The following is a 72089-nucleotide window of genomic DNA, read 5'->3' on the forward strand; positions in this document are numbered from 1 at the left end:
TAGCCTTATTTAATTTACGGAAATCAATTACCATCCTATAACCTGTGATAATTCTTTGCGGAATCAATTCATCTTTATCATTAGGGACAACAGTAATACCTCCCTTCTTAGGGACACAATGGACAAGACTTACCCACTTACTATCAGAAACGGGATAAATTATACCTGCCTCTAGAAGCTTGAGTATTTCCTTTCTTACCACTTCTTTCATTTTAGGATTCAAACGTTGTTGAGGATCACAAACTGGTTTGGCATCAACTTCCAAATTTATTTTATGTTGACATAGAGTGGGACTGGTGCCCTTAAGATCATCTAGAGTATATCCAATAGCGGCATGGTGCTTCTTCAGAGTTTTCAATAATCTTTCTTCTTCATGCTCTGAAAGGTTAGCACTAATAATGACAGGATATATTTTCTTTTCATCAAGATAAGCATATTTAAGATTATCAGGCAACGGTTTAAGCTCAAACACGGGATCACCCTTGGGTGGAGGAGGATCCCCTAGGATTTCAATAGGCAAATTGTGTTGCAGAATTGGTTCCTGTTTAAAGAATACTTCATCTATTTCCATTCTTTCATTCATGAACATATCATTTTCATGGTCTAGCAAATAATGTTCTAAAGGATCACTCGGAGGTACGGCAATAGAAGCAAGACCAATAATTTCATCCTTACCAGGCAATTCTTCCTCACGATGTTGTTTACTAAATTTAGAGAAATTAAACTCATGAACCATATCATCCAAGCCAATAGTAACAACATTCTTTTTGCAGTCTATCGTAGCATTAACAGTATTCAAGAAGGGTCTACCAAATATAATGGGACAAAAGCTATCTTGTGGAGAACCAAGAACAAGAAAATCAGCGGGATATTTGGTTTTTCCACACAAGACTTCAACATCTCTAACAATCCCTACTGGTGAAATAGTATCTCTATTGGCAAGTTTAATTGTGACATCAATTTCTTCTAACTCAGCAGGTGCAATTTCGTGCATAATTTCTTTATATAAGTCAATCGGTATTACACTAGCACTAGCACCCATATCACATAAGCCATGAGAACAATGATCTCCTATTTTAACAGAAATAACGGGCACACCTACCACAGGTCTATGTTTATCTCTATCACAGGATTTAGCAATTCTAGCAGTTTCACCAGAGAATTGAATAACATGCCCATCAATATTATCAGACAAGAGATCTTTAACAATAGCAATATTAGGTTCTACTTTGACTTGCTCAGGAGGTGTATAAGTTCTAGTATTGCTTTTATGAACAACAATTGAAGCTTTAGCACGATCCTTCATTCTAACAGGGAAAGGTGGTTTCTCAACATAAGAAATAGGAACAATAGGATCATTATAAGTGACAATCTTTTCTTCAACTTTAATAGGTGCAACTACTTTTACTTCTATGGGAGGATGATATTTAAATATTTAAACCACTTCTCCTTGGGGAGATCAACATAAGTAGCAAAAGATTCACAGAAAGAAGCTACTATCTCAGAGTCAAGTCCATATTTAGTGCTAAACTTACGGAAAATATTGGTATCCATAAAAGATTTAACACAATCAAACTTAGGTGTCATACCTGACTCCTTACCTTCGTCGAGGTCCCAATCTTCAGAGTTGCATTTAATTCTATCCAATAAATTCCATCTAAATTCAATAGGCTTCATCATAAAAGAACCAGCACAAGAAGTGTTGAGCATGGTGCGATTGTTACCAGAAAGCCGAGCATAAAAACTTTGCATAATCACTTCTTTTACGAGCTCATGATTGGGGCATGAATATAACATTGATTTAAGCCTCCCCCAAGCTTGAGCGATGCTTTCTCCTTTGTGAGGCCAAAAATTATATATATAATTGCGATCACGATGAACAAGATGCATAGGGTAATACTTTTGATGAAATTCCAATTTCAATCTTTTATAGTTCCATGATCTCATATCATCACATAGCCTATACCATGTCAATGCGTCTCCCTCCAAAGATAAAGGGAAAGCCTTCCTCTTAACAACATCATCGGGTATACCTGCAAGCTTAAATAGTCCATAAATATCATCCACATAGCATAGATGTTCGTCAGGATGCTTTGTTCCATCTCCTGCAAAAGTGTTAGCTAGCAGTTTTTCCATCATACCCGAAGGAATCTGAAAAGGAGTTTCATTTTTAGTAGGTTCAGTAGGTTTAGTAGGTTGAGGAGCAACTCTTGGATCAACTGGACGGGGTGAAGATACCCCGAACAAGCCCCTCAAACAATTACTTTCCATAGTAACAAGTGACAGAAAATTTCAGCACACTAAATAAATTTTTCCTTACCAAATTCCACCTACCAAAGGCGCTTCACTCCCCAACAACGGCGCTAGAAAAGGGTCTTGATGACCCACAAGTATAGGGGATCTATCTAGTCCTTTCGATAAGTAAGAGTGTCAAACCCAACGAGGAGCAGAAGGAAATGATAAGCGGTTTTCAGCAAGGTATTCTCCGCAAGTACTGAAATAAGTGGTAACAGATAGTTTTGCGATAGGATAAATGGTAACGAGCAACAAGTAACAAAAGTAAATAAAGTGCAGCAAGGTGGCCCAATCCTTTTTGTAGCAAAGGACAAGCCTGGACAAACTCTTATAATAGGAAAAACGCTCCAGAGGACACATGGGAATATCGTCAAGCTAGTTTTCATCACGCTCATATGATTCGCGTTCGGTACTTTGATAATTTGATATGTGGGTGGACCGGTGCTTGGGTACTTCCCTTACTTGGACAAGCATCCCACTTATGATTAACCTCTATCGCAAGCATCCGCAACTACAACAAAAGTATTAAGGTAAACCTAACCATAGCATGAAACATATGGATCCAAATCAGCCCCTTACGAAGCAACGCATAAACTAGGGTTTAAGCTTCTGTCACTCTAGCAATCCATCATCTACTTACGAATTCCCAATGCCTTCCTCTAGGCCCAAATAATGGTGAAAGTGTTATGTAGTCGACGTTCACATAACACCACTAGAGGTTAGACAACATACATCTTATCAAAATATCGAACGAATACCAAATTCACATGACTACTAATAGCAAGACTTCTCCCTTGTCCTCAGGAACAAACGTAACTACTCACAAAGCATATTCATGTTCATAATCAGAGGGGTAATAATGTGCATAAAGGATCTGAACATATGATCTTCCACCAAATAAACCAACTAGCATCAACTACAAGGAGTAATCAACACTACTAGCAACCTACTAGCACCAATCCCGGACTTGGAGACAAGAATTGGATACAAGAGATGAACTAGGGTTTGGAGATGAGATGGCGCTGGTGAAGATGTTGATGGAGATTGCCCTCTCCCGATGAGAGGAGCGTTGGTGATGACGATGGTGATGATTTCCCCCTCCCGGAGGGAAGTGTCCCCGGCAGAATAGCTCTGCCGGAGCCCTAGATTGGTTCCGCCTCGTGGCGGCGGAGTCTCGTCCCGAAAGGTTGCCTTCTATTTTTTTCTCATTGAAAGACTTCATATAGGAGAAGATGGACGTCGGAGAGCCACCAGGGGGCCCACGAGGTAGGGGGGGGGCGCCCAGGGGGGCGCCCCCACCCTCGTGAGCAGGGTGTGGGCCCCCTGGCCTTCATCTTTGGCGATGATTTTTCTTTATTTATTTTAAGACATTCCATGGAGTTTCAGGACTTTTGGAGTTGCGCAGAATAGTCCTTCAATATTTGCTCCTTTTCCAGCCCAGAATTCCAGCTGCCGGCATTCTCCCTCTTCATGTAAACCTTGTAAAATAAGAGAGAATAGCCATAAGTATTGTGACATAACGTGAAATAACAGCCCATAATGCAATAAATATTGACATAAAAGCATGATGCAAAATGGACGTATCAACGGCCACTATTCCTCAGCCCGCGGATGACACAGAGGTGTTGTCCCGAAGGCTCCCAAAGCGGGCGGAGGTGACTCTGGAGACGCCCCAAGGCGGGATTCCAGATGTCGGACACGCGAGGTTCAAGATACCCGCGGATCATGCTGACGAGAGCCGCAGCAAGCCGGACTATCATCTGGATACTGTGTTGGAGCCTTCGATGGCTCCGGATGCGGGCAGGCGGCCCCTCGCTAGGGAGGGCTGTTGGAAATATGCCCTAGAGGCAATAATAAATTAGTTATTATTATATTTCCTTGTTCATGATAATCGTTTATTATCCATGCTATAATTCTATTGATAGGAAACTCAGATACATGTGTGGATACATAGACAACACCATGTCCCTAGTAAGCCTCTAGGTTACTAGCTCGTTGATCAATAGATGGTTACGTTTCCTGACCATGGACATTGGATGTCATTGATAACGGGATCACATCATTAGGAGAATGATGTGATGGACAAGACCCAATCCTAAGCCTAGCACAAAGATCGTGTAGTTCGTATGCTAAAGCTTTTCTAATGTCAAGTATCTTTTCCTTAGACCATGAGATTGTGCAACTCCCGGATACCGTAGGAATGCTTTGGGTGTACCAAACGTCACAACGTAACTGGGTGACTATAAAGGTGCACTACAGGTATCTCCGAAAGTGTCTGTTGGGTTGGCACGAATCGAGACTGGGATTTGTCACTCCGTGTAAACGGAGAGGTATCTCTGGGCCCACTCGGTAGGACATCATCATAATGTGCACAATGTGACCAAGGGGTTGATCACGTGATGATGTGTTACGGAACGAGTAAAGAGACTTGCCGGTAACGAGATTGAACAAGGTATCGGGATACCGACGATCGAATCTCGGGCAAGTACTATACCGCTAGACAAAGGGAATTGTATATGGGATTGATTGAGTCCTTGACATCGTGGTTCATCCGATGAGATCATCGTGGAACATGTGGGAGCCAACATGGGTATCCAGATCCCGCTGTTGGTTATTGGTCGGAGAGTTGTCTCGGTCATGTCTGCATGGTTCCCGAACCCGTAGGGTCTACACACTTAAGGTTCGATGACGCTAGGGTTATAAAGGAAGTTTGTATGTGGTTACTGAATGTTGTCCGGAGTCCCAGATGAGATCCCGGACATCACGAGGAGTTCTGGAATGGTCCGGAGGCAAAGATTTATATATGGGGAGTCTTATTTTGGTCGCCGGAAAAGTTTCGCCACTTTATCGGTATTGTACCGGGAGTGCCGAAAGGGGTCCGGGGGTCCACCGGGGGGGTCCACCTGCCCTGGGGGGCCACATGGGCTGTAGGGGGTGCGCCTTGGCCTATATGGGCCAAGGGCACCAGCCCCAAGAGGCCCATGCGCAAAGATATAAGAAAAAGGGGAGAGTCCTCAAGGGGGAAGGCACCTCTGAGGTGCCTTGGGGAGGATGGACTCCTCCCCCCCCTGGCCGCACCCCTTCCTTGGAGGAAGGGGCAAGGCTGCGCCTCCCCCCTCTCCCTTGCCCCTATATAAAGGGAGGGGAGGGAAGGGCAGCCGCACCTGAAGCCCTGGCGCCTCCCTCCCTCCCGTGACACCTCCTCCTCTCCCGCAGGTGCTTGGCGAAGCCCTGCAGGATTGCCACGCTCCTCCACCACCACCACGCCGTTGTGCTACTGCTGGATGGAGTCTTCCTCAACCTCTCCCTCTCTCCTTGCTGGATCAAGGCGTGGGAGACGTCACCGGGCTGTACGTGTGTTGAACGCGGAGGTGCCGTCCGTTCGACACTAGGATCTCCGGTGATTTGGATCACGATGAGTACGACTCCTTCAACCCCGTTCTCTTGAACGCTTCCGCTTAGCGATCTACAAGGGTATGTAGATGCACTCTCATTCCCCTCGTTGCTGGTTTCTCCATAGATAGATCTTGGTGACACGTAGGAAAATTTTGAATTTCTGCTACGTTCCCCAACAAGGGCGAGCCGTCCGCGCTGACGACTTCCGTCACACCAGGGGCGTCGGATGATCTGTTGGAAGCGCTTTGTGGCGCTTCCATGGATGACGAGCATCGTACTCTTATGGGTGCGGTGATTCAGAAGGTTTTGTCTGCCAAGAGCGGACTGACCGAAGCATGTAACAGCCTCATGACAGGCTTTGAGGTAAGTAATAAAAATGTGTGAAATTACTACCAAATAGGTAGTAGCCCCTGATACTCTGTTTGGTGTTTGGAAAGAAAAGCCAAACAGAGGGTCAATTATAATCCGCAGGAGTCTAATAATGAGTATTCATGTGAATAAGCAGGCTGTGCTGCTTGCCGCTCCTGCCCGCACAGCCGAGGTTGCCGAACTAAAGCAGGACCTGGAGCAGGTGCAGGGAGAGCTCGACCTCATGAAGAGGCAGCTCGAAGAGAACAAAGGTGAGTGACTCTCCGCTCTTATGTATTTAAGGATAGATAAAATTAGTTAGTCTAACGACGAAGCGTCGTGACTGTGTAACAGGGGCCACCGCCGAAGTGGCGTCCCTGAAGAAAGCGTTGTCCGAGGCCGAAGACAAGGAGGCCTTGGAATGCAAGGAGCACGAAAAGCAAAGTGCTAGAGTGGGCGAGGTACAGCAAGAGCTCTGGGATCTCGCAAGAAGTTCGAGTCCGTGGAGCATGATCTGAAGATGAAAGAGGCCGAACTTGCAAAGGCCCTTGTGAGTATGAAAGACGCCAATGCCGAAGCCGAGAAGGCGCAGCAGGAAATCCAGGAGGCCCAAAAGATAGCGCCAGGTAAGAAATTCTTTATGCAAAGCAAACATGTGGAGGAGGCGTTTCTTTTACTTACCCAAATTCGGAGCTCTCCAGGGGCATTCGCAGATCTGCCATGCAGCGTATCAGATGCCGCGGAGTTCTACCGTGCCCAGGAGGGGAGCTCAATGGAGAAGCTGTTCTGCTCCCAGTATGCTGGGGCCGAACACCCAATGCCTCTGAGTGACCAACTGAAGCAGTTAGTCGAACTCCACAGGGCGGCCGAAGTGGCTATGAAAGATTTCATAGTCCGGATGTGGCCTGGTGAGCCCCTGCCGGCTAGCTACTTCGGCCTGATCAAGCGGATGGTGAATGCCTGTCCGCGGCTCGAAGTCATCAAGCAATCTGTTTGCATTGAAGGTGCCCGCCGGGCCTTTCCCCGCGCGAAGGTTCATTGGGGCAAGCTGGATGCGGAGAAGCTGGTGAAGGACGGGCCGCCCGAGGGCAAGGCGCATCGCTATCCGGAGAAGTATTATGATGGAGTTATGAAGGGCGCTCGTCTCGTGGTTGATGAATGTACCAAGGACACCATTTTAGAATGAATTCACTTCTGTCATGTTTGTAATTTAAGGACGAAGTTACTTGCGCTATGTAGCACTTTTGTTATTTAAAATATTACCTTCTGTGCGGCTGTTTATAAAATTCTGAAAGTAGGCCAGTCGTCGGCTTTCGCCCCCACGTACTAGTACTCGGGTGTTCGTGGAAAACCCAGACACTCTTTATCCAAATGTTTGCTCCCTTAAGGAGGTGTCCGGCGCAGCGAACAAGGCAATCGGACTATGTGGCTTTATAACTTTCACTTAGCCATAGAAGTCTACAATTTTAAATTTCTGGCGAAGCCCCTAGAATCCGGAAGGCTGAATTGGGGCGCTATATACGCCTAGATCGGACGAAGCCGATTTATCGCCTAAAGCGGCAAAATCTTTAAGGATTTTAAGACCTCTCGAACAGCGACCAGCTCTCGCCACATCATGCCGGTCAGTTTTCGGCTTTCTCTACTAAGGTGCTCGTCCGGAAGAACCGGGACACAATCGCAGTAGTTCTCCCTGTGCTACCTTAGCCGATATAATGGAACGTAAGGTACCAAAACAAGGGAGCCGGGCTAACCCAACTGTAGACCCAAGACATGATTCGGAGCTGATGCATATAGTGCTATAAGTTCGGGGTGCCGCACTGTTGAAAGTGTTCGGACTTGTCTTGCCGTATTATGGGGCGCCATAAGAAGCCCCTGGCAAACTGAACGTACCAAGGTGTACAGATGCAATATCGAATAAAACATTTGTGAGAAAAAATGCTCAAATAAGAATGATAAGTTGGCGCTATATGTGATCTTCCATTGATGAATAATACGTTTAAGTGTATGTTTACAATGAATGCATTAAGCAGAGATGAATAGGACTATTTGACATGTCCTATCCAGGGGCAGGCCGTGTACAGATAGGTAAAACAGGTATAACGATCGTAAATAGATTCCACCTAGGTGTTTTCCTTCTGTACGCAAAGCCTGTCGCCCCCTTGGTCTTCTCCCTTGTATAGGTCCGTCAATCCGGCTCTTTTGAAGGGGCTGCACTAAAGCAATGTCCTAAAAGGTCAAAGGGAAAGATTATGAAGGTATGCTGCGGTGATACCGCACTGTTTGACTGAGTCACTACTGCGCCTCCGCCTGTGCCCATGGTATTTTGAGTGCGTAATTGTGTACGCGTGGCACGAATGCTGCTTTAATGAGGTTTGAGCGGAGGCCGGACTGCTAATCGCGCTCTTGGCGTGCCTGATGATCCTGTTGCGGGGTGCTCCGGACTCGCTTGATGATGCTTGAGGTTGTCGTCGCCGGATTGGTGGTTTACCGGAGGAGGCCGCATTGTACTTCTGCCGCGAGGGCTGCAGTATGCTCTTCTGTACGGAGAGAGCGGTCCATGTTTCCATTGACTGTTATGACCCCACACGGGCCTGGCATCTTGAGCTTGAGGTATGCATAGTGTGGTACCGCATTGAATCTAGCGAATGCGGTTCGTCCAAGTAGTGCGTGGTAACCACTACGGAAAGGGACGATGTCGAAGATTAAATCTTCGCTTCGGAAGTTGTCCGAAGATCCAAAGACCACTTCCAATGTTATGGAGCCCGTACAACGGGCCTCTACTCCAGGAATTACACCTTTAAAGGTGGTTTTGGTGGGCTTGATCCTTGAGGGGTCGATGCCCATTTTGCGCACTGTGTCCTGATAAAGCAGGTTCATGCTGCTGCCGCCATCCATAAGGACTCGCATGAGGTGAAATCCGTCGATGATTGGGTCTAAGACCAATGCGGCTGAGCCGCCGTGACGGATGCTAGTAGGATGATCCCTACGATCAAAGGTGATCGAACAAGCTAACCATGGGTTGAACTTGGGGGCGACTGGCTCCATCGCGTAGACGTCCCATAGTGCCCGCTTCCGTTCCCGCTTGGGGATGTGAGTGGCATAGATCATGTTGACCATTTTCACCTGGGGGGAAATTTCTTCTGTCCCACCGTGTTTGGACGCCGGGGCTCCTCGTCATCGTCGCTGTGCAGCCCCTTGTCCTTGTTTTCGGCGTTTATTTTGCCGGCCTGTTTGAATACCCAGCAGTCTCTGTTGGTGTGGTTGGCTGGCTTGTCCGGGGTGCCATGAATTTGGCACGAGCGCTCCAGTATACGGTCCAGACTGGAAGGTCCCTGATTATTTCTTTTGAACGGCTTCTTCCACTGACCGGACTTGGATCCGCTGAATCCGGCGTTTACTACCGTGTCTTCAGTGTTGTCGCCGTTGTTCCATCACTTATGTTTGTTGCGTCGTGGCTTGCCGTTATTGTCACGGACATCCGAAGTGCCGGAATGTGGCGTGGTGCTGCTGCGAGCCAACCAGCTGTCCTCGCTCGCGCAAAAGTGGGTCATTAGTGTTGTGAGAGCTGCCATGGACTTGGGGTTTTCCTGGCCGAGGTGTCGAGCAAGCCACTCGTCACGGATATTATGCTTAAAAGTCGCCAGGGCTTCTGCGTCCAGACAATCGACTATTTGGTTCTTTTTAGTTAGGAACCGAGTCCAGAATTTCCTGGCTGACTCTCCGGGCTGTTGAGTAATGTGGCTCAGGTCATCAGCGTCCGGTGGTCGCACATATGTGCCCTGGAAGTTGTCGAGGAATGCGTCTTCCAGGTTTTCCCAACTGCCAATGGAATTTGCTGGCAGGCTGTTTAGCCAGTGACGGGCTGGTCCTTTGAGCTTAAGGGGAAGATACTAGATGGCGTGTAGATCGTCTTTGCGGGCCATGTGAATGTGGAGAAGGAAATCTTCGATCCATACTGTGGGGTCTGTTGTGCCATCATATGATTCGATATTTACGGGTTTAAACCCTTCTGGGAATTCATGATCCATCACTTCGTCAGTGAAGCAGAGGGGGTGTGCGGCGCCTCTGTGCTGAGCTACGTGGCTACGCAGTTCGAATTGGTCTGGGTTGCTGTGTTCGGCCCGACCAGACTTGTTGATGATGTATCCGGCGTGACGGTCATCGCCACGCGCTGGAGCGTGCCCCCGTGATCCGTAGATCGATCTTGGCTGTCCTGCTTTGTTTTCTAGAATATCTTGCAGGTCTTGCCTGTTGCCCCGGGCCGTAGTGTATTGGCGTGGGGGTGCGGGCTGGTATTCGGGGTGATATCCCGTTTTATCCCGGCCATGGGGTGGCCGGTCAGCCGTTTGGCGCTCGAGTCCGTATTCCTCGGCTGCCAGGACTTCAGTCCATCTATCTGTGAGCAGGTCTTGATCAGCCTAGAGTTGCTGCTTCTTCTTCTTGAGGCTCCTCGCAGTGGCAATAAGATGACGCTTGAAGCGCTCCTGCTCCACGGGATCCTCAGGTACGCCGAACTCGTCGTCGCCGAGGCTAATCTCGTCTTCGGAGGGGGGCATATAGTTGTCCTCCTCCGGATATCCGTCAGTCGCCTGTTCGTCTGGGCTGACCTGCTCATCTTCCTATTCGGCCTGCTCGAAGGCGAGCTGGTCAGGGTTGTATTCCTCTTCGGCACCATCCGGATTGCTTTCATCTCCGGGGCCGGTGTTGCTGTGGCGGGGCTTGGAGCGGCGCCGACGACGCCCATGCTTTGTTTTTCTCCCTGAGGGGTTATCCTCTGTTGCCTCGTCGCCATTGGTTTCCTTCGGAGTGTCCACCATGTATATATCGTATGAGGAAGTGGCCATCCACCGCCCTGTGAGCGGTGGCTCCTGTAATTCTCCTACATCGTCGTCCATACTGTCGATATCTTAGGAGTCGACGTCAAGCACGTCGGTTAAATCATCGACCGTGGTAATGAAGTGGGTGGTGGGTGGGCAGCGAATTCCTTCGTCGCCCGCTTCCCACTCAAGCCGGACATAGTTCGGCACAGAGCCTTCTGACAAAGAGAGAGACTTTAATGAGTTCAGCATGTCGCCAAAGGGCGAGTGCTAGAAGATGTCCGCAGCGGTAAACTCCATTACCGGAGCCCAACCAGGCTCGGCTGGCTCGAGGGTGTGCGGACCGGAACCAACAACTGGATACGAGTCCCGGGGCCCGGGGTTACAGGCTTCCACAGAGGTGAGACCTGTGTTCGACTCCACCGCCGATGAGTGTGCGGCCTGCAGGGCGGGGTCCACCCCTCCGTCCTTAGGCAACGCAACTTGCTCCGGATTTAGATCCGAGGCTACTGCAGGGGTGATATCCCGAGTTTTGTCCGACAGCAGGTCTAAGCCGTGCTCGTCGTGACTGTTTGGCGCTCCTGGCGCAGGCCCAAATCCGTCGAAGATCAAGTCTCCACGAATATCTGCCGTGTAGTTCAAGTTTCCGAACCTGACCTGGTGGCCAGGGGCGTAGCTATCGATCTGCTCCAGATGGCCAAGCGAATTGGCCCGCAGCGCGAAGCCGCCGAACACGAAGATCTGTCCGGGGAGAAAAGTCTCCCCCTGGACCGTGTTGTTGATGATTGAAGGTGCCATCAAGCCCTGCAGCGACGGCACAGAGGAACTCTCAATGAAAGCACCAATGTTGGTGTCAAAACCGGCTGATCTCGGGTAGGGGGTCCCGATCTATGCGTCTTAGGCTGATGGTAACAGGAAGCGAGGGACACAATGTTTACCCAGGTTCGGGCCCTCTCGATGGAGGTAAAACCCTACTTCCTGCTTGATTAATATTGAAGATATGAGTAGTACAAGAGTAGATCTACCACGACATAGTAGAGGCTAAACCCTAGAAGCTAGCCTATGATGGTATGATTGTAATTGTGATCGGCCTTCTAAGGACCAACATCTCCGGTTTATATAGACACCGGAGAGGGCTAGGGTTTACATGGAGTCGGTTACAAGGAAGGAAACACAATATCCGGATCGCCAAGCTTGCCTTCCACGCAAAGGAGAGTCCCATCAGGACACGGGCCGAAGTCTTGAGTCTTGTATCTTCACGCTTCAATAGTCCAGACGATGTATATAGTCCGGCTGTCCGGATACCCCCTAATCCAGGACTCCCTCACTCATCCTCTAAAGATAATCTTTGGGGATCCTTTGGAGGAGAAAAACCCATATGTACAATTCGCTCTAAATTTGGGTCCATGACCCTAAAGAGATTAAGCATGCGAATTACCCAAACATCAAAATTTGTGCCATCGAAACTAAGAGTGTCAGAGAATCCTAATCCCCTAGTCGACATCTTTACTCTCTAGGCGGTAAAGCCAAATAAAGAGAGACGAGGCTCTAATACCAATTGAAAGATCGTGGTTGTCGCCTAGAGGGGGGGGGGTGAGTAGGCGTTTTAAAATAATTACATAGAGGCTTGAAAAAATGCGGAATAAACCTAACGGTTAATTTGTCAAGCACAAAACCTACAACAACTAGGCTCACCTATGTGCACCAACAACTTATGCTAAGCAAGATAAGTAACTATGTGATAGCAAGATATATGACAAAGAACAATATAGCTATCACAAAGTAAAGTGCATAAGGGCCCGGGTAAGAGATAACCGAGGCACGCGGAGACGATGATGTATCCCGAAGTTCACACCCTCGCGGATGCTAATCTCCATTTGGAGCAGTGTGGAGGCACAATGCTCCCCAAGAAGCCACTACGGCCACCGTAATCTCCTCACGCCCTCGCACAATGCAAGATGCCGTGATTCCACTAAGGGACCCTTGAGGGCGGTCAACGAACCCGTACAAATGGCAACCCTTGGGGTCGGTCACCGAACCCATACACATTGTCAACCCTTGGGAGCGGTCACTGGTACCCGTCAAATTGCTCGGGGCGATCTCCACAACCTAATTGGAGACCCCGGCGCTTGTCCGGAGCTTTACACCACAATGATTGACCTCTGAACAACACCAACCGTCTAGGGCGCCAAGGCACCCAAGAGGAACAAGCTCTAGGGTGTCCAAACACCCAAGAGTAACAAGCTCAAGGGTACCAAGCACCCAAGAGTAATAAGCTTCTGAACTTGTAACTTCCACGTATCACGTGGAGAACTCAAACCGATGCACCAAATGCAATGGCCAGGGCACACGGAGTGCCCAAGTCCTTCTCTCCCAAATCCCACCAAAGCAACTAATGCTAGGGAGGAAAATGAGAGGAAGAATGAAAGAAGAACACGAAGAACTCCAAGATCTAGATCCAAGGGGTTCCCCTCACTTAGAGGAGAAAGTGATTGGTGCAAACATGGATCTAGATCTCTTCTCTCTTTTCCCGCAAGAACTAGCAAGAATCATTGGAGGGATTGAGAGTTAGCAAGCTCAAAGAAGGTCAACAATGGGGGAAGAACACGAGCTTAAGAGATAAGGTTCAATGGGGAAGAAGACCCCCTTTTATATAGGTGGGAGAAAATCCAACCGTTATGCTCACAGCCCGCACAGAGCGGTACTACCGCTCCAAGGAGCGGTACTACCGCTAGGGCGGTAGTACCCCTTTAAAAAACAACAGCGAGGAGGCAAAAGGCCAGTAGAACCACCGGAGCGGTACTACCGCTCGTCCTCACGGTACTACCGCTCGACCTCACGGTACTACCGCAAATGGTAGCGGTACTACTGCTTGCGAGCGGTACAAAAAAAATTACTTCCGTACCTACCTCCACATGACTTGGGACGAGTTTTTCGGTCCGGAGTGGTACTACCGCTGTAGGAGCTGCGGTAGTGTCGCTCTGGAGCGGTAGTAAAAAATTACATCCGCTCCAATTCGCGGTAGTACCGCTGCAGCCTTTTCAGAACACCAAAACTGCCACAACTTTTGCAAACGAACTCCGAATTCGATGAAACCAAGTTTGTTGGAAAGCTAGCGATAAGGGCTAATACAATCTTGAAATAAATATCAATAAGAATCAAAATAGAAAAGTCCCATAAGAAAAAGGTGAGAACCCTTCCTCGACTAAGACCGGTAAAACCTCCAACACCGAAAACATCATAGAAGACGCATGCGAACTCCGTTTTCGATGAACTCAAGCTTGTCATCAAGATGACCATAAGCTCTAAGACTCACAAAGAGAACCAAACAAGAACCAAGAAACATGATGCAAGGATGCAATGGTTTGAGCTCTCTACTAACGATACGATCAAGCTACCAACTTGAGAGCCCCCCTTGATAGTACGGCAAACGATCCTATAACCCGGTCTTCCAACTACCACCACGAGACCGGTAAAATAGAAAATCTATCAAGGGCAAACCTTTGCCTAGAACATGGTCCACTTGAGCTAGATGATGACGATCTTGACTCCCTCAAGTTGGACCACCTTCCTTGATTGCGTTGGCTCGATGAGGACTAGATGATTGCTCCCTCATAGTCCACTATGGATGAGCCACTCTTTAGCACATCTTCACAAGTCCATTGACACCACAATGGATGACAAGATTCAAGCACTTGATCTCTTCGTGATGCTCCACTTGAACTTGCACATGGCAATCTTGATGACGATCACCACTTGATGTCATCCTTTCCATGGGTTGTATGATATCTTTCTCTTGACGCAATCCCATGGACATGTACCTAACTCCACATAGAACTCTCACATAGACCATGGGTTAGTACACAAAGTGCAATGGACAATGCTTACCATACCATGGGATCACTTGATCCCTCTCGGTACATCTTCTACGCTTTGTGAGTTGATCAACTTGATTCACTCTTGATTTAGTCTTGATCAACCTTGAATCTTTCCAACTCTCTTCATTTGGATGATGTCTTGAAGGTAAACATGAATGATCACACAATCTTCTTCTTCAAGACATGCTTGCAATAAGCTCAACACTCACATGACCAATCTTTGGATAATTCCTTAATAGCACCTTGGTCATCTCATAAACTCCTTGAAACCAACACATGGACTTCAAGAGAAGCCTATGGACAAATCCTTCAAATATAACTCAAGACAACCATTAGTCCATAGAGATTGTCATCAATTACCAAAACCAAACATTGGGGGCACCGCATGTTCTTTCACCGAGCCATGCCAAGGTCGAGGCCTACCGCAGCTCAGCGAGGAGGAAGCAGGGCGCGCGCGGCCGGGCGGGCATCGAGGAGGCAGGGAGGAAGCAGGGCACGGCGTGAGTGCTCGTCAAAGTGGAAGCAGGGCGTGGAGATGCACCCGGGCGCCCCCTTATGCCGGCGAGCCTGTGAAGCATCCACCCGAGGCGACCTCGTCAAGCACGTCGAACGCTGGACACGCGCCCTCACTGCCCCGCACGCCGAACGCTGGACGCCGGCCTCGCTGCCCCGCTGCCTCGTCGCCACGCTCGAGAGAGAGGGGCATAGGAGAGGAAAGAGGAAAAGAGAGGAGAGAGGGTGAGGGCACGTGGGCGGGGCCCATATGAAAAGAGAGGATAGAGGGAGGTGGGAGACTGAAAGTGGGCCAACAGTGAGAAAAAGTAACCGCCGGCACACCCAGCTGCCCCTCGGGGGGCTGGGTTCGGGGTGGGTTTGCCGGCGTCGTTTTTCTCCAAATTCGGCGAAAAGTGAGGCTTTGGGGGCGTGAGTGGGAGGATTTTTTTACCGTCAGTGCTAGAAAAATGGCCTGGGGGCGTTCCTGGGGGCGTGGGTGGAGATGCTATTAGATATCCGTTTTTGTGTACCCTTATATTAGCTTTGTTTAAAATCATTTTTTTACAAAAATTTCATCAAGTTTGTAAAACAAAACATACACACCATCAAATCAATACCATTGGTTTCATCATTGAAATATTGTCACATTATATAAATTTGTTATTGTAAATATTTATATTGTTGTCTATAAACTTGATCAAATGTTACAAAGTTTGACTTCAGGCAAAGCTAATATATAAAGTAAATAAATATCAACAAAGGGAGCATGTTTCTTTCGAAAATCTCAATGGCCTCCATCCAAGGTGCATGTGGTCAAGACCTTTGACTTGGTCTCATGGTCTATATATGTTTCAATATGATGTGTGCTAAGGTCTTTGGTCAGTGTTGGAGTGAGTGGATCATCATGCAAGAGCGGAGCTCTATCAATTGAGTTATATTCCCTCTCCATCCTCCACCAAGTGAAGTATGCATGAAAGAGTCGAATACTTCTTCAATTTTTTTCCCTGACGCAGACTTAGCTCATAATACTTGTGAATCTGGGTAAACAACCACATTTTGTTTATTACCATTGGGATATACAATAAGGAAACCCTTATTTGTGTTTCTTTTCATTATTGCCATGGATCAGCTTCAATGGATGCTTAAACTATATAGTTTTTGAATTTATATAAACTAAAGTATGCTCTCAATTTTAGGTAATGGACCAACAAACGAAAAATATACTGCAAAATTAAGTAGCTCAATTAAAACGGATTACACCATTGTGAACGCAAGAAGGTACAACCCTCACCCTATCTCTTAGCGTGGCCGAAAGGAGAAGGATAACAACGGTGAGGGCGACGATGCAGGGTCCAATACTTTTTCTAGGGATTGAGATGAGAAGGAGGAGCACCCGTTGCTATGGTAATGACCACAACGACGGAAGAGGAGCAATCTCAATGATGTTGATGATGGCGACAAGGGAGATCGCTCACGGCAAAGCGGTTGCAACGTCGACCTTTCCCGAAGCGCCTCCTCAATATTGCCGTTCTCTATCCCGTAGTCACCTTTCTTCGGGTGTAGCTCAAGTTGTTGTTATCTCATGGACCTTTGGACTTCTCACACAACCCATGGTAGTGCCCACCAAAACAGATCACACATTTCTTAAAAAAAACAAATCACACATCGACATGTGAGATTCACATGTAATCTGCATTTCATAACTACGGGCCATATGGGTGGCCACGCCCCATGTAGCCCTTTTATAAAAGAAAGAAGTATAGTTATCCCCCTCAAATCCACATTGATGGATCCATAACCCCCTGAACTCCAATACCATATAATTTACCCCCTCAAATTGTCAAAACCGGATAAATCAAGCCCCATAATGGTTTTGGGTCACATTGAAATCGGTTTTGAGTGCTGACCAAAGTCAACATAGATAAGCCAGAGGATTAAATTTTCTTTTTGCCAAGCGGCACCATAGCTTCGACTGCTCCGCCGCCGAGGGAGAGCACGGCGCCCGGCGCAACCGTCCGCGAATTCGACGAGACACTCAGCAACGTCAAGTGCGACCACATCGGCGTTGGCGAGGAGCACGGCTTTGTGCCCGGTCGTGTCGCGCGGGTGTTGTGCAGCTTGTTCGTTCTTGCCGGAACGATCAATCTACCCGGCGGCTATGTAGTTGTGCGTGTGTATCTGACCGACTCCATTTGCCGAAGGCTTCTCCTCACGGATTAGCCTCACAACGTCGTCACACGCGAGCTAAAAGTGTCGGCCCAAGTTGATTTTCGGTCTTATGGGCCTTTTGTTTATTTAGTTTAAAAATGCCAAAAAGGCCCTAAAAATAGCACGTGGATCGTGCCGGGCCGGGCTTAAAAGCACGGCCCATATTGCCCAGGTATGGTTACCGGGGGTTTTTTCTTTCTTTTTTCCCTTTTTCTTTTCTCTCGTATATTTCCCCCGCAGATGAGAACCCCTGCAACTCTCGAACCGGCGAACGGCGGCGCCGCGCGGCCGCGCAGGTCGGATAGCCAGACGCGACCGCTACTGCCGCAGTCAGGTGATCACCGCATCCTCGCCTCCGGTTCCTTACCTTACTCTTTACTCCGCCCGCGTTAGCCGCATTTCAGCTTGCTCGTTGCGCCGCGTTACTGCAGGCGTCGCCGCCGCCGCCGCTGCGCGAGAGGTCTGCTCCGGTGATAAGGGTGCCTCTAAGCCATTGAAATGACGGAGGAAGCCGAATCTCCTGGCAGCATTCAAACGCTGTAGGTAGGTTATTGGTCTCGGTATGGGTGCCTCTTGCAGGTCTGCCCCTGCTAGGTTTCAGGATTTAGCTGGCATACACATCACATGGTAGGTTGCGACTTGTAGTGGACGAGGTCACCACAGAGACTTGTTGATGGGTCGGGCCTTAGCATTTGGTGGCAGTTTTGGTGTTCTAACTACCCACTTTGCAAGTCCTATTTCCAATCTGTTTTGTGGGTGATGTTCTCGAACCATTTGTTCGCTTAGCCCACTGTTTGGACCATGGAATTGGCCAACTTCACGATTTTACCCGTGTTGATTCAGTATTCAGTACTTATGTTTCCGCCACGGTGACCCCATGATTGTCTCCTACTAGTAATGGCCAAAATGTTTTCAGTTTGTCTGCTCTTTCTATGCACAATTTGGAAGGAGAATGTTGGAGATCGATGAACCGAGCAACTGCTCAGTATCATTACTCATGGCACACACAGTTTGTGTTGCGAAGAGGGGAAGCGGAGATGAATTACAAGATTCCCGTATAGGGCCGTGTCACAATCTGTACAAAAGAACTAATCAAACTAGTGAGCACAGAACTCGCTGCTCTTGCTTATATAAACTATAAGATCTACTCTGCGCATTGCAGCATAATTTGCTATCTACATTCTGAGCTAACTGAATTTTGCTTCTGAAGGTTAGCGTCTATGCTGTTCAGGAAAGATACCACCTCCTGTATGGCTGGCCTCACGCCAGGATTGTGGTTGACACACTGGCAAGCAATTTCAAGCACCTTCAGCATCTGCTCTTCATATCCTGTGCCTCGAAGTGTTGGATCCAGGACTTCAATCTGCTTCCCTTTGGATCTCATCTCCTGTACCCACTTGACAAGCTCTTTTGACCTGGGACAGATTTGAACAGGCCGCCTCCCCGTTACCAGTTCAAGCAGGACCACACCAAAACTGTACATATCACCTCTCAATGTAGCCACCCATCCTTGGCCGTACTCTGGGGGGATGTAACCGAGAGTACCAACCAACTCAGTTGTCACATGAGTTCTGTTGGGGAAGATCAATCTGGATAACCCAAAGTCTGCAACATAAGCTTTGAATTCCTTGTCTAGTAGGATGTTGCTCGACTTGATATCACGGTGAACAATGTGAGGCTTGCATACATCGTGGATGTAAGATAGACCCTGGCTTGCTCCTTGTGCAATCTTCAGCCGTATCGGCCAGTCAAGAAATGAGTTGTCATCAGTGTCCCTGTTGTGAAGCCAATCATCCAGGCTACCGTTCTCCATGTAGGAGTATATCAGTAGTCTTGAATCTCCCTGTATGCAGTAACCCCAGAATGGTACAAGATTGTCATGCTCTGCCGTGGAGAGTGCATTAACCTCTGCACTGAATTCCCTTTCCATCAGACACATTTCACTATTGAGCTTTTTTATGGCGACCTTTGAGCCATCAGGTAGCTCAGCCTTGTAGACTAGCCCATAACCTCCACAGCCAATGATATGATCCTTGTCAAAGTTCTTTGTAGCCTTCAGGAGATCCGTCAGTGTGAGTTTGTTTTGTTCTCCCTTGCCTCGTGGAACTATCACCAAGGAGTATTCTGAATTGAGATTTGAAGATGTTGCCTCTATGTCATTGTTGTTGTTGCTCTGCCTTTTGCTCATGAAATTTGTACCCCTGAGCAAGACAAGGAGACGAGCCAGCAAGAAAAGAACGGCCACCCCTCCAAAAAACACACCAAATGCAAGTGCAAAGACACCCTTCTTTTTCTTTCTTCTCTGGGTGATCAGAGGTGTTTCAGCTGAGCCGCAATGGTTCACAAGCATATGACCGCACAATTTTGGGTTGCCATCAAAGCTAGAATTTGGAAACGTGCTAAGCTGGCCCACAGCTGGAATAGACCCTTCTAGGTCATTATTGGAAATGTTGAATTTCGAAAGGAAGTGCAGATTGTTTAGTGCAGCTGGAATTGTACCAATGAGATGATTACCAGACAAATCGAGCGCCTGCAGGTTCGTGAGGTTGCAGATGGCTTCTGGGATCTCTCCAGATAGTTGGTTGGAGCTCAGGTTGAGGGAAACGAGTCCTTTCAACTGGCCAATCTTCTCAGGTATCACACCAGTGAAGTTATTCATCCCTAGATTCAGTACTTTAGGAAAAGCACTGGGCATGCGATATTGCATAAATGGGCTCTTATTATAAACAGGCAGCTCAAAGACCTTTGGTGCAGTTTTGTCTGACTTCAGCATTGGCATCTCCATTAAGGCACTTGGAATTTCCCCTGTAAGGCTGTTGTTTGTTATGTCTAGATAGAAGAGCAAGTTTAGGCTGCTGATCCAGTCAGGTATTGACCCAGTGAGGTGATTGTTGTGTAAAAATAACATCTCCAAATTCGGTAGCTTTGATAACCAATGAGGAATTGTTCCAGACAATGAACAATCATTCATCGAGAAAACCTGAAGACTCTCAAAACCATCAATGTTGATATCCTCTGGCATGGTCTCGTGCATGAAGTTGAATCCAAGAAGAAGGGTGGTGAGGCTCCTGGAACTCCGAAGGATCTGAAGTGTGCTTGTGATATTTGTAAGGGAGTTATTAACAAGTGATAGGAATGCGAGGGACTTCAGATTGCCTATTCTTTCTGACAACTGGCCATGGAAATTGTTACTAGATAGCCGTATTGCAGTCAGCCGGCTGCAGGAGTATATGCTTTCTGGAACTGTGCCGGTGAAGTTGTTGTAGAGAAGATCCAAAACTTTCAGATTGGGCAGGCTTGTGAAGTTGATCTTGGTAAGTTCTCCAATGAACTGGTTGCTCTTGAGGTCAATTGTTACGAGATTTGTGCAGTTGCTCAGAGCTGATGGCAGCTCCCCTGACATGTGGTTGTGTTCCAAATGCAGCTCCTCCAATCTCTTCAGGTCACCTATAGACTCTGGAATACTGCCGTTGAACTCATTCCCCCCAAGATCAAGGGTGACCAGATTTGTTAGCCTGCTGATGCCATTGACAGCTCCTTCTAAACCATTGCTAGGCAACGAGAGGTGCTCTAACGAGGTAACTTTGAAGAGCTCATCTGGAAGAGTCCCATTGAGGTTGTTGTAGCCAGCACCGAGCAGTTCCAGGACGGAGCAATTACTGAGCCCTGGAGGGATATTTCCACTGAATTCGTTAAAACTGAGTTCGAGCACGGCCAAAGATGGCGCACTCACACAGGGGGTAACTGGTATCTTCCCAGTAAAGCTGTTGGTGCTGGCATTGAGCGCGACCAGGCTCTTCATCACCTCCCATATAGCAGATGGAAACTTTCCTGTAAACAGGTTGCTCGAGATGTTGAGTACCTTCAGAGGCAGCACAGGTGCTGAAGGTGGCAGCTCGCTCAGGCCTCCAGTCAGGCGGTTGAAGCTGACGTCAAGGACAACGATGCTGCTCGATGCCACCAACTCCAGCGGCAAGCCGCCGGACAGCGAGTTGCGTGACAGGTTGAGGCGTTGGAGCCCGGTGAGGTTGCCCAGGGACGGCGAGATGGACCCCTCGAGGCCTCGAGAAGCCAGCGAAACATCGGTGACCGCCCCATCGGGACCGCCGCAGGTGATTCCATCCCACGTGCAGCAGTCCGTGTCCCTCCGCCAGGCCGCCGCAAGCCCGCCGTCCCGCGAGAGCCCAGCGAGGAGCTGGAGGAGGGAGCTCCTCTCCTGCGCCGTGCAGGAGCTGGCCGGAGAGGCCAAGGAGACGAGCAGCAGCAAGATCGCCAAGCCAAGGAAAGGCCTGCTCCTGTTTGGGCAATGGTGTGGCTGCATCTGCATGGCTTTCTGAGGAAGCTAGCAAAGGGAACCAATGAATGGGCTGCTGGTGAAGAAAGAGCACGAGATGAACGGGACACAAGCAGCTCACGGCTCCTTTTTGTTTGATCCTCTCTCCTCAGGTCGCTCTCAGGCGAAGGAAAGAGAAATGGGTCAAGGATTGGCTGCTATTGCCTATCTGGTGCATCATCGTCCACGTTCACACCTTGACATTTTCGCCGGGGCCGCCTGCGATTGCCTGTCGGTAAGTTGACTTTGTGCTCATGAATTGCTGTGTTGATAGTTAGCAGGCATCCATGATTAAGTACTTAATAACCTGTTGCTGCATGCTTTTAGTTTAATTGATCTCACATCACTTCTCCTAACCTGGCGTGTTAATACTTGGCAGTCATTCTTGATCAAGTCCTAATGGTCTGTTATGTTATGTCGAGCGTTTAATTTACTTGATCTGACATCGCTCTCCTAACTGGATTACCTTATCTTGTTCTTCTGTGTTGTTTGGTGACAGAAACTGAAGAGTAAATTCACCTCCTGATACATCCCTTTTGCCCATGAGATGAAACCGTTTTCAGTATGTGATCGGTGAGGCAGCAGCATCCAGAGGGAACTGCATAGCTGAACGCCGCCGGCAATATCGCGGTCAACGCGTGCGTGCGCATATGGTTTTGTATAAGAGCATCCAAGTGGAGGGCGATCGTGTGAGCATGATTTTGGAGAAGGCGCGGGTGGAGGGCAATGCGACACGCTGAGCAGATCAGCGGAGATATGCTGCTTTTGGATACATGCATATTTTCTATGCATTTATCTGCGTTTTTAGACTCTAATGTTGGTAGTTGGTCTGTCTAGGGCATATCTAGATGTGCCCTAATTATTGCACATCTGAGTGCTCAATCAAACTAGAAAGAAAAAGAAAAAAGACAAAAGAAAATGCTTGCACAAATCTTAGTGTAAAATCAATGATATAGGACTTATATGTGCAATACTTATAGCACATCTAAATGTGCTTTAGCAAAACTGATGTTGGTAATGGTTGGAACAGGCGTGTTTCTGATTTCAAGTTGGACAGTTGGTTCTTTGTTTTGTGGCTCTGCATCATCAGTCGCGGTCGGTATAGTGAATATCCTGCGCAAATGGGCCAGCAGCACACTAGCAGCCCAAAATTATAGAAAATGCAGTCGCAATTGTTTACTTTGCAGACAGCTAATCGGATCCTGTCGATGTGTCAGTAGGCGTCCAAGCGATCGAGTTGTACATTGTGATTGGTCTGGCCAACTGTCAAAGGTCAACTTGACAGGCTCCACGCGGCTCCCTGGCTGGCTGGCTCCTGGCTGGACTGTCTTGTGAGAAAACAAACAGTGGCTGCTTTCAGTTTTTGTTTTCATATAAAAGGGCTGCTTTGAGCTATCAAAGGAAAAAAAAGACCGTTTCTTGAACCACAAGGGGGCGCACATGAATGAACACGTGCACCTACAAATGAACAGAATAATTCTACTTCATGAGGCGCGTAATAAAACGTTGAAGAGATGTTTGATCTCGGGCGGGATGGAGCACAATTCAGAGAAAGGATCGCTACGGTGCATGGGACGGTAATCCGGCGAAATTTGGACCTGCCTTTACGACACGGGACAGGTATCTTTTGGTCGGCTGTGAGGAGCTTTTCTCATGGCCATTTTTGTCACCTCCGACGGGGACTTTCCTCTTGCCTTCGGTGGCTCTAGGATGTGTTCGGTTTGAGGTTAATCCATGAGCATAATTGGCTTGGTGCCAACAATAGGCATGCCAATGTTTGACATTGTGCCAAATGTTGGCTACTATTTGGTTGGTTACCTAGTTGTCTTCCTATCTCAAATAAAATTGTAATAGTTGGCAAGTATTGGTATTGCCAATATTTGGCAATGTCAACATTTGGCTAGTCAAATATTGGAAGCAAACCAATCATGCTTCATATTTTGTTTGGTCTGAAGGATGAAATATGATTGGGTTAGTGATTAAAGTGTTTGATTTAAGGGACGTGTGACGAATATGGGTTGTAGTGACCTTTTTGACTTGGGTGGTGAGATTACCCCACAATTTGCAAATTTTCAATGTATAAGGCAAAAAATATGATATGTACAACAATAATTTCGAAATTTAGTTATTCCATGCTGTACCAAAACAATATTACAAAGTAACTTGAACTTCAACTCAATATGATATTGAGAGACGTTATAAGTGTTGGGAAACATTGCATGAAAACAAAAACAATTTCTACGCACACGCAATGATCTATTCATGGAGATGCATAGCAACGAGGGGAAGAGTGTGTCTACGTACCCTCGTAGACCATAAGCGGAAGCGTTTCACAACGTGGTTGATATAGTCGAACTTCTTCGCGCTTCAACCGATCAAGTACCGAATGCAGGCCACCTCTGTGTTCTGCACCCGTTCAGCTCGGTGACGTCCCTCGCCTTCTCGATCCAGCAAGACGTTGAGGTAGTAGATGAGTTCCATTAGCACGACAGCATGGTGATAGTGACGGTGAAGTGATCTCCGCAGGACTTCGCCTAAGCACTACAAAAATATGACCGGGTATAAATGGTGGAGGCAGACGCTGCACATAGCTAACAATTGATCTCTTGTTTACTAGGCGCTTCCCTCCCACATATATATAGGTGGGAGGGAGGGAGGGGCAGCCAAAGGAGGCACCCAAGTAGGAGGAATCCTACTTGGAGTCCCTCCCAAGCGCGCCCCCTGCCTTATATAGGTGCAGGGGAAAGGCAGGGGAGGGCGGCGCCCCCCTTCCTTTCTCCCATGAGAGGGAAAGGCAGGAGGGGCTAGCACTCCCCCATTTCCTTCCCTTAGGGAATGATGTCCAAAGAAGGGGCGCACCTGGGGCTGGTTTGTTTCCCCTTTGGCCCATTAGGCCCATATCTTTGCCGAGGGTGCCCGAAACTCCTTTTCGGTGACCTGATAAGTACCCGGTACCCTCCAAAACACTTTCGGTATTCGAATACCATCGTCATATATATCAATCTTTACCTCTCAACCATTTTGAGACTCCTCGTCATGTTTGTGATCTCATCCGGAACTCCGAACAACATTCGGTCACCAAATCACATTACTCATATAATATTATATCATCATCGAACGTTAAGCGTGCGGACCCTACGAGTTCGAGAACTATGTAGACATGACCGAGACACCTCTCTGGTCAATAACCAATAACGGAACCTAGATGCCCATATTGGCTCCTACATATTCTACGAAGATATTTATTGGTTGAACCGTTATGACAACATACGTAATTTCCTTTTTCTATCGGTATGTTACTTGCCCGAGATTTGATCATCGGTATCTTCATACTTCCTCCGTCCATAAATACTTGTCCTAGAAATGGATGTATCTAGACTTATTTTAGTTATAGATACATCCATTTTATCCATTTTGAGGACAAGTATTTTCAGACGGAGGGAGTACCTAGTTCAATCTCGTTACTGGCAATTCTCTTTATTTGTTCTGTAATACATCACCTCGTGACTAACTCCTTAGTCTTTTGCTTGCAAGCTTATGATGTGTATTACCGAGAGGGCCCAGAGATACCTATCTAATACTCGGAGTGACAAATCCTAATCTCGATCTATGCCAACTCAACAAACACCTTCGGATATACCTGTACAACATCTTTATGATCACCCAGTTACGTTGTGACGTTTGATAGCACACAAGGTATTCCCCCGGTATCCGGGAGTTGCATAATCTCATAGTCGAAGGAATATGTATTTGACATGAAGAAAGCAATAGCAATAAACTGAGCGATCATAATGCTAAGCTAACAGGTGGGTCTTGTCCATCACATCATTCTCCTAATGATGTGATCACATTGTCAAATGAGAACACATGTCTATGGTTAGGAAACCTTAACCATCTTTGATCAACGAGCTAGTCTAGTGAAGGCATACTAGGGACATGGTATTTGTTTATGTATTCACACATGTATTTAAATTTCCGATCAATACAATTCTATCATGAATAATAAACCTTTATCATCAATAAGGAAATATAAAATAACAACTTTATTATTGCCTCTAGGGCATATTTACTTCAATTAGAACTATCATAGTTCAACTTTCCATTTTTACGTATGTGGCCGGTGTATTGCCCTGCCCAAGCCACTAGGATGTTCTTCCACCTCCAATGCATGCAATCAATACTCCCAAGCATTGTCGGTCATCCTTGAACTTGTTTCAGACGGGCTTAAGCATCGCTATTGGTGAGAAAGTCTCATCCTAGTCAACTCCTTGAACTTGTCGAAAACCTTTTTGCACAAGTCGAGCTTTATAGAGAGTGATATTACCATCAACGTCCGTCTTCCTCTTGAAGATTTATTTATTCTCATTGGCTTACCGATCATCGGGCAAGTCCACCAAAGTCCACACTTTGTTCTCATACATGGATCCTATCTCAGATTTCATGACATCAAGCCATCTGTCGGAATCTGGGCTCATCATAGCTTCTTCATAGTTTGTAGGTTCGCCTTGGTCTAGTAACATGACTTCTAGAACAGGATTACCATACCACTCTAGTGCGGATCATGCTCTTGTCGACCTACGAGGTTCTGTAGTAACCTGATCTGAAGTTTCATGATCATTATCATTTGCTTCCTCTCTGATTGGTGTAGGCATCACGGGAATGTTTTTTTAATGATATGCTACTCTCCAATTCGAGAGAAGGTACAATTACCTCATCAAGTTCTACTTGCCTTCCACTCACTTCTTTCGAGAGAAACCCCTTCTCTAGAAACGACCCAAACTTAGCAACAAAGATCTTGCCTTCGGCTTTGTGGTAGAAGGTGTAACCAATAGTTTCTTTAGAGTATACTATGAGGATGCACTTCTATGGTTTGGGTTTGAGCTTATCTGGCTGAAGCCTTTTGACATAAGCATCGCATCCCCAAACTTTAAAAAACGGCAGCTTAGGTTTCTCGCCAAACCACAGTTCATACAGTGTCGTCTCAACGGATTTAGATGGTGCCCTATTTAACATCAATGCAGCTGTCTCTAATGCATAACCCCAAAAAGACAGTGGTAAATCGGTAAGAGACATCATAGATCACACCATATCTAACAAAGTGTGGTTACGACGGTTTGACACACCATTATGATGTGGTGTTCCAGGTGGCGTGAGTTGTGAAACTATTCCACATTGTTTAAATGAAGGCCAAACTCGTACCTGAAATATTCGCCTCCACGATCAGAACGTAGAAACTTTATTTTCTTGTTATGATGATTCTCCACTTCACTCTGAAATTCTTTGAACTTTTCAAATGTTTCAGGCTTGTGTTTCATTAAGTAGATATACCCATATCTGCTCAAATCATCTGTGAGGGTATGAAACATAACGATACCCACCGCGTGCTTCAATACTCATCGGGCTGCATACATCGGTATGCATTATTCCCAAGCTCACTCCATTGTTCCGGAGAACGGAGTTTTAGTCATTTTGCCATCAGGCACGGTTCGCAAGTATCAAATGACTCATAATCAAGTGATTCCAAAATCCCATTTGCATGGAGTTTTTTCATGCGCTTTACACCAATATGACCTAAACGGAAGTACCACAAGTATGTTGTGCTATCATTATCAACTTTGCATCTTTTGGCATCAATATTATGAATATGTGTATCACTACGATCGAGATTCAATAAACCATTTGCATTGAGTGCATGACCTTAGAAGGCTTTATTCATTTAAACAGAACAACAATTATTCTCTGACTTAATGAATAACCGCAATAAACATGATCTAATCATATTCATGCTCAACGCAAACACCAAATAATATTTATTTAAGTTCAACACTAATCCCGAAGGTAGAGGGAGTATGCGATAGTGATCTTATCAACCTTGGAATCACTTCCAGCACACATCGTCACCTTGCCATTAACTAGTCTTTGTTTATTCTGCAACTTCTGTTTCGAGTTACTAATCTTAGCAACTGATCCGTTATCAAATACCCAGGGGTTACTATGAACACTAGTAAAGTACACATCAATAACATGTATATCAAATATACCTTTGTTCACTTTGCCATCCTTCTTACCCTCCAAGTATTTGGGGTAGTTCCGCTTCTAGTGACCATTCCCTTTGCAGTAGAAGCACTCAGTTTCAGGTTTAGGTCTAGCTTTGGGCTTCTTCACAGGAGTGACAACTTGCTTGTCATTCTTCTTGAAGTTCCCTTTCTTTTTTTTCTTTGACCTTTTTCTTGAAACTAGCGGTCTTGTTAACCATTAACACTTGATGCTCTTTCTTGATTTCTACCTTCGCGATTTTAACATCGCGAAGAGCTCGGGAATCTTTTTCGTTATCCCTTGCACATTACAGTTCATCACTAAGTTCTAGTAGCTTGGTGTGACTAGAGAAATTTGTCAATCACTATCTTATCTGGAAGATTAACTCCCACTTGATTCAGGTGATTGTAGTACCCAGACATTCTAAGCACATGCTCACTGGTTGAGCTATTCTCCTCCATCTTGTAGGCAAAGTACTTGTCAAAGGTCTCATACCTCTCAACACGGGATGAGTCTGAAATACCAATTTCAGCTCTTGGAACATTTCATATGCTTCATGGCATTTAAAAATGTTTTTGAAGTCCCAGTTCTAAGCCGTAAAGCATGGCGCACTAAACTATCAAGTAGTCATCATTACGAGCTTGCCAAACATTCATAACATCTGTATCTGCTCCTGCAACAGGTCTGTCACATAACGGTGCATCAAGGACATAATTCTTCTGTGCAGCAATGAGGATAATCCTCGGATCACAGACCAAGTCCGCATCATTGCTACTATTATCTTTCAACTTATTGTTCTCTAGGAACATATGAAAAATAAATGGGGAGCTACATCGCGAGCTATTGATCTATGACATAATTTGTAAATACTATCAGGACTAAGTTCATGATAAATTAAGTTGATACGTGATCCAAATCAACTAACCCATGTCCGATCATCACATGAGACGGGGTAGTTATCAATGGTGAACATCTCTATGTTGATCATATATACTATATGATTCACGTTCGACCTTTTGGTATCCAGTGTTCCGAGGCCATGTTTGTACATGCTAGGCCTGTCAAGTTTAACCCAAGTATTATGCATGTGTAAAATTGTCTTACACCCGTTGTATGTGAACGTAGAGTCTATCACACCCGATCATCACGTGGTGTCTCGAAACAATTAACTGTAGCAACGACGCATACTCAGGGAGAACACTTTTACCTTGAAATTTAATGGAGGGATCATCTTATAATGCCATCGTCGTTTTAAGCAAAATAAGATGCATAAAAGATAAACATCACATGCAATCAAAATATGTGACATGATATGGCCATCATCATCTTGTGCTTTTGATCTCCATCTCCAAAGCATCGTCATGATCTCCATCGTCACTGGCTCGACACCTTGATCTCCATCGTTGCGCCATGGTCGTCTCGCCATCTATTGCTTCAACAACAATTGCTAACGCATAGCGATAAAGTAAAGCAATTACATGGCGCTTGCATTTCATATAATAAAGAGACAACCACAAGGCTCCTGCCGGTTGCCGATAAATTACAAAACATGATCATCTCATACAATAACGTATATCACATCAAGTCTTAACCATATCACATCACAACATGCCCTGCAAAAACAAGTTAGACGTCCTCTACTTTGTTGTTGCAAGTTTTACGTGGTTGCTACAGGCTTCCAGCAAGAACCGTTTGAGGGAGTCCTGGATTAAGGGGTCCTCGGACGGCCGGACTATTAACATGGGCCGGACTTGATGTGGCCACTAGAGGTTCTTTGGCTACGACACGGAGTAGAGGAAACAAAGTGTTGTTTGCGCAGGAGAAGAAGAATGACAAAGGGATACTGGGAATTGCACCGTGTGCTCAATCTGCTAGCATAAATTGTTGTGGCGAAATTCCTGTCAAGTTAGTAGTGCCAGAGGAGGTGAAACCAAATTTTCGTATGCCAAGCTGGGTGATGATCGGTGCAATTCTAATCCAAGTGCCATAACACATCTAAAGGCTATTTGGAAAGGATGTGCATATAGTCCTTATTTCCTACATAGTCATATTAGTAGTTGCGTTGTCAAGTGGGGTACTAGTCCGTTTTATAATCCAACAGGTGATCAACGTGGCCGAATATTTTATTAGGTAATTTGTAATTAGTTCAAATCAGAGATAGAGTCTGTTAGAATCTAAAAATAGAACTATGAGTCGGTTTGGTCTACGTACGTCTCGCCTATATAATGGGCTGGCTTCGGACGTGTACGGGGATTGGTTTTTAGGGAGGAATCAAATAAAGAAATCAGAAAACGCCTTGTGTCAGGGGCACCAACATGATGAGTTTTTGCGATCCATGACAAGGGATACGTCGCTGCTACGTCGTGATTGACCTGGTGTTAATTTTTGACGCAAGCCCATTTTCTTCGGTTTCTTCTCTCTAGTAAGATCCGAAGGCTTCTTCTTCCGCTACTAATTATCTTCAACTACTGCTGCTATCGTTCGTCGTGTTTCATCTAGTACCGTGAAAGATCGGACTGTCTTCACGCACGAATTAGCATCTTGCTAGTTTGTGTCTCATCAAGTGGTATTCAGAGCTAAGGTTGTTCACGGTATTGTCTTGATCAAGATGTCGACCTCGGTCAACAAGGAAGACGAGGTTGATGCTGATTCTCAGGAAATTGTACGCCCAGTGTACGTGGATGATATTCCTCAAAATATTCAGGATAGTTTTGACCACACATGCAACTACATCAAGCAATGTCATGATGCGCTCGGCAAAAGGATAGATGTTCTGATCACTCGGTTCGATGGTTTGGCAGACATCATCAATATGCCGGCAACGAATTCTGCACCACCACAGACTGCTCCGGCTGCTCCACTGCGTTATGCACCACCGGCTCGCGACGGACATGCCGGCGTGCATGATCGCCGTTTGGCGGCACCTCATGTTGGAGATGATGGTCTTGATGATGGTGTTGACCAGGCATCAGGGTACGCTCCACGACCACGACACTATGAGCCTTGTCCTGAAACATCCGTTCGTGGTGGAGTGCATGACCGAGTTGGTCAAGTTGTGCGTGTGCCTTTGGACGATGGAATTGGGCGCATAAAAATTTCAATCCCTTCGTTCTCCGGCAAGTGCGAACCAGAAGGCTATTTGGAGTGGGAGATGCGTGTTGATCAAATTTTTGATGCCCATCATTATAGCGAGGAGAAGAAAGTTCAACTTGCTGGAATTGAGTTCACCGGTTACGCGCTAATTTGGTGGAATCAAATTTTTCGTTCAAGACATCGCCCGACGACTTGGCGAGGTATGAAAGAATTCATGAGGCGACGTTTTGTTCCTGAGCACTATAAAAGAGATATGTATAACAAGTTGCAGCGGCTCTCTCAAGGTAATATGAGTGTTGATGAATATTATAAGGAGATGGAATTGCTTATGATACGTACAGGGACAATGGAGGATCAGGAGGCGACCATGGCACGTTTCTTTAACGGGCTAAATATCGAGGTGCAGGATCGTGTTGAGATGGTGGTCTACTACAACATACAAGATCTTGTGCACCAAACTGTGCGTGCGGAACAACAGATTAAGCGGCGCCAAGTCAACACAGTTCCTAGTACCACTTTGAACACATGGCGACGCTCACAGTATAAGAGTGAGGATGTCGGTCCTAGCTCCAGGGCAACATCATCAAATCGCTCTCATGGTTCCGTGCAGAAGGATGCTTCAAAATCAGGACTGTCGATGGTTGATTCTAGTGCACAGTCGACCGGACGCACTAGTGACATAGAGTGTTTCAAGTGTGGAGGAAGGGGACATATGAAGCGTGAATGTCCTAATGAGAAAAGAGTGTTGCTCACGAGAGATGGCTATGCATCCGCTAGTGATGAAGAGGCAGTTTCTGACACTTCCAGTGAAAAATCTAAGGATGCTGAAAATGTGGTTGCGAGTTTTGAAGCTGCTGAGTCATATCCTTCACTAATGGTGCAATGAGTGCAAAAGGATCACATTCAGGATAAGGGGCAACGTTGGAATATTTTTCAGTCTGAGTGCAAAATTAACAATACCAAATGCAAGTTGATTATTGACGGTGGAAGCTACACAAATGTTGTTAGCAAGGGATTGGTGGATGCTTTAGGATTACGTATGTGGAAACACCCACAGTCCCATCGTGTCGAGTGGATGCATCACACTGGAAAGTTGAAGGTTACCCACAAGGTGCACATAAATTTTTCTGTTGGCGATTATACTGATATGGTTATATGCGACATTTTGCCAATGGATGCATGTCAGTTACTGTTGGGCAGGCCATGGCAATATGATAGTGGTGCCACACATGACGGGAGGTCTAATACTTATTCATTTTGGAATAACGGGAAACGACATGTGTTGCGACCAATGTTTGCCAATGCTATCAAGGTGGATGCTATTATTTCAGTTCCAAACAAAATTCTCAGAGCTACCACGAAACCGAGGACGGCTTCGTTTCAAGAGGGAGGGGATGATGTGGCCACTAGAGGTTCTTTGGCTACGACACGGAGTAGAGGAAACAAAGTGTTGTTTGCGCAGGAGAAGAAGAATGACAAAGGGATACTGGGAATTGCACCGTGTGCTCAATCTTCTAGCATAAATTGTTGTGGCGAAATTCCTGTCAAGTTAGTAGTGCCAGAGGAGGTGAAACCAAATTTTCGTACGCCAAGCTGGGTGATGATCGGTGCAATTCTAATCCAAGTGCCATAACACATCTAAAGGCTATTTGGAAAGGATGTGCACATAGTCCTTATTTTCTACGTAGTCATATTAGTAGTTGCGTTGTCAAGTGGGGTACTAGTCCGTTTTATAATCCAACAGGTGATCAACGTGGCCGAATATTTTATTAGGTAATTTGTAATTAGTTCAAATCAGAGATAGAGTCTGTTAGAATCTAAAGTTAGAACTATGAGTCGGTTTGATCTACGTACGTCTCGCCTATATAATGGGCTGGCTTCGGCCGTGTACGGTGATTGGTTTTTAGGGAGGAATCAAATAAAGAAATCAGAAAACGCCTTGTGTCAGGGGCACCAACGTGATGAGTTTTTGCGATCCATGACAAGGGATACATCGCTGCTACGTCGTGATTGACCTGGTGTTAATTTTTGACGCAAGCCCTTTTTCTTCGGTTTCTTCTCTCTAGTAAGATCCGAAGGCTTCTTCTTCCGCTACTAATTATCTTCAACTACTGCTGCTATCGTTCGTCATGTTTCATCTAGTATCGTGAAAGATTGGACTGTCTTCACGCATGAATTAGCATCTTGCTAGTTTGTGTCCCATCAGGACTATTGGGCTATGAAGATACAAGGCAGAAGACTTCTTCCCATGTCTGGATGGGACTCTCCTTGGCGTGGGAGGCAAGCTTGGCGATTCGGATATGTAGATTCCTTTCTCTGTAATCGACCTTGTATGACCCTAGCCCCCTCCGGTGTCTACATAAACCGGAGGGTTTAGTCCATAGGGAACAATCATAATCATATAGGCTAGACTTCTAGGGTTTTAGCCATTACGATCTCGTGGTAGATCAACTCTTGTAGTACTCATATTCATCAAGATCAATCAAGTAGGAAGTAGGGTATTACCTCCATATAGAGGGACCGAACCTGGGTAAACATTGTGTCCCCTGCCTCCTGTTACCATTATCCTTAGATGCATAGTTCGGGACCCCCTACCCGAGATCCGCCGGTTTTGGCACCGACATTGGTGCTTTCATTGAGAGTTCCGCTGTGACGTCGAAGATAGGATTGATGGCTCGCCTTGTTATCAAGGACAAAATCACCTCCGGAGGAGCCCTGGCCTCAGGCCAAACCCTCCGGCTGGGCGGCTTCACTATGACCGCCTGTTCGGCCGTCGGGCCGACGATGACTTCTCGGGTCATCGAAAATCACTTCCGCGTCAACTCAGAATACTCCAAACATATGGATCCGATGGAGTTGTCGTCTTTAAACGAACTCCTGGATCACATCGCTGCCTTGGGGGTCGCTACAGACTACGATCGGATTGGGCTTAAACTCGATCAGAGAGAAATTGAATCTCTGCCGATCACCCATCAGATAGCGATAGTAAAGGAGCAATACGACAACTCTTCCTCTATATTGAGGACAAACTATGTTCGGATTTCTGAGCTCATAGAGCAGCATACCCGTCCCCAGGAGGGTGTGCCCCGTACTCCGAACCTAGAGTCGGACAGTGGGCCTGAAAAATTGGTTGATATCCCAGAGCTCGAACAGTTAAGCTCGGAAGTTTCTCAAACCCCGGATCCTAGATTGGGTCAGGGTTCGGACTTAAATCCACCCACCCACCCAGATACACGCGATCTTATCCACATCAAACAGTAGTCTCAAGAAACGGTCCATCACTTTTGGGCCAGATTCCTCCTTGTCAAAGACAAGATCAAAGACTGCCGCGATGAAGACGCGATCTTATTATTATGCAAAAATTGCACGGACGAGGGAATCCTCAATGCCATCAACCGTCGTCACGTATTACACTTTGCTAACTTGGCAACCATAGTACAGAAGTATTGCGCAATGGAAAGCGCCTGGAAAACTCAGGCAGCTTCTTGGGAGCGACCGGCTTCCACTCAACCCCTTGTCCGGACAAAAAGGATGCACCCTCGTCGGTCACCTGATCCAATAGTAAAAAATAGAAGCCCATTACGAGGCGCGGAACCGTTCTGGAGGGATGGCTCGATAGGCCATGCAAAATACACACAACACCGGATACCATACCAACCCACAGCCTTAGAGCATGTTGGATACTCCCGCAAGTGGCCAAGAGTGGCGAGGATCTCCTCATCAAAAATACCGCAGAGCAACAACCCACGAAAGATAACGAACTCAGAGTATTGACAGTCTTCGAGACTTTCGCCTCAAATAATAGGCCTAAAAGGGCACTCCGCGGCCTTGCTGAAGTCTGCCAAGTCGCGGCGGTAAACCCCTGGAACGACACAACCATAACTTTTAATGCTAGTGACGAACCAAAATTCAGAACAGTCCGGGCACCTGCCGCCTTAGTCCTCAGTCCGATCGTGGACGACTTTCGGCTTACCAAAGTGCTCATGGACGACGGCAGTGGACTAAATCTCATTTACGAGGAAACTCTCAATAAAATTGAAATAGACAGGAGCCGCATTGAGCAAAGTAGCACGACCTTCCAAGGAATTATCCCCAGTTGGGAGGCACGGTGCGAAGGAAAAATCACACTCGATGTGGTATTCAGCACGCCGGAGAACTATCGATCCGAAGAGATAACCTTCCAAGTGGCCCCTTTCAATAGTGGATATCACGCCTTATTAGGGCGAGATGCATTCGCATGCTTCCAAGCTATACCCCATTACAAGTACATGAAGCTCAAGATGCCCGGGCCTAATGGTATCATCACTCTTGCAAGTGGTCCAGATATAGCACTCTGTGTCGAAAACAAAACTGCAGCCCTGGCCCTCGAAGCATTATATGAAGCCCTCGCGGCTGAAGAATTAACCGCACTACGCTCCATGGTGGATAGGGACGACGTGGTCCTAGACAAGCGACCCAAATCCACCTCCTTTAAACCAGCTGATGAAATAGTCAAATTTCAAGTCCACCCGACGGACCCCAAGAAGACAGCATCCATCGGAGCACAGCTAGAGCCAACGGTAGACACCGCACTGCGAGCGTTCCTACGTGAAAATTGGGACATATTTGCGTGGCACCCGCCGGATATGCCAGGGATCCCACGCAGGCTGGCCGAACACAGCCTAAATATACTGAAGGGATATAAACCGGTCAAGCAAACACTACAGTGCTTTTCCGAACCCAAACGACAAGCCATGGGGGAGGAGCTAGCCAAGTTACTCAAGGCTGGATTCATCAGAGAAATAGAACACCCGGACTGGCTAGCAAACCTGGTGATGGTACCAAAGAAGGATAAATCTTGGCGCATGTGTGTCGATTTCAAAGACCTCAACAAGGCCTACCCTAAGGATCCCTTCCCCCTACCCTGCATCGACCATATTATCGACACTATCGCAGGACACGACTCACTGTGTTTCCTCGATGCATACTCCGGATACCATCAAATCAAGATGAAGGAGTCCGATCAAGCTGTAACAGCATTTATTACCCCATACGGACCGTTCTGCTTCAACACTATGCCATTCGGACTAAAAAACGTCGGCGCCACCTATCAACGCATGATTCAAACATGCCTAGAAAAACAAATCCACAAGACAGTTGAAGCGTACCTAGACGACGTCGTCATCGAAACTAGGCACGTCGAGTCATTAATAGACAATCTGCATCTTACATTCGACAACCACCGTACATATGACATCAAGCTCAATTCGGAAAAATGTGTTTTTGGTGTTCCTGTTGGAAAACTGCTGGGCTTCATCGTTTCCGATAGAGGAATTGAGGCGAACCCAGCTAAAATCCGAGCTGCCACCCAACGGATTGGAGCCGCGAGCCTTGGTTCTGCATACTAGCACGAAAGACACGGTGGGCATGACCGCACAGGAAGCAGTGGCGTATAAAAAGCTCAAGGGTTTTTGTTCCAACATCATCAAGAAGTTGCCGCCTCCTCTGTTAAAAGAAGTGCAAGCGGCAAAGTTGAGGCCGGAGGCAACACCCTTCACTCCCAAGCGCACAACACGGGAAGCAAAGAAGACGGCCTCTGCTTGCCGTACCAAGGACAGCCCAGCAGAGAATGTGCTGCTACATGCACTTGGGATGGTGCCGGAAGATATGGTGGCGGATGATGGGATGGTACACGAGCTGCAGGCCTTGTTTGATTCTCCATTGCGTGAGCAGCACATCCGGGTTATCGCGGGGCTATTTGGCAAGACCTTGCCGGCAGTGCATGACGTGGAGGCAAGCAACACGGTGGTGCTGTGCTCACATTAGGCAGCTAGATTGGTGGTTGGTGTATACCCTCTCTCGATGGATATACACCCGCAGGTATTGTGCTGGAATGTGAGGGGACTCAACAATCCAGCCAAAAGGAAGGCCATTATGGAGTTTGTGGGAACGGTGAAAGTGAACTTGGTTTGCTTCCAAGAAATCAAAATGGTTGTAATGGATAAATATGTGGTAATGCAATGTTTAGGGCCATATTTTGATGGCTTTGCGTATGTGCTGGCGGTGGACACATGTGGTGGAATTTTATTAGCTTGGGATGGCTTGGTGCTAAAGGTGGATAACATCATGCTTAACACTAACTTCCTCGTGGACTGGGTGCATGTTAAAATGGGGGATCCATGGTGGATCACACTGGTGTATGGGCCACAAGGTGAGGACAGGAAAACAAAATTCTTGCAAGAGATCAGGGGCTGGCGGTTGGGAAGCTCGGGGTCGTGGATGTTGCTAGGAGACTTTAACATGATCATAAGAGCCACCGACAAAAGCAACTCCAACATTAACAGAAGGATGATGGGAAGATTCAGAGATTTTGTGAATGACCACGAGCTAAAGGAAATGTACATCCACGGACGGAGATACACATGGTCCAACGAGAGGGACACACCCACCTTGACCAAAATTGACAGGGTTTTGACGACCGTGGACTAGGAGCTAGACAACAAAAAGTACCCCCTACATGCGTTATCCACTGGGGTTTAGGATCATGCACTATTGCTGCTTACTACTAGTGCTAGTTTTTGTCCCAAGAGGCGCTTCCGGCTCGAGATGCTCTGGACTAAATTGGAGGGGTTTGAGGATGCAGTTTGAGAGGCCTGGAAGTGCAGCGATGAGATAGTTGACCCATACAAAAGGCTTGACGCCCTACTTAGGAACACAACGAGCTATTTTCAAGCCTGGGGACAAAAGAAGGTGGGCAACGTCAAGCTTTTGATGAGGGTGGCGAACTGGGTGATACACAGGATGGATATCGCGCAGGAGGGGCGGGCACTGGAAAGAGAGGAGCTATGGCCGTGTCGAAGTCTAAAGCAAGCTCTCCTAGGGCTGACAGCACTGGAACGCACCATCGATCGTCAACGTTCACGAATGAAGTGGTTGAAGGAGGGAGATGCTAACAACAAACTTTTCCAGGCCTTTGCTAATGGGTGGCATGCAAAAAACTTCATCACTCACATCACAAGAGAGGGGATTATCGTCTCGGATCAGGAGCAAAAGGAGGAAGCTTTCTTCTAGGCATATGAGAGGCTTATTGGGCAGGAGAAAGTGAGAGATCATTCCCTGGACCTGCAGTTCCTTGGGGTGCAGAATCACGATCTTCGGGACCTGGAGGAAATTATCACCGAGGAGGAAGTGTGGGCTGTCATTAAGGAACTTCCCCCTGATCGCGCTCCGGGACCTGATGGATACATTGCGGCTTTTTACCAAAAAGCTTGGCCAATCATCAAGAAGGATGTCATGGCAGTCATGTTGAAGCTTTACGTGGGGGGTGGAAGGGGTTTTGGGAAGCTGAATAAAGCACACATTATACTTATTCCCAAGAAACCAGACGCGGAGGAAATTGGTGACTTTCGGCCGATTAGCTTGACACATAGCATGCCAAAGTTCTTGCTAACCGGCTCCGGAAACTGATGCACATGATCGTTGAGGCCAATCAATTTGCCTTCATCAAGGAAAGGCACCTACATGACAACTTTCTCCTCGTAAGACAAGTGGCGAGGAGGATTCACGCACGGAAGATGCCCGGAGTGTTTCTGAAACTTGATATTTCAAGGGCATTTGACTCTTTGTCATGGCCTTTCCTCTTCAAGGTCATGACTGCCAAGGGGTTTGGCACGCGCTGGATGACTTGGGTGGTGATCTTATTGAAACTGCAACCACCAAGATGATTGTCAACGGTGTGGCTGGGAAGAGCTTTGGGCACGCGTGCGGGCTGCGTCAGGGCGACCCCATTTGGCCGCTGCTCTTTGTCATCGCAATGGATGTCCTGACGAGACTTATACAGAGAGCTATGGAGAACGGCGTGCTTAGTTCATTCCAAGGGATCACGGCCATGCAAAGAATCTCAATATACACTGACGATGTGGCCCTGTTTATCAAACCCACTACTATGGATCTGAAGGAGGCTCTAAAAGCATTTGGGGAGGCATATGGGCTAAGGGTCAACTACCAGAAGTCATCGACCGTTGTGATTAGGGGTGACTTGGAAGATAGACATAGGGTGGCCACGCTGCTCCATTGTGACCTGGCGGAGTTCTCGTGCTGGTACCTAGGCCAACAGCTAGCTATCAAAAGTTTGACGTGTGCAGATTGGTGGCCTATGCTTGACAAGGTTGGGAACTGCGCTCCCGCTTGGCAAAGGGGGCTGATCCTTCGCCCTAGCCGGCTGATTCTGGTGCAATCTATTGTTGGAAATATGCCCTAGAGGCAATAATAAAAGTATTATTATATTTCATTGTTCATGATAATTGTCTTTTATTCATGTTATAACTGTATTATCCGGAAATCGTAATACACGTGTGAATACATAGACCTCAATATGTCCCTAGTGAGCCTCTAGTTGACTAGCTCGTTGTGATCAACAGATAGTCATGATTTCCTGGCTATGGACATTGGATGTCGTTGATAACGGGATCACATCATTAGGAGAATGATGTGATGGACAAGACCCAATCCTAAGCATAGCACAAAGGTCGTTTAGTTCGTTTGCTAGAGCTTTGCCAATGTCAAGTATCTCTTCCTTAGACCATGAGATCGTGTAACTCCCGGATACCGTAGGAGTGCCTTGGGTGTATCAAACGTCACAACGTAACTGGGTGACTATAAAGGTGCATTACAGGTATCTCCGAAAGTAGCTGTTGGGTTGACACGGATCGAGACTGGGATTTGTCACTCCATATGACGGAGAGGTATCTCTGGGCCCACTCGGTAATGCATCATCATAATGAGCTCAAGGTGAGCAAAGTGTTGGCCACGAGATCATGCATTACGGTACGAGTAAAGTGACTTGCCGGTAACGAGACTGAACAAGGTATTGGGATACCGACGATCGAGTCTCGGGCAAGTAACGTACCGATTGACAAAGGGAATTGTATACAGGGTTTGATCGAATCCTCGACATCGTGGTTCATCCGATGACAAAATCGAGAAGCATGTGGGAGCCAACATGGGTATCCAGATCCCACTGTTGGTTATTGACCGGAGAACGTCTCGGTCATGTCTACATGTCTCCCGAACCCGTAGGGTCTACACACTTAAGGTTCGATGATGCTAGGGTTATAAAGGAAGTTTGTATGTGGTTACCTAATGTTGTTCGGAGTCCCGGATGAGATCCCAGACGTCACGGGGAGTTCCGGAATGGTCCGGAGGTAAAGATTTATATATGGGAAGTCCTATTTTGGCCACCGGAAAATGTTCGGGATTTTTCGGTATTGTACCGGGAAGGTTCTAGAAGGTTCCGGAGTGGGGCCCACCTGCATGGGGGGACCCACATGAACGTGAGTAGTGGGGGAAAGGCCCCACACCCCTGGTCAAGGCACACCAAGATCCCCCCTTAGAAGGAATAAGATCATATCCCGAAGGGATAAGATCAAGATCCCTAAAAAGGGGGGATAACAATCGGTGGGGAAGGAAATGATGGGATTTCTTTCCTCCCACCTTGGCCAACGCCCCAATGGACTTGGAGGGCAAGAAACCAGACCCTCCACCCCTATATATAGTGGGGAGGCGCATGGGAGCTAAAGACAAGCCAAGGCGCAGCCCCTCCCCTCCCCAACACCTCTCCTCCTCCGTATATGCTTGGCGAAGCCCTGTCGGAGTACTGTTGCACCAACTACACCACGCCGTCGTGCTGCCGTTGGAGCAATCTTCCTCAACCTCTCCTTCCCCCTTGCTGGATCAAGAAGGAGGAGACGTCTCCCATCCCGTACGTGTGTTGAACGCGGAGGTGCTGTCCGTTCAGCACTTGGACATCGGTGATCCGAATCACGTTCGAGTACGACTCCATCATCACCATCCCCTTGGCTAGCTTCCGCTCGTGATCTACAAGTGGTATGTAGATGCAAACTCTCTCCCTTGACTCGTTGCTTAGATGAACTCATAGATGGATCTTGGTGAAACCGTAGGAAAAATTTTAATTTTCTGCAACGTTCCCCAACAGTGGCATCATGAGCTAGGTCTATGCGTAGTTCTCTTTGCACGAGTAGAACACAATTTTGTTGTGGGCGTGGATTTTGTCATCTTACTTGCCTCTACTAGTATTTTCTTGCTCAACGGTATTGTGGGATGAAGCGGCCCGGACCAACCTTACACGTACGCTTACGTGAGACCGGTTCCACCGACTAACATGCACTAGTTGCATAAGGTGGCTGGCGGGTGTCTGTCTCTCCCACTTTAGTTGGAGCGGAATCGATGAACAGGGCCCTTATGAAGGGTAAATAGAAGTTGACAAAATCACGTTGTGGTGATTCGTAGGTAAGAAAACGTTCTTGCTAGAACCCAATTGCAGCCACGTAAAAGATGCAACAACAATTAGAGGACGTCTAACTTGTTTTTGCAGCGATTGATCATGTGATGTGATATGGCCAGAAGTTGTGATGAATGATGAATTGTGATGTATGAGATCATGTTCTTTGTAATAGGATTCACGACTTGCATGTCGATGAGTATGACAACCGGCAGGAGCCATAGGAGTTGTCTTTATTTTTTGTATGACCTGCGTGTCATTGAATAACGCCATGTAAACTACTTTACTTTATTGCTAAATGTTAGTCATAGAAGTAGAAGTAGTCGTTGGCGTGACAACTTCATGAAGACACGATGATGGAGATCATGGTGTCAAGCCGGTGACAAGATGATCATGGAGCCCCGAAGATGAAGATCAATGGAGCTATATGATATTGGCCATATCATGTCACAACTATATAATTGTGTTGGAAATATGACCTAGAGGCAATAATAAAAGTGTTATTATTATATTTCCTTGTTCATGATAATTGTCTTTTATTCATGCTATAACTGTATTATCCGGAAATCGTAATACACGTATGAATACATAGACCACAATATGTCCCTAGTGTGCCTCTAGTTGACTAGCTCGTTGTGATCAACGGATAGTCATGGTTTCCTGACTATGGACATTGGATGTCGTTGATAACGGGATCACATCATTAGGAGAATGATGTGATGGACAAGACCCAATCCTAAGCATAGCACAAAGATCGTGTAGTTCGTTTGCTAGAGCTTTGCCAATGTCAAGTATCTCTTCCTTTGACCATGAGATCGTGTAACTCCTGGATACCGTAGGAGTGCTTTGGGTGTATCAAACGTCACAACATAACTGGGTGACTATAAAGGTGCACTACGGGTATCTCCGAAAGTATCTATTGTTTTATGCGGATCGAGACTGGGATTTGTCACTCCGTGTAAACGGAGAGGTATCTCTGGGCCCACTCGGTAGGACATCATCATATGCGCAATGTGACCAAGGAGTTGATCACGGGATGATGTGTTACGGAACGAGTAAAGTGACTTGCCGGTAACGAGATTGAACAAGGTATTGGATACCGACGATCGAATCTCGGGCAAGTAAAATACCGATAGACAAAGGGAATTGAATACGGGATTGATTAAGTCCTTGACATCGTGGTTCATCCGATGAGATCATCGTGGAACATGTGGGAGCCATCATGGGTATCCAGATCCCGCTGTTGGTTATTGACCGGAGAACGTCTCGGTCATGTCTACATGTCTCCCGAACCCGTAGGGTCTACACACTTAAGGTTCGATGACGCTAGGGTTATAAAGGAAGTTTGTATGTGGTTACCGAATGTTGTTCGGAGTCCCGGATGAGATCCCGGATGTCACGAGGAGTTCCGGAATGGTCCGGAGGTAAAGATTTATATATGGGAAGTCCTATTTTGGCCACCGGAAAATGTTCGGGATTTTTCGGTATTGTACCGGGAAGGTTCTAGAAGGTTCCGGAGTGGGGCCCACCTGCATGGGGGGACCCACATGAACGTGAGTAGTGGGGGAAAGGCCCCACACCCCTGGTCAAGGCGCACCAAGATCCCCCCTTAGAAGGAATAAGATCATATCCCGAAGGGATAAGATCAAGATCCCTAAAAAGGGGGGATAACAATCGGTGGGGAAGGAAATGATGGGATTTCTTTCCTCCCACCTTGGCCAACGCCCCAATGGACTTGGAGGGCATGAAACCAGCCCCTCCACCCCTATATATAGTGGGGAGGCGCATGGGAGCTTAACACAAGCCAAGGCGCAGCCCCTCCCCTCCCCAACACCTCTCCTCCTCCGTATATGCTTGGCGAAGCCCTGTCGGAGTACTGCTGCACCAACTACACCACGCCGTCGTGCTGCCGTTGGAGCAATCTTCCTCAACCTCTCCTTCCCCCTTGCTGGATCAAGAAGGAGGAGACGTCTCCCGTCCCGTACGTGTGTTGAACGCGGAGGTGCTGTCCGTTCAGCACTTGGACATCGGTGATCCGAATCACGTTCGAGTACGACTCCATCATCACCATCCCCTTGGCTAGCTTCCGCTCGTGATCTACAAGTGGTATGTAGATGCAAACTCTCTCCCTTGACTCGTTGCTTAGATGAACTCATAGATGGATCTTGGTGAAACCGTAGGAAAATTTTTAATTTTCTGCAACATTCCCCAACAGTGGTATCAGAGCTAGGTCTATGCGTAGTTCTCTTTGCACGAGTAGAACACAATTTTGTTGTGGGCGTGGATTTTGTCATCTTACTTGCCTCTACTAGTCTTTTCTTGCTTCGGCGGTATTGTGGGATGAAGCGGCCCGGACCAACCTTACACGTACGCTTACGTGAGACCGGTTCCACCGACTGACATGCACTAGTTGCATAAGGTGGCTGGCGGGTGTCTGTCTCTCCCACTTTAGTTGGAGCGGATTCGATGAAAAGGGCCCTTATGAAGGGTAAATAGAAGTTGACAAAATCACGTTGTGGTTATTCGTAGGTAAGAAAACGTTCTTGCTAGAACCCAATTGCAGCCACGTAAAAGATGCAACAACAATTAGAGGACGTCTAACTTGTTTTTGCAGCGATTGATCATGTGATGTGATATGGCCAGAAGTTGTGATGAATGATGAATTGTGACGTATGAGATCATGTTCTTTGTAATAGGATTCACGACTTGCATGTCGATGAGTATGACAACCGGCAGGAGCCATAGGAGTTGTCTTTATTTTTTGTATGACCTGCGTGTCATTGAAGAACGCCATGTAACTCACTTTACTTTATTGCTAAACGCGTTAGCCATAGAAGTAGAAGTAGTCGTTGGCGTGACAACTTCATGAAGACACGATGATGGAGATCATGATGATGGAGATCATGGTGTCAAGCCGGTGACAAGATGATCATGGAGCCCCGAAGATGAAGATCAATGGAGCTATATGATATTGGCCATATCATGTCACAACTATATAATTGCATGTGATGTTTATTATGTTTATGCATCTTGTTTACTTAGGACGACGGTAGTAAATAAGATGATCCCTTACAAAAATTTCAAGAAGTGTTCTCCCCTAACTGTGCACCGTTGCTACAGTTCGTCGCTTCTAAGCACCACGTGATGATCGGGTGTGATGGATTCTTACGTTCACATACAATGGGTGTAAGACAGTTTTACACAGCGAAAACACTTAGGGTTAACTTGACGAGCCTAGCATGTGCAGACATGGCCTCGGAACACGGAGACCGAAAGGTCGAACACGAGTCGTATGGAAGATACGATCAACATGAGAATGTTCACCGACGATGACTAGTCCGTCTCACGTGATGATCGGACATGGCCTAGTCGACTCGGATCGTGTAACACTTAGATGACTAATCTGAGTGGGAGTTCATAATTTGATTAGAACTTAATTATCATGAACTTAGTCTAAAACCTTTGCAAATATGTCTTGTAGATCAAATGGCCAACGCTCATGTCAACATGAACTTCAACGCGTTCCTAGAGAAAACCAAGCTGAAAGATGATGGCAGCAACTATACGGACTGGGTCCGGAACCTGAGGATCATCCTCATAGCTGCCAGGAAACAATATGTCCTAGAAGGACCGCTAGGTGACGGTCCCGTCCCAGAGAACCAAGACATTATGAATGCTTGGCAAACTCGCGCTGATGATTACTCCCTCGTTCAGTGCGGCATGCTTTACAGCTTAGAACCGGGGCTCCAAAAGCGTTTTGAGCATCACGGAGCATATGAGATGTTCGAAGAGCTGAAACTAGTTTTCCAAGCTCATGCCCGGGTCGAGAGATATGATGTCTCCGACAAGTTCTACAGTTGTAAGATGGAGGAAAACAGTTCTGTCAGTGAGCACATTCTGAAGATGTCTGGGTTGCACAACCGTATGACCCAGCTGAACATTAACCTCCCAGATGAGGCGGTCATTGACAGAATCCTCCAGTCGCTCCCACCAAGCTACAAGAGCTTTGTGATGAACTACAACATGCAGGGGATGGAAAAGACCATTCCTGAAGTGTTCTCGATGCTGAAGTCAGCAGAGGCTGAAATCAAGAAAGAACATCAAGTGTTGATGGTCAATAAGACCACTAAGTTCAAGAAGGGCAAGGGTAAGAAGAACTTCAAGAAGGACGGCAAGGAGGTTGCCGCGCTTGGTAAGCCAGTTACCGGGAAGAAGTCAAAGAATGGACCTAAGCCTGAAACTGAGTGCTTTTATTGCAAGGGGAAGGGTCACTGGAAGCGGAACTGCCCCAAATACTTAGCAGATAAGAAGGCCGGCAAAACCAAAGGTATATTTGATATACATGTAATTGATGTGTACCTTACCAGTACTCGTAGTAACTCCTGGGTATTTGATACCGGTGCCGTTGCTCATATTTGTAACTCACAGCAGGAGCTGCGGAATAAACGGAGACTGGCGAAGGACGAGGTGACGATGCGCGTCGGGAATGGTTCCAGAGTCGATGTGATCGCCGTCGGCACGCTGCCTCTACATTTACCTACGGGATTAGTTTTGAACCTTAATAATTGTTATTTAGTGCCAAGTTTGAGCATGAACATTGTATCTGGATCTCGTTTAATACGAGATGGCTACTCATTTAAGTCTGAGAATAATGGTTGTTCGATTTATATGAGAGATATGTTTTATGGTCATGCTCCGATGGTCAATGGTTTATTCTTAATGAATCTCGAGCGTAATATTACACATGTTTATAGTGTAGATGCCAAAAGATGTAAAGTTGATAACGATAGTCCCACATACTTGTGGCACTGCCGCCTTGGTCACATTGGTGTCAAGCGCATGAAGAAGCTCCATGCCGATGGACTTTTAGAGTCTCTTGATTATGAATCATTTGACACGTGCGAACCATGCCTCATGGGCAAGATGACCAAGACTCCGTTCTCCGGAACAATGGAGCGAGCAACCAACTTATTGGAAATCATACATACCGATGTGTGCGGTCCAATGAGCGTTGAGGCTCGCGGAGGATATCGTTATGTTCTCACTCTCACTGATGACTTAAGTAGATATGGGTATGTCTACTTAATGAAACACAAGTCTGAGACCTTTGAAAAGTTCAAGGAATTTCAGAATGAGGTGGAGAATCAACGTGACCGAAAGATAAAGTGTCTACGATCAGATCGTGGAGGAGAATATTTAAGTCACGAATTTGGCACACACTTAAGGAAATGTGGAATCGTTTCACAACTCACGCCGCCTGGAACACCTCAGCGAAACGGTGTGTCCGAACGTCGTAATCGCACTCTATTGGATATGGTGCGGTCTATGATGTCTCTTACTGATTTACCGCTATCATTTTGGGGATACGCTCTAGAGACAGCTACATTCACTTTAAATAGGGCACCGTCTAAATCCGTTGAGACGACACCGTATGAATTATGGTTTGGGAAGAAACCTAAGCTGTCGTTTCTAAAAGTTTGGGGATGCGATGCTTATGTCAAGAAACTTCAACCTGAAAAGCTCGAACCCAAGTCGGAAAAATGCGTCTTCATAGGATACCCTAAGGAAACTGTCGGGTATACCTTCTACTTAAGATCCGAGGGCAAAAATCTTTGTTGCCAAGAACGGATGCTTTCTGGAAAAAGAGTTTCTCTTGAAAGAAGTAAGTGGGAGGAAAGTAGAACTCGATGAAGTACTACCTCTCGAACGGGAAAGTGGTGCAGCTCAGGAAAATGTTCCTGTGATGCCCACACCAACTGAAGAGGAAACCAATGATGATGATCAAGGTACTTCGGATCAAGTTGCTACTGAACTTCGTAGGTCCACAAGGACACGTTCCGCACCAGAGTGGTACGGCAACCCCGTCCTGGAAATCATGTTGTTAGACAACGGTGAACCTTCGAACTATGAAGAAGCGATGGCGGGCCCAGATTCCAACAAATGGCTTGAAGCCATGAAATCCGAGATAGAATCCATGTATGAAAACAAAGTATGGACTTTGACAGACTTGCCCGATGATCGGCGAGCGATAGAAAACAAATGGATCTTTAAGAAGAAGACAGACGTGGATGGTAATGTCACCATCTATAAAGCTTGACTTGTCGCTAAGGGTTATCGACAGGTTCAAGGGATTGACTACGACGAGACATTCTCTCCCGTAGCGAAGCTAAAGTCCGTCCGAATCATGTTAGCAATTGCCGCATACTATGATTATGAGATATGGCAGATGGACGTCAAAGCAGCATTCCTTAACGGGCATCTTAAGGAAGAACTGTATATGATGCAGCCGGAAGGTTTTGTCGATCCTAAGAACGCTAACAAAGTATGCAAGCTCCAGCGATCCATTTATGGGCTGGTGCAAGCATCTCGGAGTTGGAATATTCGCTTTGATGAGATGATCAAAGCATTTGGGTTTATGCAGACTTATGGAGAAGCCTGCATTTACAAGAAAGTGAGTGGGAGCTCTGTAGCATTTCTCATATTATATGTAGATGACATACTCTTGATGGGAAATAATATAGAATTTCTGGACAGCATTAAGGCCTACTTGAATAAGTGTTTTCAATGAAGGACCTTGGAGAAGCTACTTACATATTAGGCATCAAGATCTATAGAGATAGATCGAGATGCCTCATAGGTCTTTCACAAAGCACATACCTTGATAAGATTTTGAAGAGGTTCAAAATGGATCAGTCCAAGAAGGGGTTCTTGCCTATGTTACAAGGTGTGAGATTGAGCTCGGCTCAGTCACCGACCACGACAAAAGATAAAGAAGAGATGAGTGTCATCCCCTATGCTTCAGCCATAGGATCTATTATGTATGCCATGCTGTGTACCAGACCTGATGTAAACCTTGCCGTGAGTTTGGTAGCTAGATACCAAAGTAATCCCGGCAAGGAACACTGGACAGCAGTCAAGAATATCCTGAAGTACCTGAAAAGGACAAAGGACATGTTTCTCGTTAATGGAGGAGACGAAGAGCTTGTCGTAAAGGGTTACGTCGACGCTAGCTTCGACTCAGATCCGGATGACTCTAAGTCACAAACCGGATACGTGTATATGTTAAATGGTGAAGCAGTAAGCTGGTGCAGGTGCAAGCAGAGCGTCGTGGCAGGATCTACGTGTGAAGCGGAGTACATGGCAGCCTCGGAGGCAGCGCATGAAGCGATTTGGGTGAAGGAGTTCATCACCGACCTAGGAGTCATACCCAATGCGTCGGGGCCAATCAAACTCTTCTGTGACAACACTGGAGCTATTGCCCTTGCCAAGGAGCCTAGGTTTCACAAGAAGACCAGGCACATCAAGCGTCGTTTCAACTCCATCCGTGAAAATGTTCAAGATGGAGACATAGAAATTTGCAAAGTACATACGGATCTGAATGTCGCAGATCCGTTGACTAAACCTCTCTCGCGAGCTAAACATGATCAACACCAGAACTCTATGGGTGTTCGATTCATCACAATGTAACTAGATTGGTGACTCTAGTGCAAGTGGGAGACTGTTGGAAATATGCCCTAGAGGCAATAATAAAAGTATTATTATTTTTCATTGTTCATGATAATTGTCTTTTATTCATGCTATAACTGTATTATCCGGAAATTGTCATACACGTGTGAATACATAGACCTCAATATGTCCCTAGTGAGCCTCTAGTTGACTAGCTCGTTGTGATCAACAGATAGTCATGATTTCCTTGCTATGGACATTGGATGTCGTTGATAACGGGATCACATCATTAGGAGAATGATGTGATGGACAAGACCCAATCCTAAGCATAGCACAAAGGTCGTTTAGTTCGTTTGCTAGAGCTTTGCCAATGTCAAGTATCTCTTCCTTAGACCATGAGATCGTGTAACTCCCGGATACCGTAGGAGTGCCTTGGGTGTATCAAACATCACAACGTAACTGGGTGACTATAAAGGTGCATTACAGGTATCTCCGAAAGTAGCTGTTGGGTTGACACGGATCGAGACTGGGATTTGTCACTCCGTATGACGGAGAGGTATCTCTGGGCCCACTCGGTAATGCATCAACATAATGAGCTCAAGGTGACCAAAGTGTTGGCGACGAGATCATGCATTACGGTACGAGTAAAGTGACTTGCCGGTAACGAGACTGAACAAGGTATTGGGATACCGACGATCGAGTCTCGGGCAAGTAACGTACCGATTGACAAAGGGAATTGTATACAGGGTTTGATCGAATCCTCGACATTGTGGTTCATCCGATGACAACATCGAGAAGCATGTGGGAGCCAACATGGGTATCCAGATCCCGCTGTTGGTTATTGACCGGAGAACGTCTCGGTCATGTCTACATGTCTCCCGAACCTGTAGGGTCTACACACTTAAGGTTCGATGACGCTAGGGTTATAAAGGAAGTTTGTATGTGGTTACCGAATGTTGTTCGGAGTCCCGGATGAGATCCCGGACGTCACGAGGAGTTCCGGAATGGTCCGGAGGTAAAGATTTATATATCGGAAGTCCTATTTTGGCCACCGGAAAATGTTCGGGATTTTTCGGTATTGTACCGGGAAGGTTCTAGAAGGTTCCGGAGTGGGGCCCACCTGCATGGGGGGACCCACATGAACGTGAGTAGTGGGGGAAAGGTCCCACACCCCTGGTCAAGGCGCACCAAGATCCCCCCTTAGAAGGAATAAGATCATATCCCGAAGGGATAAGATCAAGATCCCTAAAAAGGGGGGATAACAATCAGTGGGGAAGGAAATGATGGGATTTCTTTCCTCCCACCTTGGCCAACGCCCCAATGGACTTGGAGGGCAAGAAACCAGACCCTCCACCCCTATATATAGTGGGGAGGCGCATGGGAGCTAAAGACAAGCCAAGGCGCAGCCCCTCCCCTCCCCAACACCTCTCCTCCTCCGTATATGCTTGGCGAAGCCCTGTCGGAGTACTGCTGCACCAACTACACCACGCCGTCGTGCTGCCGTTGGAGCAATCTTCCTCAACCTCTCCTTCCCCCTTGCTGGATCAAGAAGGAGGAGACGTCTCCCGTCCCGTACGTGTGTTGAACGCGGAGGTGTTGTCCGTTCAGCACTTGGACATCGGTGATCCGAATCACGTTCGAGTACGACTCCATCATCACCATCCCCTTGGCTAGCTTCCGCTCGTGATCTACAAGTGGTATGTAGATGCAAACTCTCTCCCTTGACTCGTTGCTTAGATGAACTCATAGATGGATCTTGGTGAAACCGTAGGAAAAATTTTAATTTTCTGCAACGTTCCCCAACATCTATCATCTCCGCTAGGCCGGTTCATCATCTTATGATTGCGGATGCCCCCGCCTGGGTGTTTGAGGAGATCAACAAGTGGATGAGGTCGTTCTTTTGGGCTGGCAAGGACAAGGTGAATGGTGGGCAATGCCTCGTCGCGTGGGATAAAATCTGTCGACCCAAGTGTTATGGTGGGCTCGGTGTGAAGAACTTACAGTACCAATCCCTGGCGCTTAGGGTCAGATGGGAATGGTTAAAGCGCACGGAACCAGCAAGGCCTTGGCAGGGACTACCGATGATCGAAGACATGCTAGCAAGAGAGGTGTTTGACAGTCTGGTTCACATTACAGTCGGCGTGGGTGACAAGGTGTTGTTCTGGCGGGATCGGTGGATGCACGGATATGCAGTGGCTGACATAGCCCCACTCCTGCTTGCGACGGTCCACACGAGGGTGATCAACACTAGAACGGTGCAGCAGGCACTCGTCAACGACAGATGGATGGAGGACTGCCAAATGGAGATATCTTTCATGGCACAAATGCAATGCGTGCATCCTTGCCATGCGATGGCGATTGTGCACATAATAGAATCTGAGCAGGATGTTTTCACGTGGACGTGCTCGGCCTCGGGACGATACTCTGCTAAATCTGTCTATAGCAGTCTATGCAGCGTGTGGCCCAAGTCGCCCTTGGCTAAGTGTGTTTGGCGAAGCTGGGCTCCTCTAAGGTGTAAGCTCTTTGTCTGGCTGGCGATGTAGTACAGGATATGGACGTCAGATAGAAGGCGAGGCACGGTCTTCAGGATGGAAGTTCAGCATGCTACACTTGCCTGCAGGATGAGGATAATGCTGATCACATCCTCCTGCAGTGTCCGTACGCTTGGGAGGTTTGGCACATCACATGGGACACCCTGCAGATCAATACCCCTCTCTCTTTATCCATTGAGAACACCCTGGAGTGGTGACTACGAGCGAGGATAAGTTTTCAAGGGGTGGACAGCAGAGGCTTTGACACCACGGTCACTGCGGGCCTCTGGGCTTTATGAAAGCAAAGAAATGCACGAGTGTTCAATAGGGTGGAACAGCAAATGAATCCTTCGAAGATAGTCACTTGTACGCTAATAGAGGTAGAAGAATGGTGGCACGCGGCAGGCGGTGTTGGTGGGTTACAACGATTTATGAGGAGTTAGCCTAGGTGTAGTTTCGTTGGTGTGGGTGTTGAGGAAAAACGTGGGTGTCGAATGTTTGCGTTCGTGCCACACTTCTTGTACCTATGCTTTCTTTTCCTTCTATAAAAATATGGTACGTCGTTGGCGTACTCTCGAAAAAAATGGACAGTCATAGATAGAAAGTCCATATTCTTTGGTCATTGACAAACAACTTGTTCGATGGTGCTCAACACAATTGGCACAAAATAAGTAAACTGAAATCATTTATTCACTTACATAAATTTGGAACCACGATTTCACAAAACATGAAATAATTATTGACGAACTGATATCAATTTCTTTCCACCCAAACAGGAATAATTTGATCATTTCTCGCACTTCACTCCACACTTCACTCATTTACTCCCCAGTGAAACTTTCATGTGGGGTCCGGGTCCACATTGCAGCCACACAAGATAAGACAAATCATCGAAGTACAACGTCAAACTTGGCAAATTATCAAGCCGCGCGGCAGGAACATGATTCACCCGTCCAGTGGATTCACCACGTGCCCAAGAAAGAGAGCCACGCCGGTCCTCTCCTCGACGATGGCGAACAGGAACGGCCGGTCCGCCACGAAATCCACGGGAGGCCGTGCGCTTCCGCACTGCTGCATGCACACAGCGGTGGCGGCCGCGGCCACGGTGCCCAGCTCGTCCACCTCGACGGTGGCGCTGTGGTACACCCCGGAGATGCGCAGCCCATTTCCACCGGTCACCATGCCGGAGAAGTCGCCGCCTCCGAAAGCCCTGGTCACCCCGAGCTCTTGCATCTCCCGCGACGCCTCGAACTTGAACTCGAACTTGAACTTCGGGACCATGAACCGCCCGACCGGAGCCTGGTCCGCCGGCGTGTGCCTCCTGATAAAGTCCGGCGTCGAGACGGCCTTGTCGTAGAGTCCGGCGAGCCCGAGGTCGGCGCTATGATCTGGGACGAGGAGGAGCATGTAGAATAACGCGGCTTGGTGGACGTGGAAGCTGCCGCCGTTCTTGTAGGGAAGCTTGAGGGCCTTGAAGCCGGGGAAGGCGGCGACGTGCTGCTGAAACAGGCTCGTCGTCATGAACGGTGCAAGCACGGTCGTGCCGTCGGCGAGATGGAACGGCGCGCCGAAGGTCGCCGACGGGTCGAACGGCTGAGCCCACGTTCCTTTGAAGTAGAGCGCGTTGGCAAGAACGACCACCGTGGACGAGTCGACGGAGCCGACGGGGAGGACCTCGTCGATGAGCTCTTTGGTTTCGTGTTTCACGAAGGTGTTCACCTGCTGCCTCGCCTTTTCCGGCTGCAAGATAATTTTCAGAGACGTTAGTCAGCACGTGTTCTTGATTAATCGGCATGCGTTCCAAAAGTTTTAGCAGCGCACGTGCAAAGCACATCGGGTTAACATAATAACTGAGAAAAGGATATAGTTGAGGTACAAGGAAAATATAAAAATATGATTAATCAACACATCAATTGTTTGACACAATTCATATAACATGCAAAAAAAAACGAATTCCTTTATTACACAGTGCCATTCAAGTTCAAGTTTTGATGGTTTGTTAAATGAAAACTCACAATTTTTTTGGAAAACTCAGCAGGAAATTAGATAACTCAATCGAATGATATATAAGAAAACCCAAAGTCGGTGTCATGATAACATGATTTCCATTTGCACGTCTAGGGCCTCTTTGATTCATAGGGTTTCCAAAACACGGGAATAGAAAAACCGTAAATAATGGCATGTCATCTTGAATAATACAAGATTGTAAGGATGTTTGATTGTGCTCAGGAAAAACATAGAATCATATCAAAGAGATTGGAGTGGATGAAAAATTTCCTATGTAATGTAGTGCAAATGAATCCTAAGAAAAAAAATCATATGGTTTGCAATCCTACGAATCAAACAATCCAAGTAGGAAAAATTCCTAAGGATTGGAATACTCCAAAATTACTTTGAGAATCCTTTGAATCAAAGAAGCCCTACTGTGGGGGGGTGGTGTTCATACCCTTTAACCTTCACCTGCGACTGGTAGTGTGAATGTATTTGGAAAGTGGTTGGACATGGCTGGAGCGACAGGGCACTGGTTCTTAGGGCGTAGGGGCACATGCATGAAGACTTTCCGGTTGTTAATGATAAGGTCAAGCCGGCTCCAGTAAGGAAGCGGCAACAACGACGTGCTGGCGACTTGTTCTGATGACGATAGTGGTCGCTCAATTGTCTAGTGACCTCAATGTAATTTTTAGTATATTTGAGATGCTGAACTTTTTCACAAAAATTGCTCTCATTTAAATTCCCTCCAAACATCTTTTTTTTTGTGAGAGATCCAAACATCTTTGTTAAGTTCCCTTCAAAAACATCCTTTTTAAAAGTAAAAAGACTACTTTGCCCCTAGTTTTACTTGTATTGAAAATCCCCTGCGACTCGAGGAGTCCACATCGACATTGGCACCGACCCTGCATATAGGATGGTTGGGGGAACCATCACTGTCGCGTGGGTGATTACGAGGAAGCCGCCACAACATCTAGGACGGGGAGGTCGCCTCCTTCCCCGATGCTAATGTATTATGCTAGGATTCGCGCACCACTGTCACCTGGACAATAGAGAGACGTGGAAGAGGATGCGACGACTGGGTGGGAGAGAGGGAAGCGGGGATCAAAGAAAGATGAGGGGTGAGGGAGCTGGCGAGATGGGAAAGAGATGGAGAGGGAAGGGTTAGGGTGAAATTTTGTGAGATAGGGAGAGTGGATAGACATATGGATGAAACTGGAGAGGGTTTGGTCGGATAATGATCAAAAGCAATCCAATTTTCAAATATATTTTTATTTGAAAGCGAGACGGTTGCAGATTCAAATATCGGATTATGTGAATTCGGTCATGGTATGGTAATGGATTGGGTCCAGATCAAAAAGCAGACATACACCACCTTCATATATCAGGAATATAGACATGAAATGGACATACACCACATGCACAGATCAGAAATATACATGTTCCAAGCTAAAATTACACATAACAATGAGCAAGTATTAATACATATACACTTTAAGCACACATAAAACACTACAAGGTACTAGTAAAGTAATCAAAATAAACCAGTAAAATCATTATCTCATCTCATAGAAAAATATGGCATTACCATATTGCTAGTTAGAACATTTTTTACCAAGAAATTAGATACCCATATTTAAGACTTCAAATCCACGTATTATCATATACCATTATGTATTAGCAATGCTATATCATATATTGTATCATACCAACTAGACTCGTATTCTGATATGATTATAAACCGATGTCACAAAGATGTTTCCATATCCTATACCCCCCCCCCCCCTATTTGAAAATGAATTTTGTTGTAGTTTATCATAACCGCTTTCACCCTTAATAGAGGGTACATGATTGATTTGGTTTTTAATGGTCACAGGGGTTAAGAGAGGGTAGTGGGCATTAGGAGTTTTCAGCCTCATGAGCCATTGTTATCACAGGATGTTTGGTTTAAAATTGTCGCTTGTGATGTCATCTTATTTCCGACGGGTTATATTAAAGGCATGTCTGTGATGGTAGAATGTCAGTGATTTGTGCCCGTTAATTATGTAAATTTTGAAAATATCCATCAAGGATGGACTTTCGTGGCCGTTTTTGCTTGCCCTCACTGTTGTGGTAGTATGGATCTAATGTTGAAAGAGACAACTGTAGTTTCACTACTACTATTACTCTCTCACTCACTCACTTGCTCCTCCCCCACCCCACCCCCTACAAACCCGTTTTCTACTTCAATTTAAAAAAAATCAAACAATAGACGTGCTAATAATCATAAGAAGCTTAGCATTTCAAATTTACCTTTTGGCAAATTAATTTCCTTTAAGAAATACACTTGCATATTCTAAAATTTGAACAAAAGCTGTTTTGAAGGTATGTTGCAATCATACAATAGAAACTTGCTTTTCAACAAAAAAATTTATAACAAATGCTTAACTTATGGGATTGTGAGAGAAGTCATGCCACCACAATTAAGGCTCTAAAACCAACGACTACCTCGACCTCTATTGCGTCAACAACCACAAACTGTCATAGATGGACATACGCCAGGCGGAGACAACACTGACTAGGATGACGTCGAGGCACTGCCAGTTCATGGTGTGTGTACATTCCAACTCTCGATGGGAATGATCATATGGAGGACGAGTACATGCTCCTCGACTCCATCAACATCAACCAACGCTCCTCTCCGGGCCCCATGCGAGATCCCCGACGACATGCACCAGTCGGAACACACAATCGCGTCCGAGGGGGTTGAATCAGATCGCCATGTCGTGTGGGAATTGTGGTCGGTTGGGGCGGGTTAGCCTTTGGATATGGGCTGAACTGGTCAACTCATATTAGAGATGTTTTTTTTATGGGTAACTCATATTAGAGATGGTTGATTAGTCTGATTTGCCATTATGGTTGGGATTCGCGCAAAAAGACTTTTCGAAAAGCATAGATGCACATCGCTAGCTGTATATGTTTTACACAATGTAGTTCTTGCTTGGACTTGTTCTCAAGAGTAAAAACCTATGATCTAAACTTTGGTTGGACCTAACGGCATGACGCTACGAGTTACCAGTCAATTCCCTTCCTTGGGACATCATTGTAGGAGGGCTTTCCCCTGGTCAAAGAAAGGTGGTTAATGTTTTTTTTAAAATTAGAAAGGTGGTTAATGTTGATGTTTGTTATCTAAGAGCAAGTACAACAATGCCTAGTCAGCTGGCTATAACAGTTACCAAGGAATGAGAATCCTACATGGAAGAGAGAGTAAAGAAGAGAAAGAGAGTGGAGCCGGCGCTTGGGCTATCGCCCGGCTGTAGCAGAGCACACTAGAAAAAAAAGCTTTGCATGCAGCCTTAACCCAATAGCATGCATGCTTTAAATAAGTAAATACTAATTGAAGCCACTGGACAGCCGGTCTAATAGCCAGTCTATTGTACTAGTGGGCTTTTATGATGGTTTTAAGTGACATGGCACATGTATATAGCCAGCAGCAGGCTCTATTATTAACCATGCTCTAAGACATCCTTCGGTATGACATTTGGTGCAATGTCTTTCCTTTTTCTTTCTTTATACTCCTATATGTATAGTTTGGTTGTTGCTTTCTTAATATTTGGATTGGCTTTTAACTGATTCTTCTACACAGGCTTGGCGCAGTTGATATCCATTTAATATTATATTTTTATTAAAAATATTATACCCCTAGCTTTGAGCTGTTAGGTAGGCGTATGCAGCACGTTACCTCTGACCAGAAGTCAACTGATTCCGCGACGGCGGCGTAGACAGCGCCGGCGACCTCCACGAACTCCGGCCTGAGTGCCCGCCCACGGGCGACCCATACGCCGCACGCGAAGGACGTCTGCTCGAGACCACGGAGCATGCCCACCAGTCTGATCGCCGGGTCGCCGTGCAGCGCGGCGAGCGACGACCCAGCTGGCCCCATCAAGAAATCCAGCAGCTCCCGCTGCGTCTCGCCCTTCGCGCCAGCGGCTACCAGCGCGAGCGCCGCGTGGAGCGACAGCGGCGAGACGATGAAGTTGCGCCCCCCGCCGGCCGCCGTGCTCCCGACGCCCGTCGCCATGCGCAGGCAGCCTGCATTAGTTACCGTGTTCCCGACGCCCGCCCCTGCCGTGCAGCCAGAGTAGACGCCATGGGTTCCGGTATCACGTGGGACCATCGCGGGAACGGCCCAGGACGGGCTAGGACGCGGCGGAGCAAACGTGGGCGGCCACGGCGCGGTGAACCTGCTGGCCGCGTCGGCGGAGCGGTGATGGTGAGGGTGGCAGGCTTCGGTGTTCTCGGTTGGTAGGTGGCGCGTGTTGGATGGGGCAGTCTGGAACGAGGCGAGATGTCTCGCGATGGCGGCCGCAGGGAACATCTGGGGAGCCTGGCTACCGGGGAAGTGCGGCGGAGCGGGAAGGGTTCCGGGGTGGTCATCGTGGCGGCGACCCCGGCGAGGTGGGGAGCCGTGCGGGCCGGCCGGGCGCCAGGAGCTCATCGTCCGTGGCTACGCTAGGTAGGCAACGCAGGCAGCGTTGTGTGCGTGTCAACGAGTGTGCCATATGCGATGGTACCTTTATACTCCCTACGATTTTTAAATATAAGCCCTTTTAGATTTCAATGCAGACTATATATAAATGTATATATATTTATTTCAGAGCATAGATTAACTCATTTTGCTTTGATATGTGGTTCATATTAGAATCTTTAAAAGGTCTTATATTTAGAAATGAAGGAGTAGTTTTTCTTGACTATTGTACCTTTTTTCTTTTTGACACACTAAAGACGCAGACGCTGACGCTTATACATACACATATATACTCATCCCTATGAACGAACGCACGCACACCCTACCTCTACGAGTATTTCCGAGATAATGAGCTAGCACATTATTTTGAGATTGATGAAGTCACCATTGATGCATTCGTAGTCAATGGAAACGTATCCTCACACCGAACGCACATCGCCGGAATGCCTGAAATAAATTCAGGAAAATGCGATCACCAATGTCAAGTTTAGGACTTGAACTTTGGTGGATTGAGGATACCACTGTCCTCTTGGTTCGCAAAAACGATGGTACCTTGATAATTGATAGTATCATTGCCATAGTTCACATCATTAGAAAATAAATTCGGTTTTGCTAATCGGTAGGTGCCTAATTTGTTTTCTCACGCCAGCCAATTTTTGCTTTGCAGGAGGCCAAAGGTGGGGACGACGTGAGGATCGGCAACAGTGAGCGTCAGCCACGCCGAGGCCGAGCAGGACCTCATTGAAGCTGGGGACGACACAACGAGCAGTAAGCGGGGAAGAAACTTAAGTGGGAGGAGCGCAGGGAGCGCCTTGTAGATCGAGAGGGTTTAGGGGGATGGCTGGGGAGGCGACCAACACAGTGCTGAGGGAAGGTCGAGGGGACGGAGGGCACACACGTCGATTAGGGATGGGTTGGAGAGTGACTACATGAGTAAGAATATGAACATGGCACACTTGAGGAAGAAGAAGGGACATGAACCGTTGGATTTCATTCTGATGGACAGGAGACGAAGCAACTGTTGCAAACGTTTTTTTTTCTGGACCTAATGAATAGGTGCTCCCGAAGAAATTTCGTTCAACTCCAATGAAAATTTCAAACATCCAATAGGAGAAGTCCAACATTTCTTAATTAGATATATAAAATAAAGTTTCAAAAAGTGACGGATCTATACAGAACTTGCAGGGCTGGCCATGCTAAAGAGGAACACACAAAATTTCAAAATCTGAACCATACTACTTTAGTAGTCCCTCTATTCCAAAATACTTGACATTTTAAGTTCATCATGAGTCAAACTTCTTTAAGTTTGACCATGTATATAAAGCCATATATTAATATATACGACATCAAATATATACAGTATGAAAATGTTATTATGATGAATCTACTAAAACTGATATGGTGTTACAGACGTTGTGGTTCTCATGTTGATATCCTCAAAACTAGGTCAAAAGAAGTCTCATATATTGATAAGTTTCAGTGTTTTGTTTTACGCAAGCTGTACTTCCCGTGACAATATATATGTATACTTCTTCTATTTTAGTGCATGTGAACCTTTCATGTTTGTGTGTCTGTTAGTGTTCGCATGTATACTTTAGGTATTTCTGTGCGCACTTTAGGTGTTTCTCTGTACACTTTTCAAAATAATGAGTGTGTGTTTGTGTGCGCATTTTTGGTGTTTTTATATGTACTCCCCACCGTAGTATGTATCTAGACATATTTTAGTTTTAAATATATTTTTTTATTCATTTTAATGACAAGTATTTTCGGACGAAGGGAGTATTTACGAAAACAGTGTTCCTGTGCCCGTGTGCTTGTTTTTTGGTGTCTGCAAGGGAAACACCATGGTACTCTATGGTGCTGGTGCACATGATATGATTTTTTATTAGGTACATAAAAGATAAAATCCTTTTTTAAACAAAGTTGACCTACTTTTGTTCCCGTATAAAAATATTTAGCGCAACATAAACTCCCACCCCCTCTCTCGAAACAGGCTTTCACCCTGCTTTATAGATAAAGCATACGTCCATACAACCAGGTCCCAACCATAGTCATAAAAGGAAACTGCTTGGGCCACAGCACAAACACGCCTAAACGAAAGAAGAAGAAACATAAAAGACCACCAGGGGCAAGCAACGAAGCAAGCAAACGGTCGGAGAGCCGACACGTGGAAGACAGCAGAGCGTCAGATAGAGCTAAAGCCGGTTACGATCTCTCGGTCTAGCGAGCGGATGCCAGTGCTGCAAGAAGGCAAGAAATTTGAAGAACGAGTCAGAACCACGCCGCAGGAACACCCGCTCAATCACCATCTTATTGCGAGTAGTCCAAAAGGTCCACATCATAGCCGCGAAGATGAGCCAGAACAGTCGGCGCTTACGGCCAACCTGAGTGGCCCTTACCTGTAGAAACTCTGCAAGGTCATGGGCCTCCCATTCCGGTCCCAGAGCTTCACGAACAAAGCACCAAAGTGCCTGTGCTGCTACGCGAGAACAAAATGTGTGTTCCCATTTTCGGGACGAGGCAAAGGGGGCAAAGGCCATTGACTGGACCATGGCGTTTCAACACCTCGGTCCCCGAAGGTAAACGATCTCTGAGAAGCTGCCACACGAAAATCTTGATCTTCAGGGGCATCGGCGTCTTCCACAATGGGGATAACCACTGGAGAACCGACAGCCCACTGAAAGAACATGCGGTGCCCCATGTTTGGTTTTGGTAATTGATGACAATCTCTATGGACTAATGGTTGCCTTGAGTTATATTTGAAGGTTTTGTCCATAGGCTTTTCTTGGAGTACATGTGTTGGTTTCAAGGAGAGTTTGTGTCGACCAAGGTGCTATTCAAGGAATTACCTAAAAGATTTGTCTTGTGAGAGGTTGATCAAGACTAAGTCAAAGAGTGAATCAAGTTGATCAACACACAAAGTTTTGAAGATGTACCGAGAGGGATCAAGTGATCCCATGGTATGGTAAGCATTGTCAATTACGCTTTGTGTACTAACCCATGGTCTTCGTGAGAGTTCTTTGTGGGGTTAGGATGCAGTGTGCAAGTTCAAGTGATGCATCACGAAGAGATCAAGTGCTTGAATCTTGCCGTCCATTGTGGTGACAATGGACTTGTGAAGACGAGCTAAAGAGTGGCTCACCCATAGTGGACTATGGGGGAGCAATCATCTAGTCTTCATCGAGCCAACGCAATCAAGAAAGGTGCACTAGTAGAAAAATGGTCAAACGTGAAGCACATTAGTGCCGGTTTGTATTAGAGCCGGCACAAATGTATACATTAGTGCCGGTTCAAACAGCTAGCTGGGCCGCTCTCATTAGTACCGGTTCGTGGCTAACCTTTAGCACCGGTTCGTGCCACGAACCGGTACTAATGAGGGTGGTGGCAGGATGTTGTCAGTCTGGGCCCCCTCTAGCACCTTTAGTACCGGTTCGTGCCACGAACCGGTACTATAGGTCCTCCTACATATAAACCCTTCGTCCAGCTCGCTCTGTTCTCCCCCCTTTCCCCTCTCCTCTCCTCTCTGTTCTTCCTCTTCTCCCCTCGAGCTCATCACACATTTTGCCCAAAATTTGTCAAGATTTGAAGGCCCCCATCCATTCAAGTGATCACAAAGGTTAGCAACTTTGTCCTTTCATCTCTCATTGCTAGATTAGCTCTTGCAATGCTTTATATAGTTATTAATTTGTGAGTTTAGTAATTTGGGAGGAAATATATATATATATATATATATATGTGTGTGTGTGTGTGTGCTAGTATTTGATTTATATGCAATTTGAGGTCAAAATAACACTTAGTTTGCATATGTAGGTGTGGTTTACTTAGTGCCTTCTAAATCTCCGTCGTAACCACCGTCGATCGCCCGCACCGTCCCGTCGCCGGCACCACCTTGTGGTGAGCCTCTTGTTCATAAAATTTTATATAAAAAATTAATGTTTGTGTGATTTCGATATATAGTTACTCGTGTAATAATTATCTTACCTGTACGTTGTTTGTTATACATAGTGCCATGGTTTTGATATCCGTCCCCGTCGGCCCTCGTCCTTGTTATGATTCGGATGTGGTATATTCTCTTTTAAAACTATTTGTTGCATTTCGTATTTATGACAAATTATGCCCATCAAGTTGACATAGATATTTTTATCTAGGAGGTATGTGAACCGGAATTTCCAACCGACCCTATTGTCGAGAGGTTAAATTTAGTTGAAAGAGAAAACGAGTACTTGAAAGAAAAATTGAAAAGAATTGAGGGGGAGAAGATGGAATTGGAGTTGCATGTTGCCGATGTCGTCGATGATCACAAGATCAAGATGGAGAAAATGCGCTTGAAGATAAGAAAGATTAGAAAATATGCCATCGATAGTGAGGCTTGGTATCATTATGCTGTTGGATCAATTGTAACCTTAGTTGCGATCTTGATCGCATTTGTTGTTGCATTTAAATGCTTTAGCTAGAGAGTTATTTGTTTGTTGCATTTAAGTGTTGTGTGAACTTTATGTATGAACTTGTATTAATTTGGTCTATTCGGTGTTGTGTAATGAAGATGAGCCGGCAATGGATGTACGATGACCGATGCTCTCCCCAGTTTGTTGAGGGCGTGCATACTTTTCTGCTTGCGGCTGAGGCAAACAAGCGGGTGGATGGTTTTATGCCTTGTCCATGTGCTGGCTGTAAGAATGGTCGCAATTACTCTACGTTAAGAACCATTCACGTCCACCTGTTTGAGTCCGGTTTCATGCCCCACTATAATGTTTGGACCAAGCACGAAGAAAGAGGGGTTATGATGGAAGACAATGAAGAAGAAGAGGACGACGATAGCTATCCTGGCCATGGGTTCCCTGAATACGATGATACAACAATGGGGGAAGAAGCTGAGCCGGTAATGCGGGAAGAATCTAAAGAAGAGGCATCAGATGAGCCCGTTGATGATCTAGGTCGGGCCATTGCCGATGCAAAGAGAAACTGCGCAAGTGATTTGGAGAAGAAGAAGTTGCAGCGCATGTTAGAGGATCACAAAAAATTGTTGTACCCGAATTGCGTAGGTGACAAGAAAAAGCTGGGCACCACACTGGAATTGCTGCAATGGAAGGCATAGAATGGTGTATCTGACAAGGGATTTGGAAAGTTGCTGGTAATGATAAAGGATATGCTTCCAAAGGACAACGAATTGCCCGAGAGTACGTACGAAGCAAAGAAGGCTGTCTGCCCTCTAGGGTTAGAGGTGCAGAAGATACATGCATGCCCTAATGATTGCATCCTCTACCGCGGTGAGTACGAGGATTTGAACGCTTGCCTGGTATGTGGTGCATTGCGCTATAAGATCAGCCGCGATGAGCATGGTGATGTCGAGGGCGAGCGCCCCAGGAAGAAGATTCCTGTCAAGGTGATGTGGTATTCTCGTATAATACCACGGTTGAAACGTTTGTTCCAAAACAAAGAGCATGCCAAGGCGATGCGACGGCATAGAGAAGACCGTAAGAAAGACGGAAAGTTGAGAGTACCCGCTGATGGGTCGCAGTGGAGAAAAATCGAAAGAAAGTACGGGAAGGAGTTTGCAGATGACGCAAGGAGCGTATGGTTTGGTCTAAGTGCAGATGGCATTAATCCTTTTGGGGAGGAGAGCAGCAACCATAGCACCTGGCCTGTGACTCTATGTTTGTATAACCTTCCTCCTTGGTTGTGCATGAAGCGGAAGTTCATTATGATGCCAGTGCTCATCCAAGGCCCTAAGCAACCCGGCAACGACATTGATGTGTACCTAAGGCCATTAGTTGAAGAACTCTTACAACTGTGGAATGGAACAGGTGTACGTGCGTGGGATGAGCACATGGGGGAACAATTTGACCTAAAGGCGTTGCTGTTCGTGACCATCAATGATTGGCTGGCTCTCAGTAACCTATCAGGACAGACAAACAAGGGATACCGCGGATGCACGCACTGTTTGGATGATACCGACAGTATATATTTGAATAGTTGTAAGAAGAATGTGTACCTGGGACATCGTCGATTTCTTTCGAGCAGGCATCCCGTAAGAAAGAAAGGCAAGCATTTCAAAGGTGAGGCGGATCACCGGACGAAGCCTCGCCACCGTACTGGTGCTGATGTACATGATATGGTCAAGGATTTGAAGGTGATATTTGGAAAGGGTCCTGGCGGACAACCTGTTCCAAAGGACGCTGACGGACGCGCACCCATGTGGAAGAAGAAATCTATATTTTGGGACCTGCCATATTGGAAAGACCTAGAGGTCCGCTCTGCAATCGACGTGATGCACGCGACGAAGAATCTTTGCGTGACCCTACTTGGCTTCTTGGCCGTGTATTGGAAGACAAAAGATACACCTGAGGCACGGGAGGACCAGCAACGTATGCACGGAGAAGACGGCATACATCAGGGTCATGCAAACTACGCTCTTACCAAAGAAGAGAAGGAAATCTTCTTTGAATGCCTGCTCAGTATTAAGGTACCGTCTGGCTTCTCGTCAAATATAAAGGGAATAATAAACATGGCAGAGAAAAAGTTCCAGAACCTAAAGTCTCATGACTGCCACGTGATTATGACACAACTGCTTCCGGTTGCATTGAGGGGGCTTCTACCGGAAAACGTCCGATTAGCCATTGTGAAGCTATGTGCATTTCTCAATGCAATCTCTCAGAAGGTAATCGATCCAGAAATCATACCAAGGTTACAGAATGATTTGGTGCAATGTCTTGTCAGTTTCGAGTTGGTGTTCCCATCATCCTTCTTCAACATCATGACGCACGTCCTAGTTCACCTATGCGAAGAGATTAACGATTTGGGTCCTGTATTTCTACACAATATGTTCCCCTTTGAGAGGTTCATGGGAGGCTTAAAGAAATATGTTCATAACCGTGCTAGGCCAGAAGGAAGCATCTCCAAGGGCCATCAAAATGAGGAGGTCATTGAGTTTTGTATTGACTTTATTCCTGACCTTAAGCCGATTGGTGTTCCTGAATCGCGGCATAAGGGCAGACTGGATGGAAAAGGCACGCTAGGAGGGGAACAAATAATATGTATGGACGGACATTCTCTCACTGAAGCACACTACACAGTTCTACAGAATTCCGCCTTGGTGGCTCCGTATATGGATGAACACAAGAATTTGCTACGCTCCAAACACCCGGAGCGGTCTGATGACTGGATTACACGTGAACAAACCAGGAGTTTCGCCAGCTGGTTGCAGACACGTACCATGCATCACACCTCTATTGAAGATGACTTGTACTTGCTATCCCAGTTACCATCTTCGAATATAATGACTTTCAAAGGGTACGAGATAAATGGTAATACATTTTACACGATCGCCCAAGATAAGAAGAGCACCAACCAAAACAGTGGTGTCCGCTTTGATGCAGAAACCAAGACGGGAAAGGAAACATATTATGGTTATATACATGACATATGGGAACTTGACTATCGACGTGGTTTAAAGGTCCCTTTGTTTCGGTGCAAATGGGTCAATATGACACGAGGCGGGGTAACGGAAGACCCGCAGTACGAAATGACAACAGTGGATCTCAACAATCTTGCATATGCAGACGAACCATTCGTCCTAGCCAATGATGTGGCACAGGTTTTCTATGTGAAGGACATGTCTACCAAGCCAAGAAAAAGAAAAGATAAGGAAGCGAATGCATCGTACGATGAGCCAAAGCGGCACATAGTTCTTTCTGGGAAGAGAAACATCGTGGGAGTGGATGACAAGACAGACAAGTCAGAAGATTATGAAAAGTTTGATGAAATTGCTCCATTCACAGTGAATATTGACCCGAGCATCCCGTTAAATGATGAAGATTTTCCATGGTTACGGCGCAAAGGGACACACGCGAAGAAAAAGTTTCACACCGAAAGATCTGGGATGTGATCGGCTTCACTATCATCACTTTCTTCTGTGTTTCACACCCAGGAGGGAATGTCTGTAATAGTTAGGGTAGTTATGTATTTTGGCATTTGAAACGCGAAGAAATTTTATGTGCAAACAAATTCTTTTCATGCATTTACTGATTTTTTTTCCAGCTAAATGACCCTGAAATTGAAAAGCAATTCAAATGAACTCAAAGTTAAGTTATTCACAAACTAGTGATTCACACAAATTTCAAATAATTCAAAATTTAAGCTATTCAAATTTGAAATCTACCGGCACTAACAGAAAGTTTGTAATTTTTTGTACCTAAAGCAAAAATATTCACAAAGAAACACTAAATACAGCAAAAAAAACAACTCAAAAATAAATAAAACAAAAAAAAATAAAGCAAAAAAAATTAAGAAAAAAAAGCCCGCCTACTGGGCCAAAGCGGCCTGCATACGACTAGCGACACAACCTTTCGTTGGGCCAGGATGCCGGCCCGCGAAGGCCCAGTAGGCCCACTAGGCAAAGAGGACAGGTAGGCCCAGTAGGCCTGGTTAGGAGAGGAGCTCGAGAGAGCTACCGCACTGGGGCTTATAAACCAGTGCGGTAGCCCCTCGACTAGCGAGGTGGGACTAAACTTGCTGCACCGCACCTGCGCCAGCGCACCCCCTTTAGTACCGGGTCGTCACACAAACCGGTACTAAAGGGGGGCCTTTAGTACCGGTTTGTGCCACGACCCGGTACTAAAGGGGGTCGCTTCCCGCCGCTTGGCCTGGCCAAAACTGGCCTTTAGTACCGGTTGGTGGCACAAACCGGTACTAAAGGTGCCTTCTATATATACAAGACTTGCAAAAATTTCAGTTTCCCTCTGTTTGTTCCTCTGTTCCGTCGTCTCCGTCGCCGTCGCCGCCGCCCTCGATCGTCTCCGTCGCCGCTCGTCTCCGTCGCCGCCCCCATCCCCGTCGCCACCCCTGTCCCCGTCGCCGCCCTCGTCTCCATTGCCGCCCCGGGCCCGTCCCCGTCGCGCCGTCCCCGTCCCCGTCGCGCCGTCCCCGTCCCCGTCGCGCCGTCCCCGTCGTCGCCGCCCCGGCCGTCGCAGTCGCCCGTTGTGAGCCCTCCGGCCCCGAGCCCATACAGACACACACAAGCATGTTTAATTAGTTTTTGATTAGTTTAGATTATTTAGATTAGTTTAGATTATTATTTTAGATTATTTAGATTGTTTAGATTAGTTTAGATAATTAGTCTTTAATTAATTTAGATTATTTAGATTATTATTTTGTATGTTTAATTAGTTTAGATAATTAGTGTTTAATTAGTACACACACACACGTATTTTGTATGTTTAATTAGTTTAGATTATTTAGATTATTATTTTTTCACTATTATATATGTATGAATGCATGTTAGATGGATATAATTAGTGTTTAATTGGTATGGAAATTTTTTAGTGTTATATAGAAATATTAGAAATTTTAGTTATCAAAATCCAATCATTAAAAAAAATGCTACTTTTTGCGGGCATATAGCTAGTATTTGTTCTCGGCGATGCCCGGCCCGCATCCTCGCCGTCGACCCGTCCACGACGACGTCCTGCCGACCCATGTCCGGGACTGGGCTCCGCCGGGCTGGCACTGGGAGGTGCTGCCTGGAGGGGTGCGCCGCTTGATGAGGAACCCGGCCCCGGGTCCCGTCGTCGACCCTGATCTCGTTTGGTGGCGTTCGCGTGGGCCAATTTCAGTGCGGAGGGACCCGGCCCCGCCGGAGGTGGTACGTCGATGTGTCAAGGAGGAGGACGAGCACGTCCATCGCTACATGGTTGCGTTAGAGGGCGGCAGGTTCTCCAATACCTGGCAGTATCTTTGGGGATCTCACTTCAGCTATGATCCTGTGAGGGTTCCTTCTCTTTGGGTGTCCACCGCCCGCGCCGCAGGAACCGCGAGTGTCCTAGATTCTTCTGTAGTATTCGATCTTTAATTAGCTACCTAGCCAGTGATGTACTATTCAATATTATATATTATTCGAGACGATGTATTCAAGATTATATCTATTATTCTAGACGATGTATTCGAGATTATATCTATTATTCGAGACGATGTAATTTGAATACTAAATTGTTTTATATTTCTTTTGGATTAGTTAAATAAAAGCTATAGCAGACAATACCGACAGAGAGGGAGAACAGACCATGTTCGATATGATACGCGTGCCAGATGATGATCAGAATAAAGAAGATTATGACGGCTCCGAATTTCTAAACAACAGCGGAGAGGGTGATATGATATTCGATCGCGATGACCGAATTGATGAAGTCATGAACTACGGTTATGACGATGACGAAGAACATGTTGATCCTGAAACAACAAAGACCGGCGAGGTATATATATTTATATAAGCAGGTATCTGGTGATCATCACATGTTTTAAATGACTTGCAGATATATTAACGAATCGATCTTTGTTCTTTCAGCCATCCGGATCGAGCAAATCTTCAGGCAAAAGGACGAAACAAGGCCCGAACAAAAAGTTGAAGGAGGGCGTAAAGTACAATATCGAGGCAGTCAAACCTAATGGTGAACCATTAGCGCCTAAGAAGATTGCGGACAAGTTCATTCGTCAGTGCGAAGTTCTTATGAAGGACCAACTCCCAATCTCCCTTCAAGAATGGAGAGAGCCAGCAAAAGACAAAAGACAAAAAGACAAAGAGGACGCTGCTCCACGTCCAGATGTTACTTTTGTCGACAAGAATCAAAAAGATCTGCTTTGGGATACTCTCATGGAACATTTCACCCTACCAGATCATTTCACAGAAGCAGATGTGCAGAAAGTCAAGGACGCTGCTCTTAGGAAGATGGCGGTTGCATTCAAGAACCACAAGAATCGTGAATGGGACAAGTACGTCAAGGGAGGAAGGAAGACTCCAGTATTCGAGGGAACACTAGAGAACCAACGTGCTCATTGGGAAGATTTCGTGAAATTCAAGGATTCGGAATTAGCTAAGGAACGGTCAAGAATAAACAAGAAGAATGCCGAAAAAAGGATAAGTTCCATAAGCTGGGGCCAGGTGGCTATGCGGTGGCAATGCCTAAGTGGGATAAGTCTGAGAAAGAGATGGAGGATGCAGGTGTCACTCCGGTTACTAAGAGCTGGGCCCCCAGGTGCAGGACTTGGTTCTATGCGCATGGGGGGAGTTGGACCCGAAGACAGGCAATGTTTCGACGAAGGCAAGTCTGAAGGGAGCCAACGATGCGATACTTGTTGCAATAGAAGAGGCACGATCGGGGGTGTTCCAGCCCAACAGAGAGAACGACGAGCTTACGCGTGCCCTGGGAAATCCTGAACACCCGGGAAGAACACGAGGCATGGGCGCTATTCCGTGGTATGAGGGGTTTTCAGACTGGAACAACGACTACAGAACCCGTGCGAGAAAGAAGATTGCGGAGGAGAAGAAGAGGAAGATGGAGGAGGAGCAGACGAAGCGGGACTATGAACGCCTTCAAGGTCTAGAAGCAAGTCAAGCGGAATTGGCAGTCAAATTCCAGTGGCAGCAGGAGCAGATCGACTCACTTACCCAGCAAAGGGGGTCTCAGCAGCTGCCGCAACTAGCGGATGATCCAGCATTGGATAGCACCGGCCCATCCATGCCGAGAAGCAGCGTGGGTTCGGCCGCCCAGGACGACGCAATGCTGGGTAGATACCCCGTGGATGACATCACGGAGAACACTAACTATGAGCTACACGTCAAAATGAAGAACATATCCATGAAGGTGGTGGACGCGGTTGCTTTTACAAATCCCCCCGAGGCAACCTTCCATTGCAACCCGATTCCAGCGGGCTATGCTCGTGTCTTGGTTGATGAGGTGGTGGACCCACCATATTCGGAGCTACACCTTGACATTCCTGGAGGTGACGGCGAGCGCTTTCTCGGAGAGGCCAAACTTCGTATCATCCTATGGAAAAAGGATTGCATCATCTTTCGAAGGCCACCGACACCGCGTCAGCCGACTCCTCGTCGAAGTCCGCCACCGAGTCAGCAGTCTCCCGCTCCTGCAAGTCCACCAAGTCCGGCAAAGTGTCAGGTCACTCCTCCTCCAAGTCCGGCAAAGTGTCAGGCCACTCCTCCTCCAAGTCCGGCAAAGTGTCAGGCCACTCCTTCTCCTCCAAGTCCACCACAGCGTCAGACGTCCACTCCTCCTCCAAGTCCGGCACAACCTCAGGCCACTCCTCCTTGTCCAACTCAGCCCCGTCAGCCATCTCCGCCGCCTCAGCAATCGAAGAAGAGACACCCCGCAGCTATGGTGCGTAGCGGTACGAGTTGAGGTAGTACTAGAAGTACAGGCGGAGGCAAGCGATATAAATATGGTCCAAGCCTCACGCCTCTTCCGCAGAGGGCTTATGACAGGTCCGAGGAGGAAATCGCAGCCATATCGAAGGCCGAGGTGGAAGCCCATTTTGCACCGAAACCGCAACCGCCACCAAGGGAGAAAGTGCCTGAGGAAACGATTGACCACTTCATTCGTATGGCTCAACCACCAGCTCCCAAGCCTGTTGACACAGACTATGAGCGCCACATCAGGAAGTTAAATCAAGCACGTCTACAAAAGGAGGTGAGCATGTCTACATCGAGATCGAGCAAACAAGAAGCAGCTGACAAAAAATGTGGGAAAACCATTCCCCAACTGGGAGAACAGGCGGCGCAATCGATCCCCTTGCTTGTTGTGCCAACAACACGTGACAGTATGCGTGCCCAATATTATTGTGGGCAAACAGTGCACGTTCCCGAGGTGGGCAATGTGGTAATAACGGAAGAGCATATAATGCAGGCTGAAGTTCTCAACATCACTGTTGGACAACTCCTCGAGATCGAGCCCATGCCTATTCTTAGAGAGGATGAAATAAAACGGAAATATGTCCGGGGCCAACCTTTGGTCGCGCCAGACAAGGTCAAGAACCTCCCAACGAGAATGTATGAATTGCATCAATGGTACATGAACATTACCAAGATTTCAGATCGATTTTCCCTCATGGTGAATGTCAAGGAGGAGCATTACTTCCATGAGAAAGCTCTGTCCGTTGAGTATTCTGAACTGTTTCAGTTATACAATCAAGACGCACTCGACAAATCTATCGTCAGTTGCTATTGTCTGTAAGTGATTTCTTTCTGTAATTTAAGTCTCAAGCTAGCTGTAGTGATCCTTTTGATCAATCATTACCTGTAATTATCCTCACTATATTCTTTTCTGTGGTATTATGTAGGATGAAGATGTATGAAAGGAGAAAAGGTGGACGCTTTGGCATTGGGTTCATTGACCCAAACACCGTTAATGAATACACATGGCGGATAAATGCACATCATCAAAAGGACGTAGAGGACAACATGCTAGAGTTCTTGAAGCGCCTCAAATACATTGAAGATATACTACTTCCTTACAACTTCCAGTGAGTCACACTGTCTTATACTACAAATTCTCTGTTTTTGCCTACTAGCTAGCTACATGTTTTTGCTTACATATGTCCGCTTAATTAAGACATGCAAACGTGTGTGCATGCAGATTTCACTGGGTCTTGTGTATCATTAAAGTTGACGACGGAACAGTTGAAATACTGGACTCACTACTCAAAGCAAAAAGTGACTATAACATCTTGTTTGGGATAGTCAACAGGTAATTTCAATCATTATTAACTATATATCTCGGCCTATTTAGTTTGTCATTTCATGATATGAACTATTTAATAACCCCTTTATTCATTTTGTTTGTCGGCGGGGCAGGGCTTGGGCAAGGTTCATCAAGGTCACGGAAGGCGAATGGAAACCAAAGCTTAAATGGTTTCGATCCAAGGTAAGTAATTAAGTAGTACTAGCTAGCTAGCTAGCTAGCTGCCATCTCTTTAATTATGATGCTTGATTAATTATTATCTGATCAAATTCCATTCTCGTAAAGGCCCTGAAGCAGGCGCAGGGGACTGATCTGTGTGCATTCTGTGTTTGCGAGAACATTCGCAATATGGCGTCTGAAAGGAGCAGATCTCAAAGACAGGAATGGGTACGCTTGTCAGAACACTATTCACAATTTTTACACCATTATCGATATCTAGTCACAGAAACTAATACACATGCATATTGATCTCCTTCTTAATAGTTCAAAGAGGTGCGGGAGAAGCTCCTAGAAACGGAGCGCGTAGAAGCACTTCAAGAGGAAATAGCGGGATTTTTGCTCGACCAGGTCATAAATCCGAAGGGAGAATACTACTACCCGCTACCGCCCCCATGAAAACCACTTCCAATTGTCATCGTGCTCCGAAGGCACCAATTAGGCTAATGCCACTGGCTCCAAAGGCAACATGCATATGTAGGAGAAATTGTATATAGCTATACATGTGTGTATGTGTGAATTAATTAATATGGTGGTTTGTGAGACATTGATGAGATATATATATATATATATATATATATATATATATATATATATATATATATATGCATGATTGGTTCTACTAGAAATTGTATTTATATATATATATATGCATAACGTGTACAATGTGTAGTATCGTAAAATACCAGCAAATGA

The 72089-nt window shown here is 46.5% G+C and overlaps 2 protein-coding genes across 2 annotated transcripts; both read right to left on the minus strand.

Moving 5' to 3' along the window:
* Nucleotides 1–18398: 18398 nt before the first annotated feature.
* On the minus strand, nucleotides 18399–21999 carry LOC119326118 (tyrosine-sulfated glycopeptide receptor 1-like). Its single transcript, XM_037599823.1, has one exon. It carries the CDS (start codon nucleotides 21762–21764, stop codon nucleotides 18609–18611), a length of 3156 nt encoding a protein of 1051 aa, XP_037455720.1. The 5' UTR covers nucleotides 21765–21999; the 3' UTR covers nucleotides 18399–18608.
* Nucleotides 22000–51771: 29772 nt separating this feature from the next.
* Nucleotides 51772–57644, minus strand: LOC119321126 (putative serpin-Z12). Its single transcript, XM_037594951.1, has 2 exons — nucleotides 56866–57644; nucleotides 51772–52895 (listed from the first exon to the last, which is right to left on the minus strand). Exons 1-2 carry the CDS (start codon nucleotides 57619–57621, stop codon nucleotides 52101–52103), a joined length of 1551 nt encoding a protein of 516 aa, XP_037450848.1. The 5' UTR covers nucleotides 57622–57644; the 3' UTR covers nucleotides 51772–52100.
* Between the last annotated feature and the right edge of the window lie 14445 nt (nucleotides 57645–72089).

The sequence above is a fragment of the Triticum dicoccoides genome, chromosome 6B, assembly GCF_002162155.2.
Source record: "Triticum dicoccoides isolate Atlit2015 ecotype Zavitan chromosome 6B, WEW_v2.0, whole genome shotgun sequence".
NCBI lineage: Eukaryota > Viridiplantae > Streptophyta > Magnoliopsida > Poales > Poaceae > Triticum > Triticum dicoccoides.

Excerpts from the sequence above, each read along its gene's own strand:
- LOC119326118 (XM_037599823.1), bottom strand. The coding sequence starts at position 21,764 with ATGCAGATGCAGCCACACCATTGCCCAAACAGGAGCAGGCCTTTCCTT.
- LOC119321126 (XM_037594951.1), bottom strand. The coding sequence starts at position 57,621 with ATGAGCTCCTGGCGCCCGGCCGGCCCGCACGGCTCCCCACCTCGCCGG. Across the intron at positions 52,896-56,865 it reads CAGTTGACTTCTGGTCAGAG|CCGGAAAAGGCGAGGCAGCA; the intron begins GTAACGTGCTGC and ends ATTATCTTGCAG.